Source organism: Peromyscus californicus, unplaced genomic scaffold (assembly GCF_007827085.1).
Source record: "Peromyscus californicus insignis strain IS unplaced genomic scaffold, ASM782708v3 Scaffold_2__1_contigs__length_46816999, whole genome shotgun sequence".
NCBI classification, from domain to species: Eukaryota; Metazoa; Chordata; class Mammalia; order Rodentia; family Cricetidae; genus Peromyscus; species Peromyscus californicus.
In genome coordinates, this window is record NW_026294540.1 from 24,850,290 (window position 1) to 24,920,135 (window position 69,846).

Sequence of the window (69,846 nt, forward strand, 5' to 3'; positions counted from 1 at the left end):
CAACCAGAGGCCTGAGGCAGCCAGAGTCCTGCCAGCACCCACAGGGATCTCAGAAAGATAAGGAGACCTGCCGGGCGGTGTTGGCACACGCCTTTAATCTCAGCACTCGGGAGGCAGAGGCAGGCGGATCTTTGAGTTCGAGGCCAGCCTGGTCTACAGTGAGTTCCAGGACAGGCTCCAAAAAGCTACACAGGGAAACCCTGTCTCGAAGCAAAGAAAAAGGAGGAGCCTGGAGTAGCAGAATCCCGCAGGACAAACACCAAAGGGCAGACAAAAAGATAAGGACATGGGGGACAGGGATGAGACATGGTGGATGACACGGACAGCCTGACAGAACAAAGGACCAGTGTATCAGAAACAGCTGGAGAGACGCCCAACCTGCCTGTGTGTGCGGGGGTACTGTGAATGTAGAGGCCAGAAGTTGCCCACATTTTTGTGTTGTTTTTGAGACAGCATTTCTTTGTGTAGCCCTGGCTGCCTGGACTCACTCTATAGACCAGGCTGGCCCAGAGATCCACCTGCCTCTGCCTCCTGAGTGCTGGGATTAGAGTGTGTTATCATCACCAAGCATGGAATTGGTTTTTACCACATGGGTCCCAGGGATAGAACCCAGATGGTCTTGGGAGAAAGCTCCTTTACCCACTGAGCCATCTTGCCAGACCATGGAGTGTTTTGTTTTTTTTTTTTTCCTGTCTTTATTTATGTCTCACTATGTAGTTCTGGCTGGCCTGGGAACTCAGAGACCCCACCTGCTTCTTCCCAAGTGCTGGGACCACACCTTGATTTTCCCTCTCTTACTGACCTGGGGCTCACCAAGCAGTCCAGGGTGGCTGGTCCTGCAAACTCCAGATAGCCATGTTTCCATGTCCTCAGTGCTGAGGATCCAAGCTCAGGTCCTCTGACTTTTGAGACTTTTATGGACTGAGCCATGTGGCCCCTCTCCCCTACAGCTGTTTCTCAGATCATTCTCTGGGAATGTCGTTGCCTGTGGCTCAGGGAGGCTCCAAGTGTTGAGTAGGAAGAAGGCCAGCAGGTACCACCGCCCCCAAGGGGCCAAGATCAACAAGTTGCCTAGCTCAGTGCCCCCGGAACTTGGAAAAGTTAACATAATGTTCCACCTGCTGGTTACATCAAGGTTGACGCAGGACAGTCCCACCCTGCCATCTGCTTTGAGTTTAGTACTTCTGTACCTGGGGACTGCCCTAGTGCCCTGGCCATTTCTTCCTAGTCTTTGCGCCGAGCCTACTGCTGCCACCATGTGGTGAAGCAAAGTAGCACAGGCATCGGGAACCAGCAATGGAGACCGCTCCCCCACACTGGTAACAATTCAGCACCCACCCCAAGTCCCTGACATAGCTACTTGTAACCCTAGTCCTATGTCCTCTTCTAGCCTCCTGGGGCACCCCCCCACACACACACACACACAGTTAAAGATAAGTCAGGCGGTGGTGGCATACCCCTTTAATCACAGCACTCAGGAGAAAGAGATAGGCAGACCTGAGGTCAAGGCCAGCCTGGTCTACAAAGTGAGCCCCCCCCCCCCAAGATAAATTAATCAACACCACCAAAACTGAAACAGAGGGCTGGGGATGTTGCTCAGTTGGTAAATGCTTGCCTAGGCTCCATACCAGATATTGCACAGGCTAGGTGTGAAGGCATACTCCTATAGTGCCCGAGCCCTTTCTAAGTTTTCATTTTAAGATTGCCTCTTATCCAGGGTGGGCCTTGAACTTGCAACCCTTCTGCTTCAGCCCTCTGGAATAGCTAGAATTATCGAAGCACTTTAAAAAATCAGTTATGCGTTTCGCCAGAATGTCTGTACAACACTTGTGTGCCTGGATCCTGGAGGTCATCAGATCCCCCAGAACCGGATTGGACTGCTGTGAGGCATCATGCAGGTGCTAGAAGACTAGCTGGTGCTTTTAACTGATAAGCCATTATCTCCAGCCCTGAACCACAGTTTGTTTTTCCAAGACAGGGTTTCTCTGTGTAGCCCTGGCTGGGACTAAAGGAGTGGGTCACCACTCAAGGCCTGAACAATGTTTTAAAGACTTAAAACTATTTTGGGGGCCTGGGGATACAGCTCAGCAATCCCAATACCTGGAAGGTGGAGGCAGATCAGAAGTTTATCATCATCCTTGATACTCTGTATCCAGGATCACTTGGACTATGACATTCTATTGTACTAGTGAAGTCAATTTAATTCGTGCTTTTAGTTTTTGAGATAGGCTCCTGCTATGTAGTCCAGGTTAGCCTGGAACTTGTGAATCTCTCTTCAGCATCCTCAGGTTAAGACTAGACTCTGTACCACCACGCTCAGCAGTGACCATTACCATCTTTTTTTTTTTTTGGAGATAGGGTTTCTCTGTGCAGCCCTGGCTGTCTTAGAACTCAGTTTTGTGGAACAGGGATATACCTGCCTCTGCTTCCCGAGTGCTGGGGTTAAAGGCATGTGCCACCATGCACAGCTTTAGTAGTGAGTCTATTCTTAATTTCAATGTACAATATGAGACTTCTACCAATTGCAAGGACTCTTGGTGGTATTCTGGGTGTCTCCCTCCATTTAGAGGGGATAGTCACTGCTCTGCTAACCACTTACTGCATCTCCTAGGGAATCCAGACTCTATAGGGTCCAATAGAGCACCACAAAGCTACCTTACAGAGCAGCTGTTTTTGAGTATCTGACGTCTTATAGAGAGCTTTGGTTGGATGCCAATGAATTTAGATATAGCAGGAACAAAGTTGGCTATAGTCAATTTTTTTTGTTTGTTTCCCAAATGAAGTTTACATTTATGTGTGTGGACACAGAGGGAGATCGGACACTTGTGAGAGTCAGTTTCTTTCAACCATGTGGGTTCTGGAGATTGAACTCAGGTTGTCAGGCATGTAGCAAGTACCCTTACTTGCTAAGCCGTCTTACTGTCCTGTCTTCAATATTGAGGGCCACCTTCATGAAAAAAACTGCTGCTCATGAAGAGAATCCAGGGTTCAAATCCCAGTACCCATATGAAAGCTCACAACCAGCTGTAACTCCAGCTCCAAGAGATTCAACACCCTCTTCTGACTACTCCCGGGCACTATGGGCACATGGTGCACTCACAGGCAAAATGTTCATGCTCAAACTAAATCTTAGGGCCAGAGATAGCAGTTAGTATTGGCTGCTCTTCCAGAGGGTGGTTTGATACCAAGAGCCCACATGTCGGCTTACAACTTTGAACTCCAGTTCCAGGGAAGCTGGTTCCTTCCTTAGGCCTTTGCCAGCTGAGTGCACGTGGTGCAGACACACACAGACACACACACACACACACACACACACACACACACACTTAAAAAAACAAAAAAACCAACCAGCTCCAGGAGACCTAACATCTTCTAGCCACTGTAGGTACACACCCACCTACACAAATACAAAGATAAATAAGTAGATAAAAGACACAAAGTATTGTAAATCACCACCGGAGCCCACACTACAAATCCTGCCCTCAAAGTCATCAAGACTCAGACTCTGGAGACAGCATGGCTTAACAGAATGAATCCCAAAGGAAGAGCACACGCTCACTCTTCTGTGATGCCACTCCAAGATCATGGCAGAGGCTGGGGTGTGGCTCAGCTATAGTGTTTTCATGTAGCATGTAGGCCTTGTAGTCCATTCCCAGGACCAAATAAAACCAAAACCCCCCACAAAAACAGCTGGGCAGTGGTGGCACTCCGGAAGCAGAGGCAGGCGGAACTCTGAATTCCAGTCCAGCCTTGTCTAGAGAGCACCAACCAACCCCACTAAAGCAGAGACACTAATAAGCAATTGTCTGAACTCATCTCAAGAACATCAGTGTAGATGGTTCAAACACAGTGAAAAATTCCCTTTTCTTTTTTTAAGATTTTTTATTTTACGTGTATGAGTATTTTGCCTACATGCATATATATGTGCACCACATGCATACCTGATGCCATGGATCCCCTGGAACTGGAGTTACAGACAGTTGTTAGCTGCCATGTGGGTGCTGGGAATTGAACCTGGGTTCTCTAGAGGAAGAGTCAGTGCTCCTCACCACTGAGCCATCTCTCCAGCCCCGAAATTTCCTTTTCATTTGGGCATTTTGCTAGGGTCACACCTACCCTTGGCTGTGACTCCTGAGAGGTGGGGACACATAGGAGGCAAGCTAGTGAGCAGCATTGTAAGTTGAACCCCATTTCTGAGCCGTGGCCTCACTGTATAGGCCAAGCCAGTCTTGAATTCAAGGATCCGCCAGCCTCTGCCTCCAGAGTGCTGGGATTAAAGGCGTGCCATTATGCCCAACACACAGGCATGTGTTCACCTGCACATGTACTCGTGCCTGGTGGTGGTTGGAGGACGACACCGGACTTCCTGTGAGGTGCCATGTGGATGCTGGGAACTGAATCTGGGTTCCCTCAAAGAGCAGCCAGTGCCCTTAACTACTGAGATCTCTAGCCCGCAAAGGCCTGTCACGGACCCAGGCTAGATCGGCTGGCCACTAAGTCCCAGGTATCCTCCTGTCTCTGTCTCTCCAGCACTGGGATCATGGGTGTGCAGTTTTACATGGATGCTGGAGATGCTTATACATTCAACACTTGTCCTTTAAGCACTGAGATGCTGGCCTGTGCCACCACAACACACCGGGAAGGGCAGCTGAGACGGCGCACTCAGTGTCAAGGCTCGCCTAACAGGATCCAGACTGCACTACGACCCTCTGAACGGCGGAAAGGTGCAGCACTGACCCTGCCACCTAAAGCACTTGTAATGCCCTCGTAGCACTTTCAAAACCCAACTTCATGAGTGGCCAGAAAGACACAGTAGATGTTACGTAAGGTTCTCTTTTATTTAAAAGATCATTCACAAAATACCATATCCATAGACTCACTTTCTGTCATAGAACTGAATGTGTTAAGTGTTTGGAATTCCATTCTTACAGTCAGCTGGGTGCCCAGCAGTGTGATGGACGTGCCTGTTCTGTCTTTTCCGCATTGGAGATGGATTCGATCATCTGAAAGCATCAGCTTTGATTACAACCACGCGATGCATGTCTGTCTTAAGTTAGGTATTGGTGTTACACAAATGGTTCTTATCTCAGAAGCAGAGAAGATGGCAGGCGAGGGAAGGAGTGAGAGTTCTGTAAATTGCCGAGACCTTGCGACAAAGACCATCGCAAGCCAAGGGGTAGGCTGGCAGGAAGCTGCTAGCTAAGCAAGCCGCGCACCTCTCAGCCCCCTTCCCCTAAGGCTCTAGTGGCTGGCTGACCTCTAACTGCTCCAGTCAGAACAGATGGGACTTGGTGCCAAATCATTTTCTATTTGTTCACACACAGCTGTTCAAGCTGAAAGCAAACCCTGATCCCCTTGCTCCCAAGTGAGTGCTCAGCACTATCTGTGGGAGTAGGGTCTGCCCCACAGAAGAGGCAGCAAGCCTAGAGGTTTCTAGACACCCAGGTACTGAGGGTCAACAGCTAGCTGTGCATCTGATCAGATAAAGTGCCAGACTCTAGGCCTTGAGCTGTGGTGGGGAGCAGTCTCGAAGTGCCCCGGAGCAGACAGACACACGGGGAAAGAGCGCAGACTCAGTGCAAGCACAGCTGCCCACTGCAGCTCCAGCACCACCCCTGCTTCCCACAGGCCTCAGCTGCAGGAAGCGGATTGAGCTGCAGTGGGCTGCACCCCCAAGGGGCCTCCACGGCCCAGGAAGAGCAGGGAATGAGCTTGCACTTGGTCTTACGAGCGAGCAGGAGCAAAGCCACGTGACCGCTGGCACTCAGGTCACCACCAGTGCAGCATGTCCAGATTCCCCTGCACCCTCTGGCCTCACTGCTTGACAGGAGCTCACTGTGCCTGAACAGGCTGCTGGAGCAGGTGACAGGCCCCCAAACAGCGGCCTGTCAGGACCAGCAGGCATGTTTCCTTGTTTTGAAAGCAAGGTGCCTCCAATTCTGATGCTCATCCCAGCTGGATACCAACAAGTCACCACCAGCCACCTAGCGAGTGGCTCCAGCTCTTTCTCAGAAGCCACAGCAACACAGAACTCGACATGCAGGTTGGAGAGAAGCTCTGAGAAAAAGCAGAGGACAGCACGCCCGGAGCGTGGCTAGGGCATGTAAGGAAAGAAAGAGAAAGAAAGAAGCAAAGAAGGCCAAAGCAGCGCCTCAGCCTGCCCACCTCCACACGTGACCAGCACACCCATGCCGCCGCGCGGGAAGGAGCAGGGAGAGGGCAGGAGTGAGAGGGAGGAGAAAGAAAACAGAAAGAAAGCACAAAACAGGCACTAGATAGATATAGCAAAGCCAAGAATGTACTAGAAACCACTTGTTAACAGCTGACATGCACTCACAAGCTCTGTGTTTCCGCTGTAAGGAGGACAGTGCCAGGCGGGAATGGGGCCTGCAGGGCGACTGGCCGCCACCAGGCTGGGCTGTGGTCTTGCTCCAGCTCCCCCATGCCCCATTCCCTCCCAACCTAAGCTCATTCTTGCTCCTTCTGAACCACTTCCTCTCTGGGCCTGGCTCCCCCGAAGATGGCTGAGTTGGGGTTGGCTACTTGGTTGAGGGGTGTTGCCACTGTCCGAGGCTTGAGCTGCAGCCGTGGCCTCTGTGCTCGTTCCTCTGAGGACAGAAAACAAGGTGGTTATATAGAATGGGCGCCATGCCATACACCCAGGCTTGACAACCAAACCGCAGGAGCTTCAATAACCCAGCCCTTTGTGACAGGGCCTCTCGGAGCCCAGGCTGGCCTCAAACTTGTTATGTAGCTGAGGATGACACTGAAATCTGGATCCTTTGTCCTCTATCCACCCCTCCCCAAGTGCTGAGATCATCTCAGTTTTGATGACTGACAATCAAGACCAGCCTACTATGCAGGGTAAGATGAAACGCTTACAGGGGTGGAGAGTAAGTTCCAAGATGTCTGCCATACCTTCTGTGGGTTCTCTGAAGTCCATGTTGGAGCCGCGCAGGGGAGGGCCATCTCGAAAGCGACTCCCCATTGGAGGGCCTGCTCGCCGGTCCCCGGGGCGACTGCCCCCCCTACCCCCTAAGAAGTCATCCCTGTAGCCTAAGGAAGACGACACTGAGTTAACAATTATTTATACTATTACATCAAAGAGACAAGCAATGTTTTGGGAATTGATTCTCAACTTAATGTTTAGTTTGTCTAGTATCTGAGATTATTTTTTCCAAAATTAAGTGCATAAAAATGTGCATTTGCTGGGTAATTACACATTTGGGGATGGAACCCAGACCCTGTGTGTGCTAGGGAAGCATTCTGCTGTTAAGACATGCCCCCTAGCCTCTCACCGATGCTCGGAAAGCACCTCCCCCTTTGAGGTGGGTGTCAACTAGTAGCCCTGGCTGGCTTCCAACTCAGATCCTCTTGCCCCTGGTTCCCTAGTGAGATTAAAGGCAGGAACTAGTCAAGTACTCCACCTCCAAGCCACACCCCTACCTTTCACTGCAGATTCTAAGCCAGTGCTCAACCACTGAGTCACTCCTAAGGCCCTCACCGGGGGTTCTAGGCAGGTGCTCTATCCCACTTGTCTCTGCAGTGGTGTGGACCACTCAGAAGGCACCAAAGAGTTGAGGTATCTCACATCATCACAACTCTGTATGTGCTGAAACTCCACAGCATAAACTGCAGCTCACTTAAGAGATGCTGAATTCTCAGCAATGGACAGTGTTTCTCAGAGACAGGAACGTTACCAGCTTTGAGGCCAGCCAAGATCACATAGGAAGCCTCTACAGCAGAAAAAAAAAGTGGTGGTGGGCAGTCAGCCGTCATCCACCCATCCAAAGAGCTTGCTGTTCCAGGACTGAAGTTCAGGTCCTAGCACCCACATCTGGTGGCTCATAACTAACTGCCTGTCAACTACAGCTCCAGGGAATCTGGAGCTAAAGACTGGCCTCCATGGGTTTCTCATGTGGTGTCATGGACTTGTAATCTCAGCACTGGGGAGACACAAACAGTGGATCCCCGGGGCTCGTTGGCCGGCCAGCCTAGCTAAACAGGTAAGCTCTGGCCAATGAGAGACTCTGTCTCAAAAATAAACCAAGACAGGACTCAGGAAGTAAAGGTGCTTGCTGCCAAACCTGTTGACCTGACTTCAGTACCTGGTCCCCACAGGGTGGAAGGAGACAATGTCTTCTGAAAACTACCCTCTGACCTGCACATACATACACACTGTAGCTTGTGCACACACAGGGAGAAAACAAACTTAAAAATACCTTTTTAAAAGCCAGGGCAGGTGGCACATGCCTTTAATTCCAGTGCTTGGGAGGAAGATGGATCTGAACTGGAGGCCAGCCTGGGCTACACAGTGCTCCAGGCAGGTCAAGGGTACATGGTGGGCTCTCGTCAAAACAAACCAACCCAGAACAGCACACACACACACAGCACAGCACAAGAGTGTATTCAGACAACCATGTCTGCTTCCTTTATTTGAATTTCCATTTCAAAGTAGAAATTTTACTCCTTGCAACTTGTAACTATTCTCCACATTTTTCTGAGTCAGGGTCTTCCTATGTGACTCACATTTGAAATCTCCCTACCCCAGTCCTCGTGGCACTGGGATTAGATAGGTCATACACTTAATTTGTGGGAACCAAGCACACAAATGGTGTGTACACATACACAGTATACAAACACTCATACACGTAAATCTTCCACAGACTTGTAGGAAGCACACCATGGAACCCTTATCTCTCTTTACAAAGTCAAGGTTAGCACACTGGTATTTCTGGTGGAGGAGGCATGTGTGCACATATGGTTGCAGGGCTTAAACTCAGGACCTCTCCCCCATGCTTAGCTGCTGACCTACCTACTCCCAGCTCCAGTGGGACATTTTCATCTACTTTCCTGCTCCACTCATGGCTGAGTCAAAGCGATGCTGGAGGGCTCTGGTCACTAGTAAGTTGCTCATTTTATTTCTGAGTCACCCTACTATCTTTAGGACCTAAAGCTCTAACACTGTAGGACAGGGGCCTCCACCCCAAGACCTGCCTTCCTTGCATGGGCTGGCTCTGAGACACAAGCTGCACATTTCAGTCAGAGACCAGCTTATACATAAAATTACAGACTTACTGCATGCTACTGTACTTTTATGAATAAGCTCATTTCTGACTGGCTACAAGACTCTGTATTTGCCTGCCTGTGCCTCCCATACTTACTGATGCAGACATCCTCTCATCAACCTGGGTCGGCTGAGGAGGGGATGCTAAGGCAGAGCCTATCTACCCTGAAGAGACGGGACCAGACCAGAGCTCCATGCTTTTCAAGAACAATACTGGCCATCAAGATCCATAGCACTAAGGTTTCCTGGGCACCTCTGGAACCTTTATGCTATGTTATTTCTAGAAACACTGCTAGTTCTTTTCGTATCATATATGAAACCACAGGAGCTGCCCTGGCTATAGCCCCAGCAACAGGTTCAGGGGAGTCTCTCTGGAGAGGGAGTTAAGGCTGTCTAGGCTGGACACTCCCTAGAAACAAAGGAAAACAAGGAAATGGGGAAGAGTGGAATGTTTAAATACTGATACCAGAGTTGAAGTCATCCCGGGAATCCCATCCACCTCTAGATTCTCGAGAGCCACCCATTCCTGAGGACACACAAAAAAGATAAAGTTGAGCTCTGTGCTGATCAGTTTTTTGTCATCATGACCCAATCATTTAAAAAGAGGGAACCCCAACTGAGAAACTGTCTTTATTAGATTGACATGTGAGAGTGTCTGAGGAGATATTTTGATTAACGATTGACATGGGCAGGCCCAGCCCACTTTGGGTAGTGCTACTTGTGGGTAGGTGAGTCTGGACTGTATAAGGAAGCAAGCGGAGCAAGCCAGTAAGCAGCTATGGTAAATCAAACTGATTTACCATAAGCAAGAGAAGATTAACTAGGACAAGGCAATGCCGCTGCGTGTGCTGGACAGTTTTATGTCCACTTGACACAAATTAGAGTCACAAGAGGAAGGACCCTCAATTGAGAAAATGCCTCTAAGACTGGGCTGTACACAAGCCTATAGGGCATTTTCTTAGTGATTAATGTGGGTGGCTCCACCCCTGGGCTGGAGGTCCTGGGTTCTAGAAGAAAGCCAGCTAAGGGAGCCATGGGTAGCAATACAATAAGCAGCACCCCTCCATGGCCTCTGCATCAGCTCCTGCCTCCAGATTCCTGCACTGACTTCCTTCAGTGATAAACAGTGATGTGGAAGTGTGAGCCAAATAAACCCTGCCCTGCAAGTTGCTTTTGATCATGGTGGTTCATCACAGCAATAGAAACCCTAAGTCACTTCAGAAATATTAGAAAATCTAAGCTCCCAGGGATCCATCAGGCCTTTGTGTCACTGCTCACAGTGTGTGCACACAGCACATGTGTCCACTTTTAACACAGCTAATCACCTCTGTCATCGGGTCCGCCTTTCCTGAATCCAAAGCCACCTTTATCTTGTTTTCTGCCCTCTGCAATGTCCACACGAAGTGACCGGTCACCCAAGAGCTGAGGACAAGGGGAAAACACTTTATGTATCAACGGGAACACATATCTGGGGTTATTGCCTGGGCAACGGAGGTTGAGAGTACTTACTGCACCGTCGTATGTCAGAGCTTCCTTCAGGGAATCCACCTCATCAAATTCTACATAGCAGAACCCTGGAAGAAAACAGAAGCTGCCTTGTACACACATCCTGGACTCCAGGTCTGCTGGAATCTCATTAGCATCACCAGACACCAGCCCGTAGCATTGTGCCATCCAGGTGCCAGCAGATCCCAGAACATGCTAGTAGACCGGCCTTCCAAGATAGGTTTCATGTAGCCCAGAACGGCATCAAACTTGCTACATAAGTAACTAAAGATAACTAGAACTCCTGCCTCCATCTCCCAAACGCTGGGATTATAGAAACCACCATCCTGGTTTACAGGCATAGAACCCAGGGCTAAGCACATGCCAGGCGAGCACTCTACCGTCTACGCCGCGTCCCAAGCTCTTACTTGTCTTCCATCAGGTAGAAAGTGCTAACCAGGCACTGAAACAGCAAGGGTTTCTACAATGCCTCCCTTCTTAGATGTACTTACTTTTCCTCTTGCAGTGCTGGGGGTGGAATGCAGAGCCTCCTGTGTGTTAGGGAAGTGCTCTGCCACAGACGCACGCCCCCAGCCTTCTGCTTATATGCTTTAACTACAGTTGTTAAAACCTTTCTTGGACCACTGCAGAGCTGTCTGGCTTCTGGGTGACCGTGTTTAATGTGATCTAATTGGGAGGCAGACTTCAGATTCAAACTAATACCTACAGTGTTTTGAAGGAAGAGGCTCATGGTGCCTACTAAATTCCTACTTTTTATAGGATCGACAGGATCAAACTTTCTGATGTTAATGGGCTGGAAGTCTGTTTTAACCACCACATCCCAGACAACGATTCTGACATTGCCCTCTCCTGTGATGCCTAAACCTGGGTTAAGTACTGCTCATACCCATGTGCTCAGGCTGTATCCCATAGCCCTCCTCACAGGTCACTCTGTGTAAAAACAGACCCCACTTGGAAACACTAAATGGTGCTGCTTGGCAGATCAGAGCTAGCTGTTGTTGTTCACTATGTTAGAGAACACCAACCTGCACAAGGCTAAGGGGACAGTGATTTCCAAGTTCAAGTAGGCAATGACAGCACAGTCACATACCTCAACCTCCAGAGTTCTAACTCAATACAATGTTCCAAGAAACAGACCCCAAGACACCCAAAACTGATTCAGCCTGAAGCTTCATTGATCCATACACCTTATGTAAATTTGGTTTGCTGGTGCTTATTAGCATGCACCCAGAGATTCCCTAACACCTGCAATTACTACATGTTATACACTATAACTAGCTGCAGGGTCTGAAGCAAAGCCTATAGGGGTAAAGCCACACTCACATGCTTTTTCCTTCTGGCTTGGCTTCCACCCTGTACTTCTCTTGGATGCACAGGATATGCTGAATGAACCCAGGACATCACACACTTAGGCCTGGGAGGCAGGACGTGCTTACCCATCTTTCCCATCTTTGGCCCATTCAGCCACCATTGTGCGGACACTAGCTTTATGTGAAACAAACTAGCCCTCCCAAATATGCTCTAAGTTTCCCAAGGGAGTCTGGCACCACTGAGGTTACTTTCGGTTCTTATAACAATCACCAGGAAGCTATCAAGAAAAACAAGACACTGAGAGAGAAACTGAAAGTTATTTTCAGGGCTGGAGAAATGGCTCACTGGGTAAGGGCAGTTGTTGGCTCTTGCAGATGATCAGGGCTCAATTCTCAGCACCCACATGGTGGTGCACAACTATCCGTAACCCTAGATCCAGGCAATCTAATGGGCTCACACATGGTGCATACACATACAAGCATGTATGCAAAACATTCATATGCAACATAAAAATAAATCCAATTGCTGGGCGGTGGTGGCACACGCCTTTAATCCCAGCACTCGGGAGGCAGAGCCAGGTGGATCTCTGTGAGTTCGAGGTCAGCCTGGACTACCAAGTGAGTTCCAGTAAAGGCGCAAAGCTACACAGAGAAACCCTGTCTCGAAAAACCAAAAAAAAAATAAAAATAAAAAAAAAAATAAAAAAATCCAATTAAAAATTGTTTTCAGGGATGTACAAACACACAAGTAAAAAGTTTCTTGTTTTGTTTTAAAGTTATTTTTAGTTTTATCACCTCCTTTTCCTCTGAGATAGCTCCTGTGCCTGCAGAGACAGAACTGGATGAAAGCTGGGCAGACAAACCCAGGCATATACCACATCCCACTACCAACTATAATCATAACACTGTTCCCCCAAGGGGACTGCAGTACTGAGGTAAAGGGAGGGCTACGTTCTTTTCTGCTCTGTGGACCAGGCTAACCCAGGAAACACACACTAGAGCAGAGCCTTCTGGCTCACTTGACTCATTATTCATATATCCCACCTCCTAACCCTCCACATCCACCCACGATAAATACAACACTTCAAACTTACCTTTAAACTTGTCGGTGTCTTTGTCTCTGACTAGCCGTACACTCCGTATGCTGAGATCCTTAAAGATAGCATCTATGTCACCCTGAACTGTGTTAAAAGGGAGATTGCCTACGTAAGCTGTGTAGGGGGGCTCTGTAGGCAGCTCCTTCTGGCTTCGGGACCCATGGCCACCAGCACTGCCGCGGGACCTAGGAGGAGAGATGCATAGAGTTTAAAGCTCCTGACCCACAACAGTAACTCACCCATCTGTTTCCACGGTCTCACTGTCTCCCCAGCACCCCCCTCACTTTATCAAAAAAAAAAAAAGTGCCTGATTTTTGGGTCAGAAATAGCCATAGAAACACAGAATCTAAGCAAAAACTGTACAAGAAGCTCCAAACATACCACATCTATGACAACTGACTCCCTTGCTGGGCTGGAATCTGTGTCTACAATATTTATGTAGTAAAACCTAAGTCAATACCCTCCATACGTAACCACACAAGAAATATGGAAAATTCAGCTGGGCGGAGGTGGCACACGCCTATAATCCCAGCACTTGGAAGGCAGAGATAGGCGGATCTCTGAGTTTGAGGCCAGCCTGGTCTACAGAACAAGTTCCAAGACAGGCTCCAAAGCTACAGAGAAAGCCTGTCTTGAAAAAAAAAAAAAACCAAAAAGAAAAATGGAAAACTCAAGAGCATGAAGGAAGGAGGATCACAAGTTCAGGACTAGCTGAAGCTACGTAAGACTCTGGCTTTGGGGCTGGGGGGAGATGGGCTGAATGACGCAGTCTACATGTCTGGGGCTTACTGGCCATCCAATCTAGCTGAATAGACAATTCCAGGTTCAGTAAGAACCAGTCTCAAAACTAAGCTGGAAAGTGACTAAAGAAGACACCCAACACTGACCCCTGGACTAAATATGCAAACCAATAAACCAAAGAGAGCAGGGCATGGTGGTACATGCCAGTAACTAGGAGGCTGAGGCAGGAGAAAGCACTCTCAGCTACACAGTGAGGTGGAGGTCAGCAGGCCAGCCACAAAACAAAAACCACAACACACCAGCCACAAGAGATGTGGGGAACTTTTTTCTAGGAGGGACTACTGAAGTTTTTTATTCTGGTTCTTACTTACTGAGACAGGACCTCTCTACATAGCCCTGGCTGTCCTGGAACTCACTATGTAGGCTAGGATGGCCTCAAACTCAAGATATCCTCCTGCCTCTGCCTCCCCAGGGTGAGACTAAAGCCTCATGCTACCACGTCCACCTGGTTTTTTTCATTTTGTTTTCTCAAGACAGGGCTTCTCTGTGTAACTGCTCTGATGTCTTGGAACTTGCCTTGAAGATCAGGTTGGCCTTGAACTTAAGAGATCACCTGCCCCTACCTCTTGAGTGCTGGGATTAAAGACAAGTGCCACCACCACTCAGTCTGCTTTCATTTTAGATATATTTATGTGTAGGAATGCTTTGCATGCATGTATATGTACTACATGCATGGTGCCCACAGAAGTCAGAAAGGTGTTGGATTCCCCGGAGTTACAGAAGGTTGTGAGCCATTATGTGGGTGCTGGGAATCAAACCCAGATTATCTCCAAGTATTCTAAAGCTCCTAGGCATCTCTCCAGATGCTGAGGTTATTATTAACACACTAGTGCTACAACCATTTCTCTCTGCTGCTGACTAGTGGTCACAGAATGCCCTAACAAATGCCAGGCATGGTGGCCCAAGCCTTTAATCCCAGTACTAGGGAGACAGAAGCAGGAGGATCTGAGTTCCAGGCCAGACAGAGCTACACAGAGAAACCCTGCCTCGAAAAACCAAAAGCCAATGAGGAACAAAGGAGTTGGGGGAGGTGGCGAGGGAGAAAGAGAGAATGCCCTAACAAAGCTGTGGGTGCATGCCTGTAATCCTAGTCCCTGAGACATAAAGAGGACCATGTCACATTCATACTCAGTGTGGTCTATCTCAAAATCCCATCTCAAACAAACACAGAACACACCCCCAAACTGTCACTCCCCAAGGAAGCCCTTCAGCCTGACCTAACTCCCAGCAGCAGAACAGGCTGCCTTTGACACCACTCTCACGCTCCCTCCCTCCTCCCAAAGCACCTTCTGAATCTTCTCCTCAGTAAGCTCCTCCGTTAGGACTGGCCCGAGGGCACGCAGGTATCCTGAGTGTCTGAAAACTGCGTCTTTACTAGCCCTTGAAGCAAGGCACAGTAGAGGAGCAGTAACACAGTGAGGTGGAGCTCCGCTGCAGCCACCGTCAGGACACCACACTGCACTCTACTCACCCTTGGTACTCTGACTGACCTTCTAATGACCTGTCAGGAGCTTCACCTAGCTGTGACGCTGTGTGGGTGGCACATGCGGCAAGGATATGCTAGACACAGGGATGTGATTCACCCCCACCAGGGCAGGACAGTGCAAGCACACTACTTCAAGCACTGTTTATTTCTGGAAGTGAGCTCACGAATGCACAGGTATTACGATAAGGTTTAGTAACAGTGAACACCTGTGTGGAAGCAAGGCCAGGCCGAGGAGTAAGGTGGTTAGGGTGGTGATCTCTGCTGGGCATTGTGGCCCACACCTTTAATCCAAGGTGGATCTGAGTTCAAAGCCAGCATGGTCTACAGAGTTCTAGGATGGCCAAGGCTACACAGAGAAACTGTTTTGAAAAAGCAAAAAGACAGTGGGATTGACTTCAAAGCCATAGGTAAGGGGCAGCTCTCACTTTGGAGAAGGCAGAAAGCTGAGCTTTCAGGCAAGTAGCACCAGGAAGAGTGAAACATCAGTTTCCAAAACATCAGGCACCAAACAACTAGTTAGAGACAGGAGTCCAAAGTCCAGATAAAGCAAGCCAGCACCTTACTCAGGGGGTAGCATGTGTAAACCACTCCATGAAAAAATACTTCCTTAGTATTGTGCCTGGGCTACATGTTCAGAATCTGTCTAGGAAACCAATTTATTTTTGATGTTGGTAGCCTGGAATAGGACCTCTACCAATCATTTCTCTATACCTCAGCTGTTTTTGTGTTTTCTCCTATGAAGTTCAGGCCGGCCAACCTTCCCAGTGCTGGGATAAAGATACACAGCATGCTTCCATTTTGCCTGTTACTTTATAAATGCTTGAAACCTTAGTTTCATAAATGAATTTAATTGACTATAAACCACTTCATAAATACCTAGTACCATATAAAATTTAATAACAATCATAGAGCACTCCAGGTTAGGCTGCTACGCCCAAGGTTATGATCTGAGCCTGGTACTTGGGAGATGGTAGAGAGGAACGGAAACTGGGAATCAGGTAGCCAAAGTGCAGATCCTAGCTCTGCACCCTGAAACTCAAGCCAGGTCTGACACCCACAAGCTCCCAGGCCCTATCACATGTCACCTCCAAGCCACAGCTTTTCAATGACCACTTGGAACAGACTAGTGATCTATGACACAATGGGTATGTTTCAAAGTCGCAATAATAATTGAGGAAATCTAACTTTTAGCTGCCAAGTGTAACCCAAATCCTTTAGGCTGTCATTTTTCTTCACTCCAGCCAACCAAACAGTGGGATGTCTAAAGGTCAAGGCCCAGTTCTGCCTAGAGGGTGTCCTCTGGAAAAGGACACCAGTGTGCTCGGTGATGAACCCTGGGGCAGGCTGCTAGGAGTCAGAGGTCCTCACAGCACCAGGAACCTGAGCTCACTTGCAGACAGCCAACTGAGGAAGCGAACTAAGATGGCTGGCAAAGACACAGAGGTGATTACAGAAGAAAAATCAGGTCCAGCACTCAGTGAAAGGCCTGCCTAGCAAGCCTGAGGCCATGGTGCTGCCCTGAGCACAGTGCAAATCCAGAGACACCTATAAAGGAGGAGAGATCATTGGAGGCCGGATCCAATGAAGTAAATGAGGCAGAAAATCAAAGTGGTCCAATTGGCCTGGTGGCCTACATCCTAGCTACACACATAGGAGGCGGGAGTCTCAAGTTTGAGGGCAGCCTGGCAACTTAACAAGACTATCTCAACAAAACAAACAATAGAGTATCTGTCTAGTGTGGATGAATCCCAAGGCTCTATCTATCCACACCGATGCATAAGCCAAGCATGGTGGTACATGTCTCTAATCCTAGTGTCAAAAGCACACAAGAGCAGGCCAGAACATCGAGGTTCAAGGTCATTCTTGGTTATGTACCAAATTCTATGCCAGGCTGGGTAAATATGGAGACCCAGTCTCAGAAGTAAAATATGCCAGGTGTGGTAGCACATCCATTTAATCTCAGCACCACAAGGCAGAAGCAGGCCGAGATAAATTCAAGAGCTCTGAGTTGAAAATAGCCTGGTTCATACTGGTCTATCTCAACAGTCTCTTGTCCAAATCGTCATTCTTTCATCTTGGTGTTTCATACACCCTGCTCCCCACAACACTGGGCACATTAAGCCAGGCGGTGGTAGCACACATCTTTAATCTTGGTACTCGGGAGACTGAGGCAGGGGGACAAAAAAGACTGGGTGTGTTGGTGCACACCTTTAGCCCCAGCATTTAGGAGGCAGAAGCAGGTAGATCTGAGTTTGAGGTCAGCTTGGACTACATGGGAAGACCCTGCCATAACTTGCACAGACGCCGTCTTTCCTCAAAGACAAGCCTTCAGTTACTCTTACTGTATAGGTTCTGATGATCCACAACGTTCCATATTTATCAGCTTAGTCTATACTCATCTTGCTGTTGGGTTTTGCACAAACCTAGACAGTGCCAAACTGGATAATGCCCATTTCACCATGCAACTATGGGGTTTAAAAAAAGGGGGGGGGGGCAGGCCTGTGGCACACTCCAGAAATCAGAGCACTTGGAGGTTGGGGCCAGAAGATCAGAAGTTCAAGGTCAAGTTCATGCCAGTCAGAGACAAAGCATTTTAAAATTGGGTGAGGAGAAAGAAGACCCATGTCTATCAACAAGAGCTTGACTACTACTAATGACACTATATGCATTTTGGGATACTTATAAGGAAATATGCCAACATCACCAACTACAGAATATTGCTGAGTTTCCAAATTCCAAATGCACCTGGTGTGGTGGCCCAAGTTTTTAACCCCAGCACCAGGGAAGCAGAGGCAGGATCCCTGTGACTCTGAGGCCTATCTGGCCTACATAGTGAGTTTTGGGGCATCCAGGGCTACATAGAGAGACCCTGTCTGAAAAAGTAAAAACTTAACAGCCAAATACATGCTCCACAATCACATCCTGGGAAGAATGCATTCAACCGACAGGATAGGAGTGTTCTGAATGCTAGAGCAAAAGCTGGCACTGTAAGGTTTTAGTGCAATAGCAAATAGGACTCACAGCTTCTTGAAAGGCCTGGGAACATTCCTCCCTGGATGACCTTGCTAAGGTGTCAACCAAAGCAGCAATTCCTTGAGTAAAGACAGCAGAAACGAAAGCATTCGTGCTTGTGTGTTCTCTTGTTTGCTGTCTGAGATAGTTTCCTGTATCCTAGGCTGGCTTCAAGTTATTAGCTATGCAGCAGATGACCTTGAACTTTGGATACTTCTGACTCTCTCTAAATGCTGGGGTTATAGACATAGCTATACCATCAGCTGATCTACCTGGTGCTGGGGGTGGAATCTAGAGCTTCTGCATGCTAGGTACACACTCCTAAAGGAGCTGTATCCCCAGCTCCCATGCATAAATTCCTTTTCAGATATTTTGTTATATCACTAATAATTACACTAGTTATAAAGAAAATTCAAGGCTGAAGATGAAGTGGATAGTTAAGAGCATTTGTTGCTCTTGCAGAGAACCCGGGCTCAATTTCCTGTACCCACATCTATCCCAACTGCAGTTCTAGGGAATTGGACGCCTCCTTCTGACCTCTGACAACAGGCACATATAACGTGCAGACAAAACATTCCTAATACATAAAAATCAATCTAGTAGGAACAGCAAGCTGCTTTTCATTCTAAGAGGCCATTCTTGTCTGGTCTACCTATTTTCAAGATAGCCAGGGCTACAGAATGAAACCTCTTCTCTACAAAATAATAAAAATAAATCTAAAAATACTTTTTAAAAATTTTTAAGTGTATTGGTGTTTTGCCTACATGCATGTTTGTGTGAGGGTGTCAGATGTTGGAATTATAGATAGTTCTAGGCTGGCATGTGAGTGCCGGGAATCGAACCCAGGTCCTCTGAAAGAACAGTGCTCATTAAGAGCTAAGCCATCTCTCCAGCCCCGTCTAAAAATATTTTTAAAAAGAAAATGCATTATACCTTTAAAACATTTTTTAAACCTGTTTTTTAGAAACACAGCTAAGAAATTTCCTTTGCTTTCTTGTTTTTGTTTTTTGGTTTTTTTTGGACAGGGTTTCTCTGTGTAGCTTGCTGTCCTGTAGACCAGGCTGGCCTTGAACTTAGAGATCTACCTGCCTCTGCCTCCCAAGTGCTAGGATTAAAGGCCTATACCACCACACCGAGCCAAGACCAGTAAGACATTTAAAAAACAAGAGAGTCATATATAGTGGCTTATGATTGTAATCCCAGCACTCAGGGGGTGAAGGCAGGAGGATTGTCTTGAGTTTGAGGCCAGCTTGGACTAGACAATAAGTTCCAGACCATGTGACCTTGTCTTAAAAAGAAACCCAAAAATATAACAGAGAAACAGGCAGGTTCCAAGTTTAAGCACTAGTACAAGGAAATAGTGTGTGTTGGGGGTGACCGGACCCAAGACATTATTAAGACTTTTTTCCCCTGTTTTTTTTTTTTTTTTTTTTTTTGAGGGAAGGTCTTGTTATGTAACCCCTACATATTCTCACACATATGCCCCATGTTTGTCCTTTCATTAGTCCCCTTCTACTTACATGTCATGTATATATTCACACACATACTTCTAGACTCTGCATGAGACAGCTTGGCTTTAATTCATGTTCCCATGAGGCCTCCCCTGCTTCCTTCATTTAGCTCAGCTGTCCCTCTCCCCTCAATTCGGCTTCCAGTCAAAGGTTTAGTTAGAGGCTACCAGGGAAGACATACTGGGGTAGTGATAATTAAACAGATGAATAAAGAAAACAGTTGTGATTGAGTGCTAATCATTCAATAAACATTTGCTATCTTCTGTGCTTCCGGGCAGTGGGACAGCCTTGGGGCCAAATAAAGTTTCTAGACTCTGGTATATAACATACTACCCAGTGAGGTTAAAATTAAAGCTATTACAGCATCAGTGGAAAAAGCAATTTTCACACACTGCTCAGTCTTTTTTTCCCTCAAGACAAGGTTTCTCTGTGTAGTCCTGGCACTTGCTTTGTTGATCAGGATATCCTTGAACTCACGAGATCCACCTGCCTCTGCCTCCCTTGTGGTGGACTAAAAGGTGTGCACCACCACGTCCTGCTTCCACCTCTCAGTTTTAGACACACAAGGGACACTGGACAATTACAGTTATGTGAGTTTTACTACAAAAAGCACTGGCTGTTGTTTAAGCACTGAAGCTGAGGCTCAAAAATTGATTCAAGTGCAAGCCAGCCTGGGCTACACAGTGAAATTCTATCACTGTGTAGCCCAGGCCAGAGGGGATGTTAAGAGACAGAGCCGAAGAACCCTACGAAGCATAAAGTCAGAATTATAAGTGCCTTAACTGGAATCTGACAGCAATGTTTTGTTGTTTTTTTGGAAAAGGCCTATATAGTAGCAGCCTAGGCTGACCTTGAAATCATCCTGCCTCAGCCATGGAGTGCCACCATGCCTGGCTTTGTCTGTTTTGGAGCCAGAAACTAACTGTGCAGTCCAGTCCCAAGTCATCCTTCTGCCTCAGAATCCAAAGCAGCTGGGGCAGCTCATGTCACCACATCAAGCTTTAGGACACTTCAGTCGCAGTTTCACACTTTCTAGTAGTCTCTCTCCAACAACCTCATTCCCACCGTTGCCCAGTTCCTCACCTAATTCTCATGCTTGATGGCTTTTAATAAAGCGCTCAGAAGTTTTTGTTGCCATTACAGATTAAATTAAAAGACCTCTGTTGTGGTCAATTACCAACAAAACAACTGGAACCACTGGGTTGGAGCTGGCTCAGAGGGTTATGAGTATTTGCTGCTCTTCTAGAGGACCTGGGTTTGGTTCCAAGCACCCACATCTGTCTGGATCTGACACCCTCTTCTGGCTTCTGCAGGTACACACACGATGCATGACATACACCCTGCCAAAACACCCATACACATAAAAAGAAAAAAAGTAAAACAAACAAACAAACACCTGGAACTTCAGAAAGACAACTTAGGAGCTGGCCTTGATGGCATGTAACCGCCACCCCCCAGGGGCATGGTGGCACTGAAGAGCAACGGACAAGTTTCTGGCTAGCTCTACATGAGCTCCAGGTTAGCCAGGGATACATAGTGAGACCTTGCCTCAAAAGAACAAAACCAAACAACTTGGTGTAATGGTGCCCACCTTTAATCTTAGCATTCAGGAGAATTCCAGGACAGCCAAGGCTGTCTCAAAAACACCAAACCAAACCCCCAACTAAACAAACAAACTGCAAAACAAAGTCCATTCAAGACTTAGCACAATCAACTCTTGAGGATCTGGAATTGGAGAACAATGCAGTCCCTGGCCCTCATTCCATGCTGTGGATGGATCTGTACATGCTTTTAGCCCTCACTTCTTGACATGCAGGGCCATAAAACACATCTACAAAACATGCTTGCGTCTTTTCAAAGAGGTGCATGACTAGAACCCAGAACTCGGTAGGAGAGACTGAGGGAAGATTTGCTAATAGTTCAAGGCCAACTTGGGCCACATAATGAGGCCCTGGCTCAAAGCTTTAAAAAAGCTTTTAGAGAATGTAGACCTCTGAAAACCAGACTTAGGCCAGTGTGGTCATGTTCTGGACTAGGGAAAAATACCTCACACAAGAAAACGAAGTACAAGATAGGCTTTCTAGTATATGCTGAAGTGTCTATAAGGTTTAAGAATTGCACAGCATAGAGATAACTGCTGATATGAACATTACTAAAATAGCAATTAAAAGATCAATCATTAATGGTATCTGGTCAACTCTTCTACCCTAACACTAAATTTCAGACTCAGCTAGCTGAGAACTGGGTTGGGGATTTAGCTCAGGGATAGAACACTTACTTACTTGCCTAGCAAGTTCCAGGCCCAGGGTTCAGTATTCAGCTGAGTGGTAAGAGGAGGGGACAAAAATCACAAAACAAAAACCTACCCCAAATAAGGCAGCCAACAGCTGAGAACAGACATGGTCTTCTGTAAGACATATAGACACACTCACCAACAGTGTTTTTTCACTTGGAATCCTCCTGAGTAACTGATGTAACTAGTGCAACCAGGCCCCATTTCAAGAGATTTTTTTTAAGAGGAGGCAGAGGCAAGTGGATCTGTGAGTTTGAAGCCAGCCCAGTATACAGGACAGCCAGAGCTTCATACAGAGACCCTGTCTCAAAAATAAAACCCCACAAAACAAAACACAGTAACAGCAACAACAACAAAAAAACCAAAAATCCTGCCAACTGTTTTCAAGAAACCGAGCATCTGGGTGTAGCCAAACATACCTGAAATCAAAGCACTTAGATGCAGAGGCAGGAAAACTGGAGGTTCAAAGTCATCCCACATAGTGAGTCTGCTGCCAACCTAGGCTACACGAGACCCCACTCAAAAAAACATCAAAAGTGAATGAACAGAAAGGGGGTAGGCATGATCGGTACATAGGTGGTACTCAGGAGGCAGAGGTAAGAGGATCCCTGTGAGTTCCAAGACAGCCAGGATCACACGTAGAGACCCTATCTCACCCTCTCCCACACACAGATGGCACAGCACTTAGCAGTGCTGTTGTCCAAAGCACTAGGGTTTGATTCTCTGCACCCACATAGTAGCCCATAACTCATCCTCAGGGATGCCTCTTTCAATATTCCATCAACACAAGGCAAGCAGACATATGGACACAAAACACTCATACACAAAATGAGATTGATAAATAAGTAAATCAAAAGAAACGGAGCAATGTACTTTCACACGAGTCAGCCGCCAGCTACACTGCGTGTATGGGTGGTGCAGGCCTTTAATCCCGGTGCTTGAAGGCAAAGGCAGGCAGGCCTGTGTTCTGAGGGCAGCCAGAGCTACACATTGAGCCCCTGTCTCAAAAAGAGAAAGAAATCAAATGAGCCAGCTTGAAAATTCCAGGTCACGGGGTTTCTAAGTAAAGGGACTTTTAAAACAGCCTTGAGAGAACATCCCAGCAAACGGCCATTGTTTCCATCTGCCTGTGAGTACTCCAAATGAGCTGCATCTTAAGAGAATTTGAATTTGTTTACTTTATAATTTTTAAAAATTGTTCAGAAGTCTCAACTGTCAAAATCTGATGTGCTAAGTCCAATCACCGAAGGCAGTTTTCTTTCCCCTGAGACTCGATCTCACTATGGAGTCCAGGTGGCCTCAAACTTGGGCTTCCCCTGCCTCAACCTCTACAGTGCTAGGATTTGGGTAAGAAGAGCCCCTGAGCACTCTTCCCCCCACCCAAACTAGTTAAAAAACAAAATAAAACAAAACAAAACACAACCCAAACCTCAAACAAGCAGGACTGCTGAATGTGGTGGCTCATGTCTACATACACAGAAACCCTGTCTTAAAAAAAAAAAAAAAAGTTTCAACAGGATTTTAGTACAGATGTGGTACCTAGAAAGCTACCCCCAGGGCATTCATATTAACATTTCATCCAACACCTATTTGTATTTTTATTAGCAAATAAAATACTCTCTGAAATACATGTGGCTCCACCTTACCCCCAACTTCCTCCTTACGGTAGCATGAATGCTATCCAGTACACTCCTGCCTCCAAACAAGCCTGTGACTCATTTCCAAAGCCGGGTATTTAAAGGTGATCATTCTTCACCTAACAAAAGATACTTTGGGGGGCAGCCACTTGGGAAACCTAACACCTCTGTAGAACTACTGTGATATTGTCCCGGGAAAGTCACCTTTTCTGTAAAAAGGATAAAGGCCAAAGTGTGTCCTTGGCAAAAAAGCAAGATGCTTAAACAGACTGTCCTATAAAATTCCTGTAACCGGCAATGTTATTTTTTTTTTTTTTTTTTTTAAAGCAAGTGGCTTAGGCTTGTGTATTTCTATTGTTTGGGAGGCTAAGACTTCGGGCATACTAGACAATCGCTCTACTACTGAGCAACAATCCCAACTGGTAATGTGTGTTTAAAAGCGAACAAAGTACCAGATGCTGATTTTTGGAATTAAGCACCGAGAGCTTTCTATTCATCAGTTAACGAGTTTTGGGGAGGTTGATTTTTTTTTTTTTTTTTAACCATACGTCGTCTGCATTTTGACGAGAATCAGAACAAGGCGAAAGCGATTCTCCAGGGCGGGGAGAAACTAGGAAGAAATGAACAATTTCCGCCAGCAGACACGTAGCACCTGTCAATAAGGCATCCTAAACGCGAGGGAGGCACAGAGAAACAGCCACGCACACCACTCCTCACTACGGCGTATTTGTTTTGGTTGATGTCCGCGCTCCCTGCCTCCCTCCGCTGGATCCGATCGTCCCAGGATCCAGACGCGACGCGGAAGGGAATCGCCCCTCTCTCGCGGCCCGCGACCTCATCCGGTCCGCGGGGCCTCACGGACAGGCGACCCGGGGAGGCCCCGCCGAGCAGCAGCAGGGCAGCGGGGGACCCCGGAGAGGGGCAGGCCTCCGCCCGCTTCCGTGCTGCAGCCCAGCCCGCCGCCGCCGCCGCCGCCGCCGCGCCAGAGCGCGATGGGGATGAGGCCGGACGCGGGCGCTGGTTTCCCCGGGAAACCCTCCGGCGTCGCTGGCGGTCTTTAACACCGGGACCGAGGCCCCGCAATGGGCCGCGCTGGGGCCGGCGCGGAGCCGAAGGAGGGATGCGCGCCGCGAGCAAGAGCCCCGCAGCCTTAACCGTCGCCGGTCGCTCCCCGGAGCGCGCCATTTCCAGGCCTCTCCTCGGGCCTGGTCGGGCCGCTTCATGCCGCCCGTCTCGAGTGAGCGCGGCCGGGCCGTCCCCTCCGCGCCTTCCTCGCCCTCCGCCCGGCCGACCCTCCAGCCCGCCAGCCCGCGCCCCGCCCGCCTCACCCTCTACCGCCGCCGAAGCTGCTGTAGGCCCGATCGTCGTAGGTATCGAAGTCCGCCATTTGCCGTCTCCGCTCCTTGAGGAACCAGCGGGCCAGCGAGGAAGGACCCCGCAATATAACCCCTCCTCCCCCCTCCCGCCCCGCTCCCGGGGCTGTCCGCCGCGCTGCCTGATCGCAAATCGCACGCACGCATGCGCGCGCCGCCGCGCCCGGCCTTGGGCCGACGGGGCCGGCTGCTGGCCCCGGCGCGCTCTGCGGCCCACGTGGTGCGGCGGCCGGCCCCCCCCACCCCGGAGCGCCGCGCGCATGCTCTGCCCGCCGAGGCCCATTGTGTGCTAGCCTGCTGGGTTTCACGCGTGGTTGCCTCTTACTGTCCCTGCCCCGCCCTGCCCTGTGGTCACCTCCCTCCCGGCGGTGTCTGCCACCCTGCACGCTGCTGTCTGTCAGCGCTTGATTCAGTTTGGGTTTTGAGACTTGATCTCATGGAGCTCATCTGTAGCTGGGGGATGACCTTGAAAACCCCTGGTTTTTGCTCTCTCCACCATCTCCAGGGCTGAGATGACAGGCGTGTGCCACTGTGCTGGGCTCTCACTGAGGTATCCTAGGTCTGCTCCACCTGGGCACAGCTCTTCAGGACAAAGGGTCGCTGGGTAGAATTCAAACGGCAGCAGCCTGTTCTAAGTGGAGATCCCCAGATGCCCAGGGGCCAAAGGCTTGCCAGTGGGAACGAGGTGAAGGGACATAGCTTTGTCTTTGACAGCTGCTACAAACTGGGCGTGGTGGTAAGTATCTGCAGTCCTCCTCTAGGAAGACTGAGGCTGGTAGATCGGATTATGACTTTGAGGTCAGCCTGAGCAAAATACTGAGTTCCTATCTCAAAACAAAGAGCGGGGCGCGGTGGGGCACGCCTTTAATCCCAGCACCCAGGAGACAGAGACAGGTGGATCTCTGAGTCCGAGGCCATCCTGGTCTACACGGTGAATTCTATGCAGAAAGACCTTGTCTCATAAAAAATAAAATAAAAATAAATCTTCAAAACAAAACAAATTGTGTTCGCTGTCTGGATATTGGAGAGGGGTGATGAGAATATAGGTCATTTGTAGTTGAACTAGTTAGAGACTGGGCATGTTTCACTTTGGCAGAAGTCTCTGCTCTGAAAAAAAAGAATTTTTAAGGGTGGGTAGGTTGGCTCAGTGGGTAAGGGTGTTTGCCACCAGGCCTGACCTGAGCTTGACCCCCATGACTCATCTGGTGGATGGAGAGGACTGACTCCCACAAGTCGTCCTCTGACCACCACACAAGAACTGTGGTGTGATCTTTTCATGTTTTGCACTCTTACACACACACACACACACACACACACACACACACACACACGCTAGCAAGGACGACATACATAGACTCTGTCTCAAAATCAACCAAGGTGGACAGCTCCTAAGAAGTAACCCCTAAGGAGAACCTCTGAACTCCACAGCACATGAACATTTTTGTATATAGGGTTTAAAAAAATAAACCCAGGGGCTGGAGCAGTTAAGAGCATCGTGTGCTGTTCCACAGGACTTCATTTCCATCCTCAGCACCCACATAACAACTCAAAACTGTAACTCGGCTTCAGGGGACCCAACAACCTCTTTTAGCCCCCAAGAGTATAGGCACACATATGGTACACAGACATGCATGCAGGGAAGACACCCATGCACATAGAATAAAATAACCACAAAAAGCTCAACCAGAATCCTGATCTGCAATTGCAGCTTCTCCAGGGAATGGCTATGTGGTGAGAATTAATGGTCCTGGGACTTTTTCTAGGGCTTTGATGGAGGCTCCACTATTCTTGGATGCTCCAAGGTATCGTTGGTACAATTTAAAAGAACCCTGGCCGGGCGGTGGTGGCGCACACCTTTAATCCCAGCACTCGGGAGGCAGAGGCAGGCGGATCTCTGTGAGTTCGGGGCCAGCCTGGTCTACAGAGTGAGTTCCAGGAAAGGCGCAAAGCTACACAGAGAAACCCTATCTCGAAAAACCAAAACCAAACAAAACAAAAAACCCTGTAGAAATCAAGAGCCTGGGAAAGGCTGGTATGAGGTCATCAGTTAGGATGCTTGAAAGGCAATTGCCTAAGGTTTGAGGCTAGCCTGGGCTACACAGAGGAGCTTTATCTTAACTGTTACAGTTTAAAAATGGCGCGAAGGAGTCACACCATACAACAGGGCCCATGTGGGGGGTTTATTGAGGGGAGGGGAGGGAAAGGGCAGAGACTGGTCCCTGGGGACAAGAGTGAAGGAAGAGAAAGATGGGAGGTGGGCAAGGCCCACCTTTTATAAGGAAACTCACTCTGTAGACCATGCTGGCTCAACTTACAGAGATCCACTGCCTCTGTCTCTCAATTAAATTGAGAGTGCTACAATTAAAGGTGTGCGCCACCAGTGCCTGGCTTATTTTTTTAATTAAAAAAAAATCAATGTAATTTTTTAAAATGTACTGGTATGTGCATATGTATATATGTGTGTGTGCGTGCGTGCGTGCATGTGTATGTATGTGTGTGTACTCACTCGTTCCCGTGTGACAGGGTGTACACAAGACATGTATGGAAGTCAGAGGGCAGCTTTCAGGAGTCAGTCATGTTTTCATGACTGAGGCAGGAGCCTTCTTGTTTTTCTGTTGTGCAGTAGTCTCCAGGCAGCTGGCCTCCCATCTCACCACAGCGGTGCTGGGATTACAGACGCATGCCACCATACCTGCCTTTCACGTGGATTCCAGAGATGGAACTCAGGTCATCCATCAGGTTTGGTGGAAGACGCCTTCACTTCCTGAGTCATCTCGCTGTCCCTCAGGTTTAATTTGCTTGTCTGATAAAAGTTACTCTAATCATTCAATGTATAGTGATGTGTCTGTTCACCTTGAATCAAGTAGCTGATTCTTGATCGTGCCATAGGCTTAGCATGGAGCCAGAAAAACTCCTATCACCTGAGGATGCTGTTCCTGTGGTAACCAAACTCATGCATCGTGCTCGTGGAGATGCCGATGTATGTGAATCCACCGTGTTTCAAAACCCTTTTCTGAAAGTGCTGTGCAAAGTTGGGATGTGGCATGCTTACCTGCATGTTGGGAGCCCTGGGTAAGGACTGTGCCCCAGCTTCAGCAGGTGAAGTAGGGGGATCAGAAGGTGAAGGCCAGCCAGGGCTATTTTTTTGAGACCCGGTCTCAAAGGAAAAAGTGTAACAAACTACCGTAGGCTACATAGTAACTCACAAATGAGTTACACAACAGTCACTGTAACTGTTTCCTCAGAACTGAGGAAGAGAGGGAGGGGGAGGAAGTCCACGAAGATTCCTAGGAAGCTCACAAAACTTAGAAGCTTTGCAAGCCCCATTCCCAATGTTATGTTCAGTTATAACAGCAGCCACAATTGCTGGGGAGAGAAGACTCTGAACCAGGCAAGCCGCCTATGTGTTTTGCAGGGAGCTCCAGGGATGCAGGTTTTTTTTGTTTTGTTTTGTTTTGTTTTGATCGGGTTTCTCTGTATAGCTTTATGCCTTTCCTGGAACTCACTCTGTAGCCCAGGCTGGCCTCGAACTCACAGAGATCTGCCTGCCTCTGCCTCCCAAGTGCTGGGATTAAAGGTGTGTGCCACCACAGCCCAGCTCAGAGATGCAGTTTTTGTGAGACATCCATATTGTGGAATATTACTTTAACTATGTAAAGACTCATTACATTGTTTATGTTGCGGAATATTACTTTAACTAGGCAAAGATGTGTTACATTTGTTTATGCTGCATTTGCTCAACTAGGCAAAGATGCTGTGTCTGTTTAATTATGGTAAAGATGTGTTGCCGGTTTACCTTTCCTGCCCAAGGCACCTGATTGGTCTAATAAAAAACGGAACGACCAATAGCTAGGCAGTATAGGGATAAGCAAGGCTGGCTGGCGGGCAGAGAGACTAAGTAGGAGGAGGAATCTGGGCTCCCGAAAATGGGGAAGAGAACGAGAGGAGAGAATGAGGGGGAGAGAGAGAGGGAGACACTTGAGGCCAGCCAGCCAGGCAGCTAGCAGCCAGCTAGACACAGAGTAGGACATACAGAAGGAAAGAAAAGTAAAAATCCTGGAGGCAAAACGGAGATGGAGAGAAACAGGTCAAGTTATAAGAGCTAGCGAGAAACGAGTATCAGATAAGGCCGAGCATTCATAACTAGTAAGTCCCCATGTCATGATGTGGGAGCTGGCTGGTGGCCCAAAAGAAAGCCTGTTACACATCCATGCTGGGGAGGGATCCGCTTTTTGGCGATGTGGTTGCCTTTGAGTCAATCTTACTCCGTTGAGTAACTCCTCACCATAGCCAATATTCTTGTTAACTTGATCCATTTTTTTTATGTGTGTGGGTACTTTGCCTGCACATACATCTGTGCCCCATGTGTGTGCAGTGCCCCCAGAGGCCAGAAGAGGGCGTCAGATCCCCTGGGACTGGAGAGACAGATAGATGGTTGTGAGCCTCCATGGGGTCCTCTGGAAGAGCAGCCAGGTGATGTTAACTGCTGAACCATCTTTCCGGGCCCCCTTACTCAGTGTTTTTAAAAGTTTTAATAAAATTTGAGCGTGTATGGGGGGAGGGGCACTGCAGAGGTCAGACAAGGACTTTGGGCATCTGTCCTGCTCTGTCACTCTTTTGAGACAGGCTCTTTTACTTAAACTGGAGCTGGGCTGTCACCAAGTCCCAGAGATCTTTCTGTCTCTGTTGTCCCTGAGCTCCCACTGCTAGGATTACAGGCACGCTCTGACATGCCTGTTTTGTTTTTTTTTAATCTGGATGCAGGAGATTTGAACATGGGTCTTCCTGACTGGGCAACAAGTGTTCTTACCCACTGGGACAGTTCTCCAGCCCATTTTGTCCTTATTAGGGTGTGCACATAAAAAGAAGTTCCCCCACGAGACAAGCCTTGGTTGGTGTTCGGCCCAACAGCAATCTCACACATCTTGTTTACCGAGTCTCTCGATTGCATCAAGAGAATGACCAACACTCATCACTCAGTGTGTGTAAGTGCTCTCCATGCTGTTTGTATGATGATGACATTAACTAATGACTTGTTTCTCAGAATGTATCCTTGTCATTGAGCACAGCGTGACCACACCAGCTAGGTGACCTCAGCAAGTTCAGTTTCTCAGCTCCCTGTAAAATGGCAGCGACTGTCATTATGATATTACTTTTTAGTATTCCTGCTGGTTTTTTTTCTTTTTTTTTTTTTGGTTTTTCGAGACAGGGTTTCTCTGTATAGCTTTGCGCCTTTCCTGGAGCTCACTCAGTAGCCCAGGCTGGTCTCGAACTCACAGAGATCCGCCTGGCTCTGCCTCCCGAGTGCTGGGATTAAAGGCGTGCGCCACCACCGCCCGGCTATTCCTGCTGTTTTTAAAGTTACATTTGTGTGTGTGTGTAAGAGAGAGAGACACAGAGAGAGAGAGAGAGAGTACTCCAGCATGCTAAGGACAACATGGGGGAGTTGGTTCTTTCTCTCCACCATGTCCCAGGGATCAGGCTCAGGTCTTCAGGCTTGGCAGCAAGCATCTTTACCTGCTGAGTCTCTCACTAGCCCTTCGTGATATTTCCAATTCTAAAATGTTAGCATTTTGTTGGTATAATGCTATTAATATGTTACCTAAAATAATCTGAAATATGACTTATTTTATCTTCAAGACAGCTGGGCTGTCTTGGTGGTGTATTCCTTCAATCCCAGCAGAGGAAGCAGAGGCAGTTGGATCTCTGTGAGTTCAAGACCAGCCTGGTCTACAGAGTAAGTTCCAGGATGGCCAGGGCTACACAGAGAAACCCTGTCTGGAAAAACAAAACAAACACACAAAAAGAATCTCGTTCCTGCCAGTAATCCCCACACTCCTAAGGTAGAAAGTAGAATTAGGAGGATCAGAAGTTCAGGATCTTCCTGGTTATATAGTGAGTTTGAGGCCAGCATGGACTATATGAGACCTGATTTAAAAAAACAAGCCAGGTGTGATGGCACACACCTTTGATCCCAGCACTTGGGAGGCAGAGGCAGGGGGATCACTGAGACCTGGTTGGGAATCTCACTAAGTTGTCCCGTCTAACCTTGGAGTCTGTCAGTAGCTCAGGGCTGGCTTCAGAAGTCTTCCCAGTTCTGGAATGACAGGTGTGCACAACCAGATGTGGCTGGCCCTTGGCCTTCCTGGGGTTACTGGGCCACTATGTGCAATGATGGGCGCCTCAGGCAGCATTAGGTCCAGGCTCCACCCTCAGGTGATTCTGTGAGGGTGTGAGCCAAGAGAACCACCCATGTGCCAGATGTTAAGAGCTCTGATGACACATACCAGCTGTAACAAACAACCCCCCAAAACAACAAAACCCACTCCCCGGAAGTCCCCCAAACCTGACAACTTGAGTTTGATCCCTGGAACCCGCCTGGTGGGAGGTTGCCACAATTTGCCACAATTGCCACAATTGGTGCCACCCGATTGCCACAATTTGTCCCCTGATTGGCACACGTGAACTCTGGCTCCTACACCACTACCCCCGCAAAGAAATAAAGAAAATGAGCCAGGCGGTGGTGGCACTCGCCTTTAATCCCAGCACTCGGGAGGCAGAGCCAGGTGGACCTCTGTGAGTTCGAGGCCAGAGCGAGATTCAGGACAGGCACCAAAACTACACAGAGAAACCCTGTCTCAAACAACCAAAAAATAAAAAATAAAAAAAAAGAAGTAAAGAAAATGTAATTAAAACATCTTGCTTTGTTTTTGAGACAAAGTCAAACTCTTTTATGCAGCCCTGGCTACCCTGGAATACACTATGTAGATTGTGCTGGCCTCAATCTCCTTAGGGCTTCAATATTTAACACTATTTAAAAACCTTTTTAAGCCGGGCGTGGTGGTGTACGCTTTTAGTTCCAGCCTTTAGGAGGCAAAGGCAGGTAGATCTACATGAGTTCCAGGACAGTCAGGGCTACACAGAGAAACCTTGTCCTTGAAACACATTACCCCCCTCCCCACCCCATTTTCTTTCCAGAACACACAGGGACAGACCCACAGGACAGCCTGAAGGCAGGCACAGACTCAGACACAGACAGACAGACAGACACACAGGGACAGACCCACAGGACAGCCTGAAGGCAGGCACAGATTCAGACACAGACAGACAGACAGACGCACAGGGACAGACTCACAGGACAGCCTGAAGGCAGGCACAGACTCAGACACAGACAGACAGACAGACAGACACACAGGGACAGACCCACAGGACAGCTGAAGGCAGGCACAGATTCAGACACAGACAGACAGACACACAGGGACAGACTCACAGGACAGCTGAAGGCAGGCACAGACTCAGACACAGACAACAGACACACAGGGACAGACCCACAGGACAGCCTGAAGGCAGGCACAGACTCAGACACAGACAGACAGACAGACGCACAGGGACAGACTCACAGGACAGCCTGAAGGCAGGCACAGACTCAGACACAGACAACAGACAGAAGCAGACAAGGGAGAGTGGAGTAGGAAGTCAAATCTGGACTTGTTCTTGGTTAAAGGACACCAAGGGGAAGGGCTTTGACGTCTTTCCTTAATGAGACGTTGACACGTTATTGGTGACACAGAGTTAATTAAGAATACATTAAATCTACACATTTTGGTGCCTTGTGTGAGGAACCATTAGTGTATTCAATCCAGGCTTTACTTTCACCTTAAACTTACTCTGCTTTCTTTCTTTCTTTCTCTCTTTCTTTCTTTCTTTCTTTCTTTCTTTCTTTCTTTCTTTCTTTCTTTCCCTCTCTCTCTCTCTCTCTCTCTCTCTCTCTCTCTCTCTCTCTCTCTCTCTCTCTCTCTCTTTTTCTTTCTTTGTTTTCCCCGAGACAGGGTTTCTCTGTGTGGCCCTGGCTGTCCTGGAACTCACTCTGTAGACCAGGCTAGCCTCGAACTCAGAGATCCTCCTGCCTCTGCCTCCCGAGTGCTGGGATTAAAGGTGTGCACCACCGCTGCCCGGCAACTTTCTTTTCTTTTTTCCTCATTTCTTTTTTTTCTTTTTCTTTTTTTTCTTTGAGACATAGTCTTACCATGTAACTCTGACTGGCTTAGAGCTCACTATGTATACAAAGCTGGCTTACAATTCAGAGCTCTGCCTGCCTCTGCCTCCAGAGTGTTTAAAGGTGTGTGCCCCCATAAGTGGCTTGGGATAGATTTTCAACTGTATTAAATTTTTAAAAATTTCCTGTTAATCACAGATGCTCAGGGTTGAGGTTGACAAGTCTGTAAACTGTCTCGAAAGCATGAGGACCTGAGTTCAGTTCCCAGAACCCTTATACAAGGTAGAGTTTTGGGGCATATGCTGTAATCTCAGCACTTGGGGGACAAAGACAGGTGGATCCCTGGGCCTTGGCTAACCTACCCAGGACAGTGAGAGATCTGGTCTCAAAACACAAGGTAGGCCGGGCGGTGGTGGCGCACGCCTTTAATCCCAGCACTCGGGAGGCAGAGCCAGGCGGATCTCTGTGAGTTCGAGGCCAGCCTGGGCTACCAAGTGAGTCCCAGGAAAGGCGCAAAGCTACACAGAGAAACCCTGTCTCGAAAAACCAAAAAAAAAAAAAAAAAAAAAAAAAAAAAAAAAACACAAGGTAAATGGGGACTGGAGAGATGGCCCAGTAGTTATGAGCACTTCCTGCTCATACAGAGGACTCCAATTGGGTGATTCAGAACAAACCTGTAACTCTAGCTCCCTCTTCTGGCTTCTCTATGCACCTGCACTCACATGCACATAACCTACACACAGATGAGTAAGTGAAAAACAAAGTAACTCTTAAAAACTACAAGGGTGGACAGTCCCCAAGGAAGGACACCTGAGGCTGACCTCTGACATGGATACATGTAAACCTGCGTGCACATACACGCACAGTCACGATTTCAGTGGCCATTTGTGGCTGGTGGTTCCCACATTTCTTTAGAGAGGGAAGAGTGCTGGCTAACTCAGGTCACAGGATCATCTCTGGGTGGGATGACCTGAATTCCAGCCCTGCCCTTTTCCCAGCCCTCACAGGTTCCTGATGGAGGTCAAGGTGGAAGGATATGGTGGCCTAGATTCCTTAGATCCACAGCCGCTGTCGGAGTGGGTCAGCCCTCCTGAAGGGCACACCCTATGGGAGCTCAGGACGCTGTAATAGGCCCAGCCTATTTATCCATCTAGAGGGCGGTGTCCATTGAGGAGGATCAACAGCACTTTGATTGACAGGACTTCAGACTTGTTCTGTCTTTTTTTTTTTTTTTTTGACAGGGTGGGCCTTCAACTCTCCCCCCCCCCCACCACAGGCATATAAACTATTAACATATAAACTTTATTAACAGCAAAGGCCCAGGGACTCATTTCTTCTTGGAAACACCCCCAGTACGGCCCCAGCAGCCAGTGGTCTTGGTGTGCTGACTGACCTCAGACACAAAGGCCCCAAAAGTGGCGCAGCCCCCTGTGGGCTCTAATCTTCTTCAGATGCTCCAGGTCCTCACGCAGCTTGTTGTCTAGACCATTGGCCAGAACCTGGCTGTACTTCCCGTCCTTCACATCCTTCTGTCTGTTCAAGAACCAGTCTGGGATCTTGTACTGTCGTGGATTCTGCATGATGGTAATCACACGTTCCACCTCGTCCTCTGTGAGTTCTCCAGCCCTCTTGGAGAGGTCAATGTCTGCTTTCCTCAACACCACATGAGCATATCTCTGCCCCACACCCTTAATGGCAGTGATGGCAAAGGCTATTTTCTGCCGCCCATTGATGTTGGTGTTGAGTACTTGCAAAATGTGCTGGAACTTCTCAGGGATCACTAGAGACATGACGGAGGCACAATTGGTGGTGTGTAGGTCTCCTGTGGAAGAACGGCCTTCAACTCTTGACCTGCTGCTTCAGCCTCTCGGTGCTGAGGTCATGGACCTGCACCACCATACCTGGCCTGACCTGGACATTAAAAAAATTATATCTATTGAGCCAGGGGGTGGTGGTGCATGCCTTTAATACCAGTACTGGGGAGGCACAGGCAGACTCTGTGACCACAGTTCAAGGCCAGCCTGGTCTACAGAGTGAGTTCCAGGACAGTCAGGGCTACACAGAGAAACCAGTTTTGAAAAACAAAACAAAATTATATCTAACTAACTAACTTGTTTATTTCTGTGTATACACACGCTTTACAGAGTACATGTGAAATTTAGAGAAACAACCCGAGAGAGCTGGGTCTCTCCTTCCACCACGTGGGGCCCAGGGATTGAACTCAGGTCTCCAGGCTTTTTACTGCAAGCGTCTTTACCCACTGAGACCCATCTCCCTGGCCCTGAATATACTTGCCAATAACTTCTCTGTCTCTCTCTCTCTCTGTCTGTCTCTCTCTCTCTCCCTCCCTCCCTCCTTCCCCCTCTCTTTTGAGCACTTTTTTATTTTTTAATTTTGAGCAGGATACCATGTAGCCCAGCTAGTCTTGAACTCGTGATACCCTGCCTCTATCTCCTAAGTGCTGGGATTACTGGTTCTGCTTCTATGCCAGGCAATTTTGTTATTTCCTCCTTCCTCTCTTCCCATCTTTCCTCCCTCCCTCCCTCCCTCCCTTCCTCCCTCCCTCCCCCCTCTCTGTTTTGTTTTGTTTTGTGTTTTTGACAGGATTTCTTTGTGTAGCTTTGGAGCCTGTCCTAGAAATTGCTCTGTAGACCAGGCTGGCCTCGAACTCACAGAGATCCTACCTCTGCCTCCTGAGTGCTGGGATTAAAGGTATGTGCTACCATGCCTGGCTCCTCCCTCTCTTTTGTAAGACAATCGCATTATGTTTCACTGATGGGCTTCAAACTCCTTAGCTGAACGTGTTCTTCCTACCTAGACTTCTGAGGAGTCACTGCTCAGGAGAGCTCTCCTGTACACTGGTGACCTGTTCCAAGCTGGGATGTTATGCCCTCTCTGGATGCCAGTGGAAGTGTGGCTCTGCTTGATGAGGGTCAGTAAGTCCTGTAACTATGGACAGTCCAGGGTTGGGGAGGGGCAAGTAGGAGAGAGCAGATGCGATTTTCTAAGAAACCAGGAAACCACAGCACAGACATGTGGTGTTTAGAAGAGTATTATAAGTTGGATATGGGGTTGCATGTCTACAGTCCCAGTTCCTGGGGAGGCTGAGGCAAGAGGATTGAAAGTTTGAGGCCACTCTGCGCTACACAGTGAGACTTTATCTCAAAAAAAAAAAAAGAAAAAACCCCCAAAAACAAAAAACAAACAAACAAAAAAACAACCAAAACAACAAGAGTTGGGATGTAGCTCAATGGTAGAGCACCTGCCTAGAGTCCTTCAGTGTCGTAGAATATTATTTTAAGATGTGTTACTTTTGTTTATGTTGTATTTGTTTAATTCTGGGAAGCTGTGTTACTGTGCCTGTCTAAAACATCTGGTGGTCTAATAAAGAGCTGAACGGTCAATAGTGAGGCAGGAGAAAGGAGAGGCGGGGCTGGCAGGCAGAGAGGAGAAATCTGGGAGGAGAGGATGAAGGAAGGAACAAGAGGAGGAGGACATCAGGGGCTAGCCATCCAGCTATACAGCAAGTTACGGAGTAAGAAATAATGAAATGTATACAGAGATAGAGAAAGGGGAAAGCCCAGAGGCAAAAGGTAGACAGGATAATTTAAGTTAAAGCTGGCAAGAAACAAGCCAAGCTAAGGCTGGACATTTATAATTAAGAATAAGCCTCCATGTGTGATTTATTTGGGAGCTGGGTGGTGGGCCCCCCAAAAGAGATAAAGAGTAAGAAAAAACCCAACAATACCCCAGCGAAGAGCCCCTGCCTAGAATCCCCCAGTGAGGAGCTGAGGGTATGGTTCAAACTACAGAGCACCTGCCTGCCTAGGAACTCCCCATCAAGGGCTTGGAGAGTACCTGCTTGAGAGAGAGAGAGAGAGAGAGAGAGATTAACGAATTTAACTTCCATCATTCTCTTGGAGCTACTACAGAATGTTCTTTTTTTAAAAAAATTATTTTATTATGTGCATAAAGTTATTAGCTGTATGCCTGTTGTGGTGGTTTGAAAGCAAATGGTCCCCAAAGGGAGTGGCATTATTAGGAGGTGCGGCCTTGCTGGAGGAAGTGTGTCACTATGGGTGTGGGCTTTGAGGTCTCTTTTCCTCAAGCTTCCCTCAGTGTGACAGTCAGTTGACTTCCTGTTGCCTGCAAGATGTAGGACTCTCAGCTCCAGTGTCACAGCAGCCTGCATGCTGCCACGCTCCTCACCATGATGATAATGGACCGAACCTCTGAAACTGTAAGCCACCCCAATTAAATGTTCTCTTTATAAGAACTGTAGTCCTGGTGTCTCTTCAAAGCAATAGAAACCCTAACTAAGACACCTGGTATGTGCATCACCTGGATGCAGTGCCTGAGGAGGTCAGAAAAAGGTGTCCAATCCCCTGGAACTGGAGTTGTAGATGCTTGTAAACTACCATGTAGGTGCTGGGAATTAAACCTATGTCCTCTGCAAGAGCAGCAAGTGCTCTTAACCACCCAGCCATCTCTCCAGCTCTGTGTTTTGGTTCTTGCTATGTATCTTAGTGTGTTCTGTATATATAGAACAAAATACTCGAGGTTAAATGCTTAGTAAATACAAGATTTATTTGGCCCATAATTATAGAACTTTGGGTGTTGGACCCATCATGGCTCAGCTCTGGTGACGATCTGATAATACATGGTGTCGAGAATCAGGAGCACATGCAAGGTGGCTACATTGGAAGAGGGACCCAGTGGGTTCCAAGGTCCCCTACAACAACCATTCTCTCAGGAACTGGTCTAGTGTCACGAACCCTTCTTTAATTTCAAGGGTGATGCCTCCCAGACTTAATTACCTTCACCTAGGCCCTAGTTCTTAAGGTTTCCACTAATTTGCTGGGCATGGTAGGCCATGTCTGTTATCACAGCTTCCAACAGGCAGAGGTGTAGGCAGAGTTTTCCTGTCCAGACTGCCTGCTCCCAGATAACCACTCTGAGGCCTCTACTAATTGTAACTGCTTGGCCAATAGCTCAGGCTTATTATTAACTAGCTCTTACATTTTAAGTTAACCCATGTTTCTGCCACGTGGTGGTACCTTTATTAGCATGGCACAGTCATCTGCTCCCTCTGCATCTGGCTGGCAACTCCTCTGACTCTGCCCTTTTTCTCCCCATCATTCTCAGTTTGGCTTTCCCACCTACCTTAATCCTGTTCATCTATTGGCCAGTCAGCTTTTTATTAACCAATGAGAGTAATACATATTCATAGTGTAGAAAAGGATTGTTCCACAGCACAGAGGCAGTGGGGTGGGGCAGGAGGCAGAGACAGGAGGATCTGTGTCCAGCCAGGGCTATGTAGTGAGACCCTGTCTCAGGGGGGAAAAAAAAGAGGCTTTGGCAGGAGGATCTTGAGTTTAAGGCCACCCTGTAGCCCGAATCCTAATTGGTCTTAAAAATAAAAACCCAGATCCAGATATCGGGGTAAATGCTGAAAGATCTGAGAGACAAAGGAGCAAGCCACAGCCACCTCTTACCTCAACAACTCTTCAGCCTGAAGAAGGTGAGCTCCTGTCTCCTCCTGCCTTATTACTTCCTTTCTCTGCCTGGCCATATCACTTCCTGTTTCCTCCTCCCAAGTGCTGGGATTAAAGATGTGTGCCACCACTGCCTGGCCTCTATGGTTAACTAGTGGCTAGCTCTGCCCTCTGATCTCCAGGCAAGCTTTATTTGTTAGAGCACAAACAAAATATCACCACACCACCCTGGGCTAGACAGTGGCATCCTATAAACTAACAAACAGGCCAAACCATAAAAGTGTACCTAAAGGGCTGGGGGTGGGGCTGGGGAGGCAGAGGCAGGTAGATCTCTGTGAGTTCCAGGCCAGCCTGGTTTACAGAGTGAGTTCCAGGACAGCCAGAGCTCCACAGAAAGATCCTGTCTTGAGTAGCTAAGGAGATTTCATGATGGAAGGGCACCCCCACTTTGAGCTGAGAAGTTTGTGGCTTCCATTGCCTGGACTACACTAAACTAAAAAAATAGTCTTTATCTGACATTCAGCCGCATGTTGTATTGTATCTGGCATTCTTCTGTGCCGGAAGTACTGGGAACGGAAGCTCACCACACCTGCTTAGGCTAGCACTCTGATAAGTCACACCCGTTTCCTCACTGAGGGATTCTAGGCAGGACCTTTGCCATTGAGTCACATCCCTAGACATCTGTTTGTCTCACTAAATTCCCCACTGGCCATGACCTCAGCCTCAGGAGTAGCTGAGACCGGATGGTTCTGCTCACCTGTGTTCTTCTGTTAAACTTTTTCTTTTTGCTGCTGGAGACTGAAGCCAGAGCTTCTGCTTGCTACGAATGTTGTTTATCATTGTGCTGTATCACAATTATTATTATTATTATTATTATTTTGGTTTTTCGAGACAGGGTTTCTCTGTGTAGTTTTGGTGCCTGTCCTGGATCTTGCTCTGTAGACCAGGCTGGCCTCGAACTCACAGAGATCCGCCTGGCTCTGCCTCCCAAGTGCACCACCACCGCCCACTGTATCACAATTCTAAGATGGAATTTTTAAGTTTCTCTTAATTTTTTTTTTTAATTTTAGGCCTGGAGAGATGGCTCAGCTGTTAAGAGCACTGGTTGTGCCGGGAGGTGGGGGTGCATCCTTTTAGCCCTAGCATTTGAGAGGCAGAGGCTGGTGGATCTCTGAGTTTGAGGCCAGCCTGGTCTACGTAGTGAATTTTAATCCAATCAAGGCTATGTAGAAAGACCCTGTCTCAACAAGACAAAACAAAACAAAAAAAAAAAAAACAAATAAAAAACAATAACAAATAACAAAAAGAACACTGGTTACTCTTTCAGAGGACCCAGGTTCAAACCCCAGCATCCACATGGTGCCTTGCAACCATCTGCAACTCCAGTTCAGTGCACTTGCTCTTCTAGAAGACCCAGGCTGGAGAGAGAGCCCAGCGGTTAAGAGCACTGGCTGCTCTTCCAGAGGACCCGGGTTCAATTCCCAGCACCCACATGGCAGCTCACAACTGTCTGTAATTCCAGTTCCAGGGGATCTGACACCTTCACACCAATGCACATAAAATAAAGTTTAAAAAATAAATTAAAATAAATTAAAAAAAAAGAAGACCCAGGTTCCATTCCTAGTACCCATATAGCGGCTTACCTCCATCTGTAACTCCAGCTGCAGGGGATCTGATGCCCTCTTTTGGCCTCCAAGGGCACTGCAGGCACTAACATACATACAGGCAGGCAAAACACATACAAAATTAACAAAAAAAATCTTCAAAAGAAAAACTTTTTTTTTTTGGATAGTGTTTTACTATGTAGCCCTGGGTGGCCTGGAATTTGCTCTGTAGACCAGTCTGGCTTCAAACTCAGAGATCCACCTACCTCTGTTTTTGGAGTGATGGGATTAAAGGTGTGCCTCTCTAGGCCCTTTTATATATTTCAAAAATAATGCCTTTTATTTATTTTTGGGAGGGGCACACATTGGTCACATCATGCCTATGGAGGTTAGAGGACAGTTTACAGGAGTTCTCTTCTTCTACCATGTGTGTCTCAGGAACCAAACTCGGGTCCTCAGGTGTCGTGGGATAATCTTTTTTTTTTTTTTTTTTTTTTTCCGAGACAGGGTTTCTCTGTGTAGCTTTGCGCTTTTTCCTGGAACTCACTCGGTAGCCCAGGCTGGCCTCGAACTCACAGAGATCCGCCTGGCTCTGCCTCCCGAGTGCTGGGATTAAAGGCGTGCGCCACCACCGCCCGGCGGGGATAATCTTTTTGTACACTGTGAAGATGTGTCACTCTGATTGGTTTAATAAAAAGCTGAACAGCCAATAGACAGGATTTCTGGGCAGAGAGGACGCTGGGAAGAAGGAGGCAGAGAGCAAACTGGGATGGGCGCAGTACGGAGATGAGGTAATAAAGCCATGAGGCAGAAAGTAAATTAATAGAGATGGGTTACTTTAAGTTGTAAGAACTAGTTAGGAACTAGCTTAAGCTAAGTCTGATCTTTCATAATTAATGTAAGTCTCCATGTTGTTTTTGTGAGCTGGCAGCCCGAAGAAAAGCCCAATTACACTCAGACTTGGCAGCAAGTCCCTTGACCCACTGAACTATCTCACCCATTCAAGTTACCCATTACTGCATTGACTCAAATAATCAACAAATAATCCAACCCCACTCCTTGTACCAAGTTATATCTATCATGAATCCCTCAGGATAATGGAACCAGAACACCTAGGAGCTGGGAGGTGTTCTCTGTATGGCTGGTGTTCAGAACCTCAAGGAAAAGATGCTTATGGGTATGGTAGTGACCACCAGTAATCTCAGCATCCAGGAAGCTGAGGCAGGAGGATCCCAATTTCTAGGCCATGAACTACGTACGTATCAAGTCCCGGGCTTTTTTTCTTTTCTTTTTTTTTTTTTTTTGAGACAGGATTTCTCTCTGTAGTTTTGGTGCCTGTCCTGGATCTCACTCTGTAGACCAGGCTGGCCTCGAACTCACAGAGATCCGCCTGGCTCTGCTTCCCAAATGCTGGGATTAAAGGTGTGCGCCACCACCGCCCAGCTCAAGTCCCCTATCTTAAAACAAACCAACCAACCAACCCTGAAGGCCAGTGTATATCCTTAGACTCCTGAGCAGGAAGTGTCTTGTGCTCAAATCTCTGAAGAGAGCTAACATGCTGGGCTGTGTGTTGTAAAGTGTTGGGCATGGGGCCAATGCTTGCTGTTTGTTGAGCAATCCAAGTAATTCCTGGAAAACGGGAAGTTTGTCCTCTCCTTTCTCCATCATCCAACTTGGCCTAAGAGCTTTCTGTTGTCACCAGTTGTATGGGAGGGAGTGCTAAGACAAGAAGGCTTTCCAAGGTGAGGCTGTGAAGTGGTCTCTGAACTTGAACCACTGGGACTCTGCCAATGCAAGCAGGATTTGATACCCTGAGCACGGATCTGAGATCAGCCCCTTATCATCCGTGGCTGCTTGAGATGAGGCATCTATGGAACCCAATGCTTAGAAATCTATAAGGAGAGCTTGGGCTGACCATTCCTTCCCCTCCCTCCTTCCTTTTAGCTTACACAAATCAAGTTGTTAGTAGAAAATGACCCGAGCAGTCTCGTTCACAGAGAGCAATCACTGGGCTGACTGGCCTCAAGCCCAAGGGTCTCGGTCCTGTTTTCTCCTGTGGTTGAGTCTGATACGCAAGGCAGTGATGCCCAGTTCCTGTCTCAAGTGCTAGGACTACAGGGATGCATTAGCACGATGATTTCTTAGGTTCCAGGGACCAAACCCGAGCTTTCTGCATGCTAGGCACTCTACCAACTGAGCTACACCCCATTTTTCCTCCTCCTCCCGATGTTTTCAGACAGGGTTCACTCTCTTACTTGAAGTTGGCCTTGAATTAACGGCAACTCTCCTACCTCAGCTCCCAAGTACTGGCACTACAGGTTTGTAACAGTGCACCCAGGTCCAACCTAGCTTCTGAAAAGCTTGCACGATCACTGGCTAGACCATCATCTCTGTGCCATATTTGATGGGCAGCCCGTCAGTGCTCTCCCATCCTCTGCCTGGAACCTCTTCATTTGGTCTCACCAGCAGGCTTTTAAAATTAAAAAAATTTTTTTTTCTGGGCAGTGGCACTGCGCGCCTTTAATCCCAGCACTCAGAAGGCAGAAGCAGATGGATGCGAGTCCCAGGACAGTCAGCATACACAGAGAAACCCTGTCTTGAAAAGAAAAAACAATGAAATATTTTACCTATATGTATGCATGGGTGGTACCTGCAGAGACTAGAAGAGGATGTTGAATGACCCAGAACTGAAGTTACAGATGGTTGTGAGACACCACATGGGTGCTGGGAATTAAACCTGGGTCCTCTGCAAGGGCAGTAACTACTCTTAATTGCCAAAACATCGACCCAGCCCCCAAGATTTATTTTTGTCTGTGTGTATGTGCTCACAAGTGCAGTGCCCGCAGAGACCTGAAGGGGGAGGCAGACTCCATGAAGCCTGTGAGCCAACTGATGTGGGTCCTAGGTAGGGACTGAACTCCCGTAGATTGTGAGAGCAGTATGTGCTTTTAACTGGGGAGCTGTCTCTCCACCCCACATTAGGCTTCTTATCCTCGTCTTTTCTTGATTGCTCCCTCAGAGCCCCAGACACACATGAGGATGCAAGCCCCGCATGGGGAGCACAGAATCGATTTTATTGTTCTGAGTTTGGATTCGTTCCTATCACGGTCACTGGGCAGAGGCAAGTCTGTTTTGCCTCCTTCCGTCTTGGTTCCACTGGAGTCTGCTCAGATTCTCTTCCATGTTCAAAGTGCACTGAGAAAGCTTCACAGTTTTAATTCGTCCTAGATGATAAACTGAGGCAAAGTGAGGCAATGGCCCTCCCACCCCCACCCACCTAAAACATAACAAAACAAAAAACAAAACAATCCCCCTAAATTCCCAGCAGCGGCTGCTACAGCCGTTATGAAAAAATAATACCAACTCTTCTTAAAAAATAGATCACACAGAAAGAACTCAGAGGGCAGAGGCACCCAAGGAGGGAGCGGGGCTGCTCCAGCCAGTGGGCAGAGGCCCCAGAAGGGTGCTGAGATGAACTGGGGGGCGGTGTTGCGGTGCTGGTGGATGGCTGCCTCATGCCCTCTGCCCGGCCTCTGCTGTGTGGGCTGGGCCCTCCCTGTCAGCCAGATCCCAGGCATCATCTGCCCTTCTTTTTCGAGGGATCCCTGCTCATCCTGAGGACTGGTACCTGCTTCTCACTAAAGTGGCTTTGATCAAGAAATGAGATGAACCCCAAGCAAGAGCAAGGGCCACTGCCTGGCCAGTGGGCATGTGGGACCAGACCTTTCTCTGCTTTGGGGTTTAGATCATTGTCAATACCTGCTGCTACCTAGATTCCCCCTGGGGATCCTGGGAACATAGCCTCTCCCTTGGTAAATACTCTCCATGCCCAGCTATCACAGGGGCTCCCCTCTAAAGCTGCCTTCTAGCCCAGCCTCGCTGGGGAAGAGCTGCCGGCAGGTGCGGTGTGCGGAGGTTGCAGGCGATGCATGGAATGGGTCCAGCTTCCCTGACCCTCCAGCTCATGCAAAGACAAGTGAGGGGGCGGCCCCACAGAATGGGAGGTAAGGCAGGGCAATGTGACCGACCACGTGTGTGTGTGTGTGCAGCCTGGTGACTTGGGGGCCAGAGGCAGAGAGAGGCTAGGGGCACCCCGCATGAGGGGAGAAGGCAAATCAGGGCCTGGGTCAGGGGTAGGGGTCTGGGCACCACTGCCCTGATGAGGGCTCCATGCCTAGGCCACCTCCTGCTGAAGAATCTGGTGAGGGTGTATTCTCCAGAGGTGGGGATGAGGATGCCAGGGTCAATTGGGCTCAGTCGGGGACCTCGGGGTGGGCAGGCAGGGAGCTCTCGCCCCGCCGGTAGGTCTCCCAGAAGCCCCGCTCCAGTTGTTCCAGCTGTGGGCCCAGTGGCAGGTGACCAGCCAAGTGCATGCGAAGCGTTTCCAGCCATTGTTCCAGCTTTACAAAAGAGGGCCTGGGGTGGGTGACAGGTGGGAACCAGTGGATGGCGAGTCTGGCTCTCCTCAAGACCCATCCCACCCCAAGGCTGCTTCAGGCTGAGTATCCCCCGTCCCCCTCCCCACACTCACCTTTTCTCAGGATCCAGGTCACAGCAGCGCACAGTGATGGGGAAGAAACTTGGGGGACAATTTGGTGGACAGTAGCGGTCCAAGAAACCCCGCACATTGAGGCCAAAGTCCATAGTTCGGGGCAGATAATCAGGGTCTGCATTCACACGCCCAATAATCTGTCCAGCACAAAGCCCCTGGTTAGTGGGAGGCCCCTGAGTCTGGGGGTTTTGGGAGCCCACCAAATGCTCTAAGGACAGTTCAGTAGGAATGGCCAGTGACTAAGCACCGCACCCCATTGATGCTGTGCTCTGGCTTTGGGGATCCATGTTCCCCAGGCTGGAGGCCCCTGTGGACATCCAGGCTGGAACTTGAGAGGATTGGAGAGTGGAGAGGAGCCACTGGGTCTGGACGCCATGGCTGCTCAGGTGACCTACCTCACATAGGACGATTCCAAAGGAAAACACGTCCACCTTCTCGTCATAGCTACGGCCTGAACAGAGACCAAGTGTCAGGAGGAGATGTAGGACAAGGAATGGTAACAGACAGGCAGGAAAATCACATTCTACTGAGTTCTAAGAGCACCAAGGCACCAGGGCTGTGACTCAGTTGGCAGACTGCTTGAGTAGCATGAATGAGCCCTGGGTTCCATCCCTAGCGAGGCATAAGCAGGGCATGGCGGTGCACGAGGCCAGCCTGAGCTATATGAGACCCTACCTTAAAACAACAAAAATCAAACCCAAACCAAGAGAAAATCAAGGGCCCCCCAGTTCCACTGGGTCTGACAGAATGCTGGGACCTCAGAGGGAGAAGCGGTTCAACCCTGCCTGGTGAACGAACACCTGCTGCGTGACTCTGGTCACATCATAAAGACGTCTTCAATCTCTGGTACACACGGATGGAATTTCATTGGGAAAGGGTCTTGGAGTGGAGTGGGGTGCAGGCGGAGAGTGGGGGCTCAGCATCGGCGGCATTGCAAAAAAAATCAGGAAAAGAAGTTTTGAGGACGTGTGGACGGTAGTGTCATGGGATGAGACACTCCTGGTTCTGCCTGGGGCCTAAATGATATCACAAATACCCGTTTTCTTTTCTCTTTTAAATTTTTCAGATTTATTTTTATGTATATGAATGTTTTGTCTACACGTGTGCATGTGTACCACACGTGTGCCCGGTGCCTGTGGAGGTCAGAAGTCATGGGATTCCCTGGAAACAGAGGGCTAGGATCCTCCATGTATGTGCTGGGAACTGAACCTGGGTCCTCTGCAGAGCAACCAGTGTTCTTTACCACTGAGCCACCACAGCTTGTTTGTTTTGTTTTTATTTTTTATTTTATTTTGTTTTTCGAGACAGGGTTTCTTTGTGTAGCCTTCCTTAGCTGTCCTGGAACTTGATCTGTAGACCAGGCTGGCCTTGAACTCACAGAGATCCGCCTGGCTTTGCCTCCCAAGTGCTAGGATTAAAGGCGTGCGCCACCACCGCCCAGCACTTGTTTTATTTTTAGACAGGGTTTCACTCTTTAGCTCTAGCTGGACTGGAACTCCCCTTGATCAGAAAGACTGGCCTTAAAAACTTATAGAGATCCACCTGCTTCGCCTCCCAAGTGCTGGGACAGAAGATGTTCACCAGCATATGCCAGTTTTCTTGGTGTTTCGAGATAGGGCCTCACTCTAGTGCAGGCTAGGCTGAAACTCACTACGTAGCCCAAAATGGCCTTGAACTCAGAGCACTCTTTCTGCTCCCATCACTCAAGTGCTAGGATTATAGATATATGCCACCACACCTGGCTTATGCGGTGCTGGGAATGGAACCCAGGACTTCTTGCACGCTAGACAAGCCCTCTATCAACTGAGCCCCACCCCCAGCCCCATAAACACTTGAAAAAAAAAAAAAAAGACAAAGCCTGGAGGGGATGGTGGTGAACAGCTTTAATCCCAGTACTTGGGAGGCAGAGGCAGGCAGATCTCTGTGAGTTCGAGGCCAGCCTGGTCTATAGAGTGAGTTCTAGGTCAGCCAGGACTACATAACAGAGAGGGCCTAGCTCAAAAATAAAACAAAACAAAAACCAACAACACCCAAAACAACATCAAACAAGAGGAAAGCCAGACAAGCAGGCGGTGCTTACCTATAATCCCGCACTTTGGGCAGAGTGCTTACCCAGCACATATGAATCACTGGATTCCACCCAGCACCCCATAAACTGAGCGTGGTGGCTCATTCCTATAATCCCAACACCGGAGAAAGAGGCAGGAAGATTAGGAGTGCAAGGTCATCCTTGGCTACAGAGTGAGTTCAAGGCTAACCTGTGTTAAAGGAGACCTGGTCTAAAAAAAAAGGCCAGGTGTGATAGTGCATGAATCCCAGGCCAGTCAGGGCTGCAGAGTGAGACCTTGCCTCAAAAATAATAAAATAAAATAAAGAAAAACGGTCTACTAGATGGGTCACCTGACAATTTTGAGCCACGCACTGTGAAAACCAACCCAAACACCCACCCAACACTAAAGTGGGCAGCAACGTAAAGATGAGGCAGAGGGAGGTAGTCACAGGTCCAGAAAGCCCCAAGGGAGAAGTTGGCCCCAGTCCAGTCGGAGGAAAGGAACACAAGTGAATTGGGGACCCAGGGGAAGCCAAGGGGAGGAGAGGCCAGGGTGGGGGGTGGCTGCTCCCCTCCTCCTGGGAGCCCTAGAGCCAACACTCACCATTGATCATCTCTGGTGCCATCCAGTAGGGGTTGCCCACCACTGTGTACCGCTTCTTGCGGTCCGGCTTCTTGAGGCTGCGCAAGTCTTCAGACTGAGTCTTCTCATCGACCATGAGCCGAGCCAGCCCAAAGTCGGCCACCACCACGTTCTTGTTCTGGAAATTTCGTAAGACCTGGTCCTCACCCTGTCTGCATCTCCTATCATCCCACATATGACACAGACAATACATCCCAGACACCCAGGGGACCTCCCTCTGTCCCAATGCAAACAGCTGCCTGAAATTTCTAGTTTCCAGTGAGAAGTGGGAGGTGTGGTTCAGAGGTAAAGTACCTGCCTAGAATCCCCCAGTGAGGGGCTGGGGTGTGGCTCAGTGGTAGAGCACCTGCCTAGAATCCCCCAGTGAGGGGCTGGGGTGTGGCTCAGTGGTAGAGCAAATGCCTAGAATCCCCCAGTGAGGGGCTGGGGTGTGACTCAGCAGTAGAGCACCTGCCTAGAATCCCCCAGTGAGGGGCTGGGGTGTGGCTCAGTGTAGAGCACCTGCCTAGAATCCCCCAGTGAGGGGCTGGGGTGTGGTTCAGAGGTAGAGCACCTGCCTAGAACCCCCCAGGGAGGAGCTGGGGTGTGGCTCAGTGGTAGAGCACCTGCCTAGAATCCCCCAGTGAGGGGCTGGGGTGTGGCTCAGTGGTAGAGTCCTTGCTTAGAATCCCCCAGTCAGGGGCTGATGGCGTGACTTGGTGGTAGACTACTTGCCTAGCATGCTCAACGTCCTAGATTCCATCTCTAGAACTAAGAAAATCAAAACCCCTTGACCAACCTATCACCTGGCTTCTTACCAGAGGTGATGCAGCCCCAGCAGGCACTATTCCCCTAAGGCCACATCAAATGGGTGTGGAATGTGTGTTCAGTACCTTACCCACATGCGGTCCTTGAAGCTTTCTTCAGGTGACTGTCTGGTGTCACTAGATGGCTAGCTGAGGGTCTTTCCCTTTGGGGTAGGCCTGGTCCTCTGTGCCCTGACTTCTCTCCCTTTCCAGACTGTTTCCTACTGTTCAAATGGAGTAGCTGACCCTGAGGCTGTAAATGGCACCAGGCCACCAACGACCTAGACACCAAGACCAAGCAGGACCCATGGAGGACTTTCCAGCTCACTTTCATGGCACCAATGCCCAGGGTTTGAGGCTGACCCTTAGAATGTCCCACAACCAGGAGTTTTCTATCTTGCTGGGATAGCCCCAGCAATTCCTACTATCCTCTGGGCAGGGTCCTGGGCAGGCTGACAGGGCCTAGAGGATTCCAGGAACCTAAAACACCAGAATCAGGGACTCTAAAATCTTGGTTTTGATTGGATCATAACTCTGTATTGACTGGTTGGAAGGCCTTGGGCAACACTGTCTTTTTTTTATGTGTGTGTGGTATTGGGAATTGAACCCAGGTCCTTGTATATGCTAGGTAAGGGCTCCATTGCTGAGTCATGCCAGCTGCCCCTCACTGGGGGATTCTAGGCAGGGGCTCTACCACTGAGTCACACCCCAGCCCCTCACTGGGGGACTCTAGGCAGGTGCTCTACCACTGAGCCACACCTCCAGCCCCTCACTGGGGGACTCTAAGTGTATGTTTTACTCACCTGTGCTTCCAAGACTTTTTTTTTCCCATTTTTAAATTTGAGGCAGGGTCTTGCTAAGTTGTCCAGGCTAGCCCCAATGTGGCTCTGTAGCTGACACAGGACTTGACCCTCCCACCTTAGCCTTTCAGTTCAGATGCTGACCGTGGTACTTTATTATGGGAACAGGACTCTAGGCATCTGCTCCCCAGTTTGGCCTAGGCCTCTACTTTCTGTATAATATCTGGGGAATTCCTTAGACAGCAGCACTGAACACATGACCCTCGGCTGACTGCTTCTATCCTTTGCTCCGACTGAAACGCCCCTGCCAAGCCTCCTCTCCCCGAAGCCTGCCCACACACACTGACCTGCAGCTGTCGGTGCTGCCTGGGTACCCTGTGCTACCTCTACTAGAGGAGGCTCTGTCAAGGCTGCAGTGAAAGCCGGGGCTTTACACTTCAATCAGATTCCACCGATCTGTTGAAGCCCTGAGCTGCTGGAAGGTCTGTGGGCAGGCGCCATGTTATAAATGGCCGAGCCAGGACTGTAACCCAGGGCCTGCGGGCTCTTGCTCTTGTGCTGCTCACCCGACCTCGAGCTCCATGAAGCCCTTCTTTCTCTAGCTCACCCTGCTGCCCAGCCCCCACTGCTCACCTCACGGACCAGACAGTTGTGGGAGTTGAGGTCTCGGTGGATGATGTTCATCGAATGGAGGTAGGCCTGAGGGAGCAGAACATGGCCGTCAGCAGATGCTTGGCCACAGACTCCCCAGCTCAACCCTGACCCTCTGGAAGCTCCTTGCCTCCCACCAAGTCTCATCAGCTGATGGACTCCAGGCCCCTGCTCTACTGCTGAGCTGTCCCCTGTGCCTTCACAGGTGGTCACCTACATCACGCAGTCACTTTAAAGCTTCCCCATGGGTTCTGTCCACACTCCTCAGGGCAGAGTGGCTGGTCACTTACCATCCCTGATGCAATGTCCTTGGCAAAGCTGACCCTCTGACTCCACGGGTACTGGCTGTCCTGCGGACAGGGAAGAATGGCTGGGATGGAACCCAGGGGGCCACAGGAGTGGGGACAGCTGAGTGAGTCACAGGAACACGTGTGGTAGAGTCTGAAGGCTCCCAAGGTGTTCCTGTACCCACAGCTGCCGGCTAACAATTATCTTCTAAGAGAGAGCGTGTGTGCACAGCTCCAAGGCATCCTTTTCTTTGCTTGTCCGTCAGAGGACAGCTCGGGGGAGCCTTCTCTCCTTCCACCATTTGGGTCCCGGGGATCAAACTCACATCAGCAGGCTGGGGGCAGGCACCTTTCCCTGCTGAGCTGTCGCACAGGCCCTTGTTCAGTTTTTTGAGACAGGTATGTAGCCCAGGCTGGCCTTGACCTTTGATTTTCCTGCTTCAAGCCTTGGGACTAGGGTTATAGGCCCCAAAGGCATCTTTTCTCAACAGAACTGATTTCACACATGAAGGGTTGATGCATGGTCTCCTGAAGTTCCCAAACTAGCTATTCTGAGCAGTAACCATGTGGCTATCACTCTCAGGTGCCTGCTGGGTGTTTATGCACCTCCAGGACAGACAGTATAAACCACGGCCCATGAATCTGTTACAGGAAACAGTGTAGTACCCTATTTAACTTCCTGAATATTCTTTTTAAAATATAATTTATTTATTTTTGCTTTCTTTTTTGTGTGTGGTATGCTATCTGTGTTTTGTGTGTGTGTGTGCACATGTGGAGGGCAGGAGGTAGATGTCAGGTTTCTTCCTTAATTTCCTTCTACAACTAAACATTTTTATCTAATATGCTTATTTACGTGTGTACACAGATGTAGGGGTGTGTATAATGTTCAGGAGTTGGCTCTCTCCTTCCACAGGTGGGTCCTGGAGATTGAACTCAGCCCATCAGGCTTGGCAGCAGGCACCTTTACTCTCTAGGTCATCCTGCTGGCCTTCTACCTTAGCTTTTTGAGAGACTGTCTAACTGAATGAAGAGCTCATGGATCTGGGTAGGCCAGCCGGCTAGTGGTCCACAGAGACCCTCCCTCTAGTGATGGGATAACAGTGTATACCATCATGCTAGGCTTTTAAGAGGGTCTTTGGGGTTGAACTCAGGTCTCCCCAGCCCCTATTTCAAGTTTTTTTTTTTTTTTGGTTTTTCGAGACAGGGTTTCTCTGTGTAGCTTTGCGCCTTTCCTGGAACTCACTTGGTAGCCCAGGCTGGCCTCGAACTCACATAGATCTGCCTGGCTCTGCCTCCCGAGTGCTGGGATTAAAGGCGTGCGCCACCACCGCCCGGCTATTTCAAGTTTTAAAACCAGGCTGAACCAATGTTCAGAGTCAGAGCTGAAGGTCCAACAAGCCGCCTGAACCCTCAGCACCAGTCAGGGGGAGAATGGGGCTCTGGTTCTGCCGTGGTTTGGATCTTGTACTAAAGGCTCAGTCTCGAGCACGGCACTAGTAGGAAGGGATGTACCTTTTCAGAGGGAGAGCTAAGTGGAGAGTTCTTACGTTATTGGGGGTCATGGCCATGCAAGGGGATAGTGGCATCCTGACCTCTTCCTCCTCAACCTCCCTTTTTGGTTTTGGTGTGTGTGTATATAGAAAGGGTCTCACTACGTAGTCTTGGCTGGCATGGAACTTGTCATGTAGACCAGGATGGCCTTGAACTCATTGGGATCCACTGCCTGCCTCCCTAGTGCTGGGATTAAAGGAGTGCGCCACTACACCGGGTTTATGCAGTACTGGGGACTGAACCTGGGGCCTCACACAGGCCAGGCTAGCACTCTAGCACCCGAGTCACCATCCCCAGCCGCCAGCCCTGCTCACCATGCTCTTGATGATGCCCCGCAGGGTGCCACCCTTAATGTACTCTGTGATGAAGTTCAGCCGCTTGTCCTTGTACAGCACACCGATGAACTTGAGCACGTTCGGGTGCTCTAGGCACCGCATGACCTTCACCTGGAGGGGTACACACAGTCTGGGCCTGGACCTTCCCCTCCAGCAGGGCACCCAGGCTCCTCTCACCCAGCAAGCCACTGTGTTGTCTTCTTCTTCTTCTTTTTTTTTCTTTTGGTTTTTCGGGACAGGGTTTCTCTGTATAGCCTTGGCTGTCCTGAAACTAGCTCTGTAGACCAGGCAGGCTGAACAGAGCTCCGCCTGCCTCTGCCTCCCAGGAGCTGGGATTAAAGACGTGCTCCCACTCGCCAGCTGCCTTCTGTTTTCTAAGTGTCACTCATAGCTCAAACTGGTCTTGAACTAGCTATGTAGCCATGGAGGTCCCTGGACTCCTGATCCTCACACCACCATCTCCCTCCCATGTGCTGGGATAACAGGCAGGTACCACCAAGGTCAGCTTTTGCATTAGAACCCAGGGCTTCGTGCATGGTGGGCAAGCCTCTACCCACCCACACCGCCAGCACACAGCTGTTCTGACCTCGGACACTGTCCGAGTCAACGGCTCACATAGCCCAGGCTGACTGGGAACTCTCTATGGAGCTGAGGAGTACGCTGACCTCTGATCTTCTTGCCTTCATCTCCCAAGTGCTGGGATTATAGACGTGTACAACCATGCCTGGTAGATGTGGTGCTGGGGATTGAACCCAGGGCCTCATGCTTTCGAGGCAAGCCCTCTACCAACTGAGCTACACCCACAGCTCACGGAGCTATGTCTTTGCTCAAGCTGCCCTGTTCCCAGTGGGGCCTGAACCTTCTCACTTCTTTCAACCCCTTCTCATTGGGGCTGAGAGTGGACATGTGAGGCACACAACCGTCCCTCTCCACTAACCTCCTTGAGGAATGTCCTCTGGGTCTCCTCGTCAAAGCGGATGAGCTCCTTCATCACCATCACCTCGCCTGTTTCTCGGTGTGTCACCTACGGTGGGGACATGGAGGCACAAAACTCAGGACCATGTGGGACATAGTGACAGATGCCTGTAACCCTAGCCACTTGGGAAGCTGAGGCAGGAGGATCTCATGTCCAAGGCCAGCCTGGGCTATCTAGTGAGTTTGAGGCTAGCCTGGGAAACTTAGAGAGACCTTGTTCTGATATGAAAGTAAAACTAGGCATGCTAGTGCACGAGTGACCCCGGTACTTGGGGAAGACAGAATATTAGGAGTTCAAGGCCATCCCCAGCTACTTAGTGAGTTCAAGGCCAGCTTGAGTTACATGAGACTTTGTCTCTAAAACCAAACCACAAAGTTCTGAGTCTACCCATGTAAAATCTCTTTCCTCTTATCAGCTCAGGGAAATCCAGGAATAGGAGAGGGTAACACTGGGCAGAGAGCATAGAATCTAGATGTCCCATGTTGGATTCCCAGGGGGCAGTGTGAGGGAAGAGGTGGTCAGAGGCGTCACCCAGCCTGCCCCTCCCATTTGCATACCTTGATGGCCTGGCCGAAACAGCCCTTGCCCAACACCTCCCCATGGATGAGGTCAGATGGCCGGAAGATGCGGTGTGGTCGGCAGACCACTCGGAGGGATTCGGAGCGACCCAGGTCCTTGCGCTGGGAGGCTGGTGAGCTGGCACCCGGGGACGTGTCAATACTGCAGCTCCTCCTGGGAAAGGCACATGGGGGCCCAGTGCCATGGGGAGGTGGCACCCAGCTGAGACATTGCCCCTGACTCCTTGCAAAAAGCACCATATAAACCAGTCGATGCTCACCCCCATCCTGGGAGTAGGTAGGACAGCCCAGTGTCTTGGGGTAGCCACAAAGCTGTCTGCCTGTTAGATGGTGCTGATGGCCTCCTCTGCTTGGTGGCCCAGGCTTAGGTACCCTGCCTGATATGCCCATTGTACTGTATGTACACAGGTCTGGACAAACAGAGGTGAGGGGGTACATGCCTTTGGCAGTACAACCTCTTAGAATGAGGGCTATCATTCCAGAAGGCAGCCCCTCAAAAGGCTTCTCCAAGAGTCCTGGAGAGGACCCAGCATGAGGCAAGTAACAGGCTGCCTCTGATTCCTTTTCTCCGTCCTTCCTCCTGCCTCTTCAGGTTCGAGGATAGAGGACTCATGGCACCTGCTGCCTGGATCACTGCAGGAGACTATTAACCAACCCTGACTTGAACATCCCACATCAAATTCCGTCCTTACCTTGGGCCATAGTAATCTTTGTGAAACACGCCATTGTGTGGTGACAACCCTTCAGAGGAGACCTCTAGGCAATGAAAAAGGTCCAAAGCCCCCTGGCACAGCTGATGCCCTGTCACCCCCAAAGCCCCCATTATCCCAAGCCAATCACGAGCTGCTCCTTGAAGTTAAGATGCTAGTCTGCGTCCTACTTACTCCAAAGCTTCGAGTGAGCCTTCATTATTAAAGCACTAATTAAAAACAAAACAACAAACAAACAAACAAAAAAAACGAAGAAAACAAGAAATCAGCTGGCTATGGTCAAACATACTTGCAATTCTCAGTACTTAAGAGGCAGAGGCAGGAAGATCACAAGTTCAAAGCCAGTCTGGGCTATGTATGAAACAAAACACATAAACAAACTAAAAATCATCCAACAAGCAAACAAACTAGAGAGAAAGAGAGAAAGTAAAAGCTAGAAACCATTGTAGTACGTTGTAGTTTCTCATGGTATTTTTGTGTGTGTGCTGTATGTATGCATTCATGTGAGTGTGCACGTATATTTGTGCATGAACATGTGGAGGTCATATGTTGATATCAGGTATTTTCCTTAATCACTCTTTACCTATTTTTAAGATTTATTATTTTTAATTATCTGTATGCGTTTTTTTTTTTTTTTTTTTTTTTGGTTTTTCGAGACAGGGTTTCTCTGTGTAGCTTTGTGCCTTTCCTGGAACTCACTTAGTAGTCCAGGCTGGCCTCGAACTCACAGAGATCCGCCTGGCTCTGCCTCCCGAGTGCTGGGATTAAAGGCGTGCGCCACCACCGCCCGGCGCGTTTTTATCTATGTGTAGGTTTGTGCATGTGAGCACCATGCTTGTGGAGGCCACAAAAAGACATCAGACCCCTTGGAACTGGTAGAGGTGTGCCACCCAAAGTGGGTGCTGGGAACCAAACTCTGGTCCTTTGCAATAATGTATACATTCTTAAGCTCCCCTCACCCCCAAGACAGGGTCTCACTCTGTAGACCAGGCTGGCCTGGAACTCAGAGGTCCACCTGCCTCTGCCTTTGCCCTGAGTGCTGGGATTAAAGGCGTGCACCACTACTACCTAGCACACTCTTAGCTCTTAACTGCTGATCTGTCTCTCCAGCCTTCCACCGTACTTCTGAGACAGGTGTGGGGTTACAGGTGTGTGGTTTTTTACACGGTGCTGCTGGGATCTGAACTGAGGTCCTCGTGCTTACCTGCCAAGCACTCCTACCTATGGAACCATCTACCAGCACCATCTCATTAGAGTCCCAGAAAGAATAGCAAAATGCACAAGAAGCTGATAGGTAAGACCAATGGGCCAAGTATTTATAATGATGGCACAGTATGTACATTGCGACCAAGCCAGTGATAGGAATGGAATTTGTATGAGTTCTATTTATATTAATGCAACTATTTTTTTTTTTTTTTTTTTTTTTTTTTTTTTTTTGGTTTTTCGAGACAGGGTTTCTCTGTGTAGCTTTGCGCCTCTCCTGGAACTCACTTGGTAGTCCAGGCTGGCCTCGAACTCACAGAGATCCGCCTGGCTCTGCCTCCCGAGTGCTGGGATTAAAGGCGTGCGCCACCACCGCCCGGCTAATGCAACTATTTTTTAAAAATTCAAGAGTTGGCACATCAAAGTGATAAAATATGGTTCTTTTTTGCTTATTTATTTTTTATTTTATTATTATTATTATTTTTAGTTTTTTGAGACAGAATTTCTCTGTGTAGCTTTGAGCCTTTCCTGGAACTCACTCTGTAGTCCAGGCTGGCCTCGAATTTACAGAGATCCACCTGGCTCTGCCTCCCAAGTGCTGGGATTAAAGGCGTGCACCACCACTGCTCGGCGCTTATTTATTTTTAATAAATAGGGTCTCATGTAGTCCAGGCTGGCCTCCAACTCACTAGGAAGCCAAGGGTGACCTTGAACTTCTGATCTTCCTGCTTCTCTGCTTTTACCTCCTGAGTGCTGGGATTACGGGATGTGCCGCCATGCTGGGCTCATGTGGTGCTGGGGATAAAACCCATGGCTTTGTGCTAGTTGAACACTCTGCTTACAGCCCAGCCTTAAATTTTTTTTTTTTTTTTTTTTGAGACAGGATTTCCTCTGTGTAGCCCTGGCTGTCCTGGAACTCAGAAATCCTCCTGCCTCTGCCTCCTGAGTGCTGGGATTAAAGGTGTTGGCTACCACTGCCCAGCCCAAAGTATGTTTTATCTACGACGCTTGCTCCTCACTGATTCCTCCCTGTTAATGTGCCTATAGAAAAGTGTGCCCAAAACCGTCTTCCCTTTTAAACACTTTAGAATTAGAGAGAAGGCCTGCAAGATGGCTCAGTGGGTAAAGGCACTTGCCACACCAAGCTTGACAACCTGAGTTCGATCCCCTGGACCCAGGGCAGGAGCCCTGACTGATTCCTGCAAGATGTCCTCTGACTTCCACATGGGTGCTGCGGCATTCTCACTCCCCATCTCTGTGCCCCCTCCCCCCACAAAGTAAATGAATTAATCAATGCAAAAAAAATTAGAGTGGAAAAACAGAAGATGTGGGTGTGCTGGGGACAGTGTCTAACTTCCAGCTGGGGGCGCTGTCCACTGTTCCCTCTTTCCTATCCTCACATCTTTTAGAATTCCTGTACCACAATGCTGGTGGAGCTGAAGGGATGAAAGAGCACCAGAATAATGTCTGCAGAAGTAAAGGTTGACTTACAAGACAGGTTTCTGGCGGGCAGAGCTGCCTGCCTGGCCGCTGGGAACGTGCACTGGGGAGGGCAGGGGGCTGGGCTCCGACCCTGGCCCGTGGCCCAGTAAGTCATGGGGGTCGTGCTCAAGGGTCAGCTGGAGCAGGCGGCTGGTCTCCTGGATCAGCAGGTCGATCTGGGGACAGGTGAGCGTGCAGGTGAGTCTTCTGAGGGGGCGGGAGGGCTTAGGTGTGAAGGCTCTCCCTCCATCACTCCATCTGCCCCGGCCTTGGATCCCTGTGGTCCTACCTCGTCCAGCGGCACATTCCGGATGGGCGTGCCGTTGATTTCCAAGATGCGGTCTCCAACGTGGATGGAATTCTTCACATCTGGGCTCATGCAGCCAGGGTCCACCCTGGGGATAAACCAGTGGTTAGACTGGTTCCCCTCCCACCGGTGCCCTTTAGTCCCAAGAGAAAACCGAAAGCCAAGACGAGCAGATATGGTGGGGAGGGAGAGCAGATATGGTGGGGAGGGAAACGATTCCACCTTGGGTGAAAATCGCAGCACACTGACTTTCTGGTTGTCACCTTTAACAAAACTGAAAAGACTTCACATGTGTGTTTTGCCTGCATATGTGTCTATGCACCACCTGGAAGCCACAAGGGTGTCGTCGGATCCTCTGGAGATGCAGCTACAGATGGTTGTGAGCCCCCAGGTGGGTGCTGGGAACCGAACCCTGGTTCTCTGCAAGAGGAGCCAGTCCTCTTAACCGCCGGGCTACCTCTCCAGCCCCAGTTTACCTTTTTTTTTTTTTTTCGAGACAGGGTTTCTCTGTGTAGTTTTGCTGCCTGTCCTGGAACTTGCTCTGCAGACCAGGCTGGCCTCGAACTCACAGAGATCCGCCTGGCTCTGCCTCCCGAGTGCTGGGATTAAAGGCGTGGGCCACCACCGCCCGGCCTCAGTTTTCCCTTTTTATTAGCATATATTAACTATGCTTAACGGCGGGCTTCATGGTGACACGTTCATATATTATATAATGTATTTTGGTCACACTCACCTCCATCACCTCTTCCCTCCTACTTCCGCTGATCCCCTGAGGTTTTGCAATTAGTCCCCCTTCTCTCATGTCGTGTGTGTGTGTGTGTGTGTGTGTGTGTGTGTGTGTGTGTGTGTGTGTGTGATCCAATGAGTTGCTCACAGATGCCAGAAGACAACTCCCTACCTCCAGGGTGTAAGTACAGCCACTTGTTTGACTTAAAATTCTTTTTTCTATTTGTTTCTTTAGTGTGTATGTAAGTCAGAGGACAGCTTGCAGGAGCTGGTTCTTTCCTTCCTCCATGGGGAGCTGGGAACAGAACTCACGATGTCAGGCTTGACAGCAAGCACCTCTACCTGACGAGCCATCTGACAGCCCCTGGTTTTTGTAAAGTGGGTTCCGGGGGACTGATCTCAGTTCTTCACGCTTCCAGTTCCTGGGCGTTCTGGGCCAGAATAAACACACTCAATGACCGTGGACTGAACCCTCTGGCATGGTGAGCTAAGATCAATCCTTCCCCACTTAGGTTATGTGTGTCGGGCATTTTGTTATCGCAACAAAAAGCTAACTAATATGACCAGGTTGCTACAACAGAGCCCCAGCCAGTGTGGACGCCCACTCACTCACCCTTGGACTCGGACGGTGTGCGAGTGCTCCGTGCCACAGCCTGGTGGGCCATGAGGGGGGTCGATGGAGACAGACAGGCCTCGTTTGCCATGAGCGGAGGCTGGGATGGACACTAGAGTGACTGTGTGGGGCAGGTGGGAGCCGGGCGAGTCAGGCAGGATCTGTTCGATGACTGGAGTTACCACAGTCTGGTAGTAGCAGTGGCCGCTATGAAGGTCGTCGGCAGAGCAGATTCGAAGAGGGGGGGAAGAAAAGAGTATCAGGGAGAAGTCAGTCAAGTCTCTCTGCATCAGGCTTCCCCCTCTCCCCACACCCTCTCCCCCAGCAAAGTGGTAGGACTCAGTGCAAGACTGGGCATGCCCAGTTGTCTCAGCCCTCCCAGCTCTGGGTCTCAGTTATTATGGTTAAAAAAATTTATTTTTTCAAAATTACATATATTTAGGTGTGTGTTTGCTCAAGTATATGTGTGCCAAACTCTGTGTGTGTGTGTGTGTGTGTGTGTGTGTGTGTGTGTGTGTGTGTGTGTGTGTGTGTGTGTACGGGGGGTGCTAAAGGACACTTTGCAGGAATCAGCTCTCTCCTTTCATCATGTGGGTCCTGGGGATAGGACTCAGGTCATTAGGCTTGGCAGCAAGCACCTTTACACACTGAGCCATCTAGCTGGCCCCATTCCAGCTGTCTGTTCTGTGATGTTGTCAGATGGCTAAGATAAGGCGAGGCCCTTGGGGATACATCTCATTTGGGAGGAAGTCATTAAAAAACCATTTGGGATCAGGTCCTGTTGTTCTCAAATCCAGCCTTGTTGGTGTTTCATAACAGAGAATTTGTCTGTGTTTCTGTCCCTGGCTCTGGGGAGAAAGACTCGAAGTCCTTGGAACAGGGGGATCTTTGTTATTTATGAGCCCCTTGGAGAATGCTTGAGTCTATGCAAATGAGATGAGTCAGATCAGGGCTGGTCCCACAAAGGCCGACCATGAGTGAAGGGTTGGGGCTTCTAGCCAGCCTGCTTCCCCAGGAGCAGGCTAGAGACAGAGTTTAATCATGTGGCCAGATGACTTATAAGGAAACCTCAATGAAATGCCGGAACTCAGTGTGGCATCCTGGTTAGTAAACATAAGATGAGGTGGGGAGAGATGGGAGGCCTCCTCACTGGGAGGCTTCTGAGCTGTGTCCTTCACAATGCAACTGTGATCCAAAGCACAGCACCATCTGGAGTTCTGTGAGTCACTCAGCAAATTATCAAACTTGGGGTCACTGGATTGGAAGTCAGTTGCTTTAAGTATGTGAGGGCCCTGGGGGTGCCTGAGTGTGCAGCTGGTGTCTGGAGCAGGAACAGACCTGCTGGTGATGGTATCTGATGCTGGTAGGGTCTGTGCCAGCTCTGTGGCTAGAGCCAGAACCATACTGCAGAGGCAGAGGGAAGGGAGCTGGTGTTGGGGCACTCTGGTTTCTATCATTTTCTTTTTCTTTTTTGTAGTACTGAGAACTGATCTAGAGCCTTACATATAATACTGAAGCCCTCACTGGGTGTTTCTAGGCAGGAGCTCTACCACTGAGCCACACCCCAGTCCCTCACTGGGGGATTCTAGACAGGTGCTCTACCACTGAGCCACACCCCAGCCCCTCACTGGGGGATTCTAGGCAGGTGCTCTACCACTCAGCTATACCCCCAGCTCTCTTTTTACTTTTTGAGACTGGGTCTCACTAAGTTGCCCAGACTGGCCTAGAACTACAATCCTCTTTCATTAGGTGCCAGGTGCTGCAATTTTTGCCATTTCTACATGGTAGCAGGGAGCTATAGTCCCTGCCCTCTCCTATTTTACCACGTGGAAATAAAAGCTTGAGTATGGACAGCCTTGGGGACAGGTGTGGGCTCCTAGCCTCGAAGAAGCCCCCGGTACTCACCAGTACAGCTTAGAGTGCTCCACCAGTGTGTAGGTGTCCCCATCGCCGATGAAGGTTCCACAAGTGAGGCAGATGAAGCACTCGGGGTGGTACTTCAGCTCCCCGGCCACCTGTACGTGTGTGTGTGGGGGGGGGAAGGGGACACAGCACAGCTTAGTGGTGCCTGCAGTCCCCGAACTTACCACCATTCTCCTTTCAAGGGAGAAGCAGGGTAGTCTGGACAGAGTCTGAACATGGGCTCAGAACGCACAGGGGATGATGGCAGGGAGAGATTGCACGCGCTTCTCAAGAGGCAGGCAGGTAGGGGAAGGTGGCTCACCATGACCAGCCCTTTGGTGATGTGTTCGGAGCACCCGTGGCAAGACTCGCCATAGCGGGCCCAGTAGTCCTTCTTGCAGAAGAGCTGTCCATCCTTCTCATAGTACTGGTGTGAAAGGGAGGCGCTACACTCACAACACCTGGGTAGAGAGGGGCGGAGCTGAGGAGAGCCACACCCACTCTCTGCCCAGCTCTAATTTTTTTAATTTTAAAACACTTTTTACCCAGGGGTGTGCCTGTTTATCTGTATGTTCATCATGTGTGTGCTGCGCCTGAGGAGACCAGGGGAGGACACCAGATACCTGCTGGAATATAATATACTTTTGCTCTGCAAAAGCAGCAAGTATTCTTGACCCTGGGGCCATCTCTCTAGTCGCCATATATAGGTATTTCTCTTTGGATTTTGCTTTTTAAAATTAAAATAAATTAGGGGCTGGGGAATGTACTTCTGTTGGTGGAGAGCTTGCCTAGCACACATAAAGTCCTGTCTCAAAAAAAAAAAATTAAACAAATGAAAAAGAAGGAAAAAAAAACTAGAGAAGGGTAGCAAGGTGTGGAGGCACAGGTAGGCCTGTAACTTCAGCAGCTGGGAGGCTGAGGCGGGAACTCCAGCTGCAACACACACACACACACACACACACACACAAAGAATTATATATTGAGCTATTGGTACTTATCTGTTATCCCAGCACTCAAGACACAGCAGTAGATTAGGAGTTCAAGGTCACAGTTGGTTACATACTCTAGAGTGAGTTCCAGGCCAGCATGGAACATGAAATACTGTCTTGAAAGTAAGAGGAGGGGCTAGAGAGATGGCTCAGCAGTTAAGAGCACTTCTCTTCCAGAGGACCTGGGTCCGATTGCTAGCACTCAGATGGAGGCTCACAACCATCTGTAACACCAGTTCCAGGGGATCTGACATCCTCTCCCGGCTTTTGTGGGTACCAGGAACACACATATATGTGAGCAAAACACTCATACACATAAAATAAAATAAACACTGAAAAAGATAAAGGAAAAAAATGTGAGTCTGAGGCTAGCCTGGGGTGCATGATGAGTTCCAGACCTTTCTCCAATTTAATTAGTTAGTTTCAGGAAATTTAAAAAGTAAAAGAAAATAAGAAAACCACAATTTGAAAAAGCTGTACCTGTGAACACAAGTAGCCTATATTGCGATCCAGAGCTTAGACTGGGAGACAAGGGATAGAATTAGACCCCTACATCTGTTTTTTTTTTAATTATTACTAACGGCTGGGCACAGTTGTGCACACCTCTGATCTCACTACTTGGAGGCAGAGGCAGATGGATCTCTGAGTTTGAAGTCAGTCTGGTCTACACAGCCTGTCCCAGGACAGCCAGCATTACATGGTAAGACCCTACTTGCCCCAAATATTTTAAGCGTGTGCGTGGGTATGAGCCTCAGTGTATATGCAGAGGCCATAGGAGGACTCTGAGGAGTCAGTTCTTTCCTTGGACTCTTACGTAAGTTCTGGGGCTTGAACTCAGCTCCTCAGGCTTGTGGGACAAACCTCTTTACCAGCTGAGTCATCTAGCTGCTTCATCCTGTACAGCTTTTTCCTTTTTTGGTTTTTGGAGACAGGGTCTCTCTTAGCCCTGGCTGTCCTAAGACTTTCTATGTAGATGAAGAGTGCCTTGAACTCACAGAGACCTGCTTGCTTCTTCCTCCTTAGCACTGGGATTAAAGGTGTCACCATGCCCGGCTCCCTCTACAGCCTTGCAGTGCACAGCCTGTCCAGCCATCTATTTCAGTTCCGCCTAGATGGGCTGGAGGATCTGGCTCACCTGCTAGCCTTAGAGGTGAGAGCAGCTTTTAATCCTAGCCCCTGTCTCTTATCATGCAAAGAAGATGGCTCAGAAGGAAGGTGACTTGTTCTTGGTCACCAGCCAGATGGATGGAGGAACAGAGGCCGGGAACATGGAGAGCATGGAGCAGACCCCAGGCCGTGAAGCTAATGGACCTGTGGGCTTTCTCCTCCACTCTGCTCCAGCAGGGCAGGGGTCTATGATCCTTTAGAGCTGGGAGACCTGAATGTCAGCCCCTTCCTGCTTTAGCATGTGGGAGGCAGAAGCAGGTGGATCTATGGGCATCCAAGACCAGCCTGCAGGCCAGTCAGGGCACTGGGAAAATACCAGCTCAAAACAAAAAGGAAAATAAAAACCAAACCAAACCGAATCCTCAAAGGGAGATGAGTTGTGAAGGCAACTTGCCCAAGTTCTCACCCATGAGCACAGGCTGTTCTGTCTCATTAAGGTAAAAGGTAGGTACTGGGCTCAGGATGCAGAGACAGGATTCTGCCAGCGAGGATGCAGGATGCTGAAGCTTCCCAAAGCCTTCACAAGAATGCCCAGGGATCAGCTCAGTTCTTACCACCACCTACCATTAAATCTATGAACCCACCCTCCCTCAGGAAACCAGCCCAGAGTCATCAAAGCTAGCAGTCCATCTTAGCCTAAGAAGACAACCAGGGAGGCTGGGATCGGGGCTGAGAGGCAGACAGGGGAAAGAGAGGGTGTCTTTGCCAGTAAACTAGGTGCCTGGCTTCTCCTGGTCCAAGCATCTTGGTGGGACTGGGACTCTCCTGTGAGCCTGTGGGGATCTGGAGAGCTGACCATAATAGGGTTCTGTGTGCCAAGATATGCCTGGGCCAGAATGCACACCTGAGCAGAGGATAGGCAGACCATGCAGCTGGCTCTGCTTATGAGTCACATGGGGCCTGGAGGAGCTGGGCTGTGCTGGGGACCAATGCAGGAGAGGAGAGGTGGGTGAGACTGTTCACTCCCTTCCCCCAACGTTAGTCTGGAACTGAGAACGGGACAAGGAGGAGATCTGTACACTAGCTGGTGGGACACTGTTCCTTTAAAAAGATCCCAGCTTGTTTCACATTGTCTGGGTGCCTGGCCTGCCTGCAGGGAGAGGCTCAGTCGGGGAGGCACAAAATGTCAGAATTCAGTTGTAAGAGGGTGGGGATGTTCTCAGGAAAGGGGCCTGATGAGGTGTCCCTGGGGGACTCAGAGAGCAGAGGAGGAGAGGCTGGGTGCAGGGCAGGCGTCATGACGTCATGCCTACTGTCCCAACTCTCCTGGCAACAGTCCAAGGCAGACTCCAAGAGGGGAGGGGCCTTGCACTGCTGGGAGACTGGGGCAGTGGGAGGAGGCTCGGAATGCAGGGCCCCAGCACACCCCACCTAGGGTCTTTAAACCTCACAGAAGACGCCATGGAAAGGACCCCAAAGTATGAAGAGGCAGCAGGGATCCTATCTTTTCAGGAAGACTCCCAGTCCTACCCTATCAGTGACTTGCTTCCTGTCCCACGCCTAGGTCACAGGAGTGTCACAGGGGTCTGCCCATCACTCCCCAGTGTCACGCTGCAGGAAGCAGGGTCTCTGCGTGCCCGCTCTCCCTGTGGGTGTGGGCTCAGGAGCCGCTACATCCCACCCCGGGAGAGACAGCTCTTAAGTTCATCTAGAAGGAAACTCCCGACTCCTCCTCCACCCACTCATTCATCACAGACATCCTCTCAGCAGCCGCAGAGCACTTGACCATGGCTTGCTCACAAGCTCTGCTCGCTCGCTCTCTCGGCATATCCCCTACCAGGTCACGACTTCCTCGAAGCCTCGCTCGCTCTCACTGCTACACAGCAGCAGCACTACAGCCCCTGCAAACACACTCTCAGGAGGGGGCTGAGCCTGCCCAGCACCCTCAGCACTGCTGAGGTACCTCTCCGTAGTAGTCTGTATGACCCGCCCCCCCACACCACCTTCACTCTCTATTGAGAGAGGGTCTCATATAGCACAGGCTGGCTTTGAACTCACTATGTAGGAGAGGATGACCTTGAACTCCTGATCCCACTTCTACCACATGAGTGCTGGGATTACAGGCAAGTGCCTTCAAGCTCAGTTTATCCGTGCTGGAGATGGAACCCAAGGATTCATGCAAAGCCAGGCAAACACTCTACTGACTGAGCTCCATCCCCAGCCTGACCCGGAGTTCCCCATCCTTCTGCCTCTACCTCTCCAATGCTGGGATGACAGGTGTGTTCCACTATGCTTGGCCTATGTCTCTGTTTAGATCGGCTAAGGCTTCACTTGGGCTCAGGATGTGGGCGCATACAGTGGTGTGGTGGCTGGCCCTGGGCTTCAAAAGACCTTTGCTGATGGAAGGCATAAAGGAGCCTCTGACCTGTCCAGCCCCTCAGGCCTCAGCCTGCATCCTGCATCCCGACAGGAGCCGAGGAGGGAGGAGGAAGAGCTACCAGCTTGGGTCTCCACAAAGCATTTTGAGATGGACTGGGCATGTGGCTCAGTTGGTAGAGTGCTTACTTCGCAATCAGAAAGCCCCGGGTTCCATCTCCAGCACCATGTAACAGTGGAGGTGGTGATGCATGCCTGTAATCCCAGGACTTGGGAGGCGGAGGCAGGAGGATCAGGAGGTTGAGGTCATTCTGGGCTACCTGGCCAATTTGAGGTTAGCTTGGGATATATGAGATCCTATCTCAAAAAGAGCCCTCCATGTCAAGAGAGGTAGATACATCAGGTAGCAGACAGGGCCGAGAGCTGGCCCAGGGCCAGCCGGGTAGAACTCCTAAAGAGACTGTCCCCTGGCTTTTTCTAGCAGAGCCAGGCTGGGGCAGGAGAGGAGAGGACCCTAGGGAGAGAACAGGTGTGGGGCTCTGGGGCAAGGGAGGCTGGTCTAGGTGTCACAGTGGCAGGCATGAAGTTCCTCCCTCCTCATTCCAGGACACCAGGGGCAAAGAGTAAGCAGTTGAGAGGCCAGGTACCAGATAGTCCAAAGGCTCAGAAATGGCCTGCTTCCCCCACAGCCGGTAGACCTGAATAGAGAGTTTCAGTTCTGCCCCACGGCCATCCCCAAGACGGGCCTGTTCTTTAGTCCCCTCCACCTCCAACCCCAGCCTCTTTAAACCAGGGACCCAGGACAGGTGGGGAAGGGGCTTTCCACTTACTTAGCCCCATGGAGGCAGCGGATTCTTCTCAGGGCCGAGGCTGGCAGCATCCTCTGCAGCTACGGCAGGGGGCTCTGGAGGCCTGTAGGAGCCCATGGGTGGCCTGGCCAGAGCTTCCCCATCCTCCTGCAGGGACTCAGGATTGGAGACTGCAGGAGGTAGGGCCTGTGTGGCCACACCACAGGGGAGGAGACAGCAGTGTGGGTGAGGAAGGCCTCTTTCTTGGTCTGTGACAGGAAGCAGCCAAACTGCTTTCTGCTTGGGCTTTGGTGGAGGCAGAGAGGGGGAGATCTAGCTCTAATCGGGCAGAGGGGTCGGCAGGGAAGGATCTAGGCCCTGACTATGGGTAGGCAGTTGGAAAAGGAGGGATCTAGGTTAGGTCTACAGGCAGAGAAGTGAGGAGGAGTGGTTTAGGCTACGACCCCAGGTAAAGAGGCAGGGAGAAGGGACCTAGGCTCTGACCCCCCCCCCCCCCCCCAGGAAAGAAGGGGGGAAGGGCTCTGACTACAGACAGGGAGAAGGGATGTCGGCGGCGTTGACACCAACCAGGGAGGCAGAGAAGGATCTAAGGTCTAACCGCACTACTCTCTCCTAGTCGGCTGTATCTGGAGAAAGGTATCCTGCGTGCTCCTTGGCCTCCTCCTGAACAAAGACACTGAGGGCCTGGGCCTCTCTAGGGACATGGCAAGCACCAGAGTAGCTGCCTCTTCCGGTGCTGTCCCCAAGGGAACAGAGGCCAGCTTCCCATGGTTAGCTCAGCCTCCTTACACGGGAGGTTCCTTGAATGAGAGCTTTCTCCCGGCTGAGGCTACAAGCCCAGCCAAAGGCTCATTCACGATTCCTCGCTCAGGGCTACCCCACCCAGCCTCCAGGGAGATCACCCAGGCTACAAAGTCTCTAGGAATTGTGCACAGAAGGATTTTAGGAAAAGGACCCTGCAGGCACAGCATGCAGAAGCAGCAGCTGGGTCCCAGAAGTCTGGACCACTGGCCTGTCTCTAATCTTCTGGGAGGCAGAGCCAACAGGAAGTGTGGCGGTAGGGCACAGACAGGGCCCTGGGTAATGATAAACCCCAGTGCTAATGCTCTTATGCCCTGTACTGTCTACAGAGAGCATCTTCAGATAGCATGTGTCCTGGCTCAGCAGGGCATCTGTCATAGCATCTACGGTCTTCCCTGGAACACCAGCCTGGGATTTCCTCCAGGTCAAGGGCAGAGACAGTGCAGCGGTACTCAGAGCTCACACCAGAGGACTCAGAGAGGACGCACAGCCGGGAACCTTCTGCAAGATTCCTCCAGTTCCCCTGGACCAGCGGTTCTCAATCTTCCTAATGCTGAGACCCTTTATAGTTCCTCACGTGGTGGCCCTCAACCATAACATTATTTTTGTTGCTACTTCATTTTGCTACTGTTATGAATCATAATGTAAATACCTGATATGCAGGATATCTGATATGTGACCACCCAATGGGGTTGCGACCTACAGGTTGAGAACCACTGCCCTATGACACACATCGATGCAGCTGGAAGGCTGGGACACAGTACAGCGATAGGGCTTTTGCCTGGTACTCATGAGGCCCTGGGTTCAGTCCCTCCCTCCCAAATTAAAACAAATCTTGTTTTGTTGTAAACAAACAAAAATACTTTCCCCTCAGTCCCGGGGAGTGAGCATGCTAGGTAAGGATGGATCTATCACCGATGGATGGCCCCAGATGCCCCCACCTACTTTACATAAACATTAGCGTTGGAGATTTAGCAGAGTGCTTGCTTAGCAAGCCCGAGGCTCTGGGTTTGGTCCCCAGCACCAGGGGAAAGAACAGAACAGAGCACAAGGCTGGGTGATTCTCCAGCAGCCCCACTGTGCGTCAATCCTGCAGGACGCTGGCTCATGCCCAGCTGTATGCATCACATCCCACCTCAGGGCCTGTGGACATGCTGAGTTCCTCCCTCGCTTCCCCCCACTCTGCACTGAGGTGTCACCTCCTTGGAATGCTGTCTCTGGCCTCTGATGCTGCACTGGTCTCTTCTCTGCCTCTCCTGCCTGTGTCTGGGAGGGGCAGGACAGAGTCGTGAGTATGCGGATGACACAGTGTGGGATCTGCAGTCAGGCCACATGGGAGTCCTCGGACACGTCAGTGACCTCTGCGCCGGTTTCCTTATCAGTCAAACTACTTCAACACCCAGCACTTGACTTGCAGGTTGTCCTGAGGGGCCTGCATAGGACAGGTGCTTGGGAGCAGCTGACTCAGGGACCCCCCGGGATTCCACTTGGAAGGGCATGCAGAAAGGAAGGCAGGGGGTGTGATAACTCAGGAAGCTGCCTCCCCTACCTCGTGGCTGAGAAGTGGGCTGTCCGGTCTTGTCACACAGCCCTCCAGCTACAGCAGCTTTAATGAAGGCAAGCGGAACAGAGGTTTCAATGTCAGTCACTGAGGTTTGTGTCACTGGAAATGGGGCCTCAGGTGTCCTGGGGAGAGTCAGGCTAGCTGCCTGTCAGCCGTGGGCCCAGGGCAGCTGTGATCTTTCTCTGACTTGTTTTCCTGACTGTCACAGGGCAGGACACTCATTTTATCCAGCTACAGTGAGTAAGCATACACCACTGGGCCATGATATGGGGAGGCAGGGACAGGGATCTAGGGTCCGATGCTAAATGCCAGGCTGGGACTAGAGGCATGGAGGTGTGGAGTAAGGATCTGACTTCGACTGTAGGTGAGGAAGCAGGAACAGGAGGATCTAGGCTGACTATAGGCAGGCAGGTATCGAGCTAGGCTCTGATTGTATGTAGGTGAGGAGGTAGGGAAGGAAGGATCAGGGCTCTGCCTATGATATGGAAGCTGGGGCCACACTGCTTGTGGGCCCTTCCTCACCGTGGGGCCCTTGTGTCTCCCACTTCGGAGACAGCTGAACGGGCTTTCTCCCTATGCCCCCAGCTGGGCCTCACCCCTCTCTTGGTGGTATGGAATGGGGCATCCAAAGCCACATAGGGGGCTACCCTTGGGGCTCTCTCATTCCTTCCTTCCCTGCCAGTCATAGGGTCCCTTAAAGATAATTTCTTGATTCCTTTTGGCCCCATTTGCAAATCTAATGCTACCAAAGCAACAGGCATAACTAACCTGCCCCCCAACTCTGTTGACAACAGATACCCTCTCCCCAGTGCAGACCTGCTGTTCACTGGCACCCTTAGAAGAGCCCATTTAACTCTGCAGAGACACATAATGTGCAAGAGACAGTCAGATGCCACTTCGAGCAGTGAAAACCTTCACCAAAGTAGCTGCTGTGGCCGAATCCCTATTTCTCACGTGAGAATGGGCAAATATCATACCCTGGATGGTTATGGTACGGGTTGAATTAATACTAAAGAATGCTTGAGGTCTGGAGAGATGGCTCAGTGGGTAAAATGCCTGCCTTGCAAGTATGAGGACCCGAGTTCAAATCCCCAGCACCCATGTAAAGCCGGGAACAATGGTGTACATCTGTAGCCTCAGTGTGGATGGGTGGACACAGGCGGACCTTGGGGGTTCACCGGCTAGCCAATCTAGCTGCAGTGGCAAGCTCTAGGTTCAGAGAGAGAACCTATCTCTAAAAGTAAGGTGGAGGGCTGGCAAGATGGTTCAGGGGGTAAAGGCAGGGGCTGCTAAGCCTGACAAGTCTGAGTCTGAGTACCAAAAGCATGGTGGGAAGAAGAGAACGGATTCCCACAGCTAACCTCTGATAACAAGTTATCCACACGCACACTAAGTCATGTGCATGCGCACACACACACATGGGTATGGCTGATCAGGTTGGTTGGCAGACCAGTGAGCCCCAAGGTTTTGTTTGTCTCCACCTTAAGCAAGACGGTGAACGATTCAAAATACCTTCAAGAAGTCCATGAAACTGACCAGATTCACAACCCACCACCCCCAATCTCCCTCGGTAAGCAATAAAAGCCGAGAGTCCTTCTCAGAAGAGCAGACTCAAGCTGCAAAGAGGATTCTGAGACCACACCAGCTGCCTGAAGAAGCAGAAACCAGCCAAGCTGCCAGGAAAGAGGTTAAGACCAACAGTGACACCTGGAAAGGTCATCTCCCACCTGATGAGCTGCCTGCAGGCAGTGTGTTCCAGGTCCCCAGCTTTGAGAGCTGTCACCCATGCTGGGCTCAGGTGATGCACCTGTCTTGAGTCATTTCTGCTCCTGTAAGTAACCCCTCACCCATATCTTCCTAT

At 49.6% G+C, this 69,846-nt stretch overlaps 3 protein-coding genes and 1 non-coding gene across 7 annotated transcripts in view; all 4 read right to left on the reverse strand.

The window, feature by feature from the left end:
• Positions 1 to 4,817: 4,817 nt before the first annotated feature.
• Eif4h (eukaryotic translation initiation factor 4H) lies at positions 4,818 to 25,181 on the reverse strand. Its single transcript, XM_052753951.1, has 7 exons — positions 25,049 to 25,181; positions 12,978 to 13,165; positions 10,577 to 10,641; positions 10,393 to 10,489; positions 9,534 to 9,593; positions 6,919 to 7,056; positions 4,818 to 6,608 (listed from the first exon to the last, which is right to left on the reverse strand). Exons 1-7 carry the CDS (start codon positions 25,105 to 25,107, stop codon positions 6,469 to 6,471), a joined length of 747 nt encoding a protein of 248 aa, XP_052609911.1. The 5' UTR covers positions 25,108 to 25,181; the 3' UTR covers positions 4,818 to 6,468.
• An 8,677-nt stretch (positions 25,182 to 33,858) lies between these two features.
• Positions 33,859 to 35,443, reverse strand: LOC128120609 (40S ribosomal protein S18-like). The gene has a single exon (XM_052754764.1). The coding sequence runs from the start codon at positions 34,877 to 34,879 to the stop codon at positions 34,484 to 34,486; it is 396 nt and encodes a 131-aa protein (XP_052610724.1). The 5' UTR covers positions 34,880 to 35,443; the 3' UTR covers positions 33,859 to 34,483.
• Positions 35,444 to 43,241: 7,798 nt separating this feature from the next.
• Limk1 (LIM domain kinase 1) overlaps positions 43,242 to 69,846 on the reverse strand; it is a 31,254-nt gene continuing 4,649 nt past the window's right edge. The window contains exons 1-15 of one of the 4 annotated variants that reach the window (XM_052753953.1): positions 65,642 to 65,817; positions 60,662 to 60,800; positions 60,343 to 60,452; positions 58,438 to 58,644; positions 57,081 to 57,186; positions 56,801 to 56,967; positions 53,376 to 53,550; positions 52,780 to 52,866; positions 51,822 to 51,953; positions 49,960 to 50,019; positions 49,652 to 49,717; positions 47,395 to 47,551; positions 45,136 to 45,191; positions 44,720 to 44,877; positions 43,434 to 44,604 (exon numbers count right to left, since the gene is read on the reverse strand). In XM_052753953.1, the coding sequence (XP_052609913.1) occupies positions 44,442 to 44,604; positions 44,720 to 44,877; positions 45,136 to 45,191; positions 47,395 to 47,551; positions 49,652 to 49,717; positions 49,960 to 50,019; positions 51,822 to 51,953; positions 52,780 to 52,866; positions 53,376 to 53,550; positions 56,801 to 56,967; positions 57,081 to 57,186; positions 58,438 to 58,644; positions 60,343 to 60,452; positions 60,662 to 60,800; positions 65,642 to 65,691 (1,833 nt within the window). In that variant the 5' untranslated portion in view covers positions 65,692 to 65,817 and the 3' untranslated portion in view covers positions 43,434 to 44,441. Of the gene's footprint in view, positions 43,413 to 43,433; positions 44,605 to 44,719; positions 44,878 to 45,135; positions 45,192 to 46,820; positions 46,916 to 47,394; positions 47,552 to 49,651; positions 49,718 to 49,959; positions 50,020 to 51,821; positions 51,954 to 52,779; positions 52,867 to 53,375; positions 53,551 to 56,800; positions 56,968 to 57,080; positions 57,187 to 58,437; positions 58,645 to 60,342; positions 60,453 to 60,661; positions 60,801 to 65,641; positions 65,818 to 69,846 lie in introns of those variants that run through there. The other 3 variants (XM_052753954.1, XM_052753952.1, XR_008221808.1) reach the window with 3 other exon arrangements.
• On the reverse strand, positions 52,574 to 52,647 carry Trnas-cga (transfer RNA serine (anticodon CGA)). The gene has a single exon. It is a non-coding gene; the product is annotated as a tRNA-Ser (tRNA).

Coding starts and splice junctions, on each gene's coding strand:
- Eif4h (XM_052753951.1), bottom strand. CDS start 25,107: ATGGCGGACTTCGATACCTACGACGATCGGGCCTACAGCAGCTTCGGC. Junction 13,166..25,048: donor AGCTTCGGCGGCGGTAGAGG/GTGAGGCGGGCG, acceptor CTCTCCTCCTAG/GTCCCGCGGCAGTGCTGGTG. Junction 9,594..10,392: donor AGGCGGACCCGATGACAGAG/GTGATTAGCTGT, acceptor GTGTGTCCTCAG/GAATGGGTGGCTCTCGAGAA.
- LOC128120609 (XM_052754764.1), bottom strand. CDS start 34,879: ATGTCTCTAGTGATCCCTGAGAAGTTCCAGCACATTTTGCAAGTACTC.